This window comes from Lathyrus oleraceus, chromosome 7 (genome assembly GCF_024323335.1).
Source record: "Lathyrus oleraceus cultivar Zhongwan6 chromosome 7, CAAS_Psat_ZW6_1.0, whole genome shotgun sequence".
Classification (NCBI taxonomy): Eukaryota; Viridiplantae; Streptophyta; class Magnoliopsida; order Fabales; family Fabaceae; genus Lathyrus; species Lathyrus oleraceus.
The window spans coordinates 471,501,354-471,573,442 of record NC_066585.1 but is presented as its reverse complement, the minus strand read 5'-3'; the positions used below and the strand labels follow the sequence as shown (position 1 = coordinate 471,573,442).

At 35.5% G+C, this 72,089-nt stretch overlaps 2 protein-coding genes and 2 non-coding genes across 4 annotated transcripts; 1 reads left to right on the top strand and 3 right to left on the bottom strand.

The window, feature by feature from the left end:
* Positions 1–8,394: 8,394 nt before the first annotated feature.
* LOC127108363 (linoleate 13S-lipoxygenase 2-1, chloroplastic) lies at positions 8,395–13,055 on the bottom strand. Its single transcript, XM_051045826.1, has 6 exons — positions 12,582–13,055; positions 10,992–11,260; positions 10,356–10,911; positions 10,179–10,264; positions 9,974–10,084; positions 8,395–9,879 (listed from the first exon to the last, which is right to left on the bottom strand). Exons 1-6 carry the CDS (start codon positions 12,943–12,945, stop codon positions 8,548–8,550), a joined length of 2,718 nt encoding a protein of 905 aa, XP_050901783.1. The 5' UTR covers positions 12,946–13,055; the 3' UTR covers positions 8,395–8,547.
* A 4,778-nt stretch (positions 13,056–17,833) lies between these two features.
* On the top strand, positions 17,834–50,908 carry LOC127104397 (DEAD-box ATP-dependent RNA helicase 31). Its single transcript, XM_051041581.1, has 8 exons — positions 17,834–17,941; positions 18,123–18,341; positions 49,127–49,250; positions 49,348–49,433; positions 49,556–49,651; positions 49,827–50,042; positions 50,257–50,439; positions 50,681–50,908. Exons 1-8 carry the CDS (start codon positions 17,834–17,836, stop codon positions 50,906–50,908), a joined length of 1,260 nt encoding a protein of 419 aa, XP_050897538.1.
* On the bottom strand, positions 30,101–30,207 carry LOC127109879 (small nucleolar RNA R71). Its single transcript, XR_007797127.1, has one exon. It is a non-coding gene; the product is annotated as a small nucleolar RNA R71 (small nucleolar RNA).
* Positions 50,909–54,622: 3,714 nt separating the features above from the next.
* Positions 54,623–54,729, bottom strand: LOC127108952 (small nucleolar RNA R71). Its single transcript, XR_007796448.1, has one exon. It is a non-coding gene; the product is annotated as a small nucleolar RNA R71 (small nucleolar RNA).
* Between the last annotated feature and the right edge of the window lie 17,360 nt (positions 54,730–72,089).

Here is a 72,089-nt window from a genome sequence, read left to right as displayed (position 1 = left end):
AGAACCATCCCAAAGGAGTGAACTAAGGATAAAAACATGTAGATCATGTTCTAAAAAGTTCTCAGAGTCTTAATTCCATCTATCGGATATTAAAGGTTAAGATGACTGACTCATCGATCCATAATATTCTCAAGAGAAACTCTTCTGAGTGTAGTATCGCGTAACAACTGTTAACAAATCTACACTTGAACAGTTTCCGCACTACGTTCTAAATAGGCCAAGATGGGTTAAATGTTCTAAGGTCCCCAGCTTCTTAGACCCAATTAGAAATAGTAATGCCTAACCACAAATACTTGTGTGACATTCCCAAATCCAAAGGAGTCTCCACTGAGCAGATGGATCTCAAGCCAACTTGTTAAGGACTACTCCACACAAGTCGAACTTGACTATACCATCCTCCTATCTTAATTGCCCTCAAGTTCTGGTTAGAACTTATCTCACCATTCAGAGATCACCAAGCACAACAAGCAGATTATATCACACATACATATATACAAATATAGTCACACAAAAAGTAGGCTAAACCCACTAGAGACTACTCCCCAGTAGAGTCGCCACTTAATTTCTGTAGCGGGAAATTCATGATCATCAAGCTATTGACAAGCTAGAGATCAATTAACAAGAGTCACCACCGCGCTTTTATTGTTTCCAAGGGAAAAGGGAAAAGTACTAACAAAACCCAATAAGTAAGAAGTTTTCAAATAAAAACTAATAAAAATCAGAGATCACAGGTAAGGGGGTTGGTTACACAGAGGGAAGGTGTTAGCACCCAAAGTGTCCTAGGTACTCCTAGGGAGCCCTTTTTGTATGCATATGTACTTGGTATAAAGTGATGTTTACAAACAAATAGAATGGGGGGATGAGAAAAGAATTCATTAATTGTATTTTTGTGTTTGACAAGACCTTCGGACTTGTGCCTACGTACCAACATAAAAATGAGGGATCAAAACCTCGTAGTTCGTGATACAAATTCCAAAATGAGTGCATTGCTTTTAACAAAATTTAAGTTTGAAAGGCACAAAGGCCTAAAATATTTTGAATGAGTTGGTTCTTTTTGGCTTTTTGAAAGTTTAAGTCAAGTATAATTAATTTTATTTACAAGTTTGATTTAAGAAAATAAGTTTGAAAAGGCAATGGCATAAGGCCAAAGTTTCTATCTTTTGCAAAAGTGATCATAGTTTAGAACAAAAACTGTTCACACAAAGAAGATTTTGAAAATGGATGGAGATATTTTGAAATTAAAGAAATAGGGAGAAGATGAAGAGACTACCCTATGCACAAAAATTTAAAAGTTTAGAGTTGAAAAGATCTGAGCAAATGGGTAGCAATCCAGTAGACAAAAATGTCAATAAAAACCCAAAATTCCCTTGGACTTTTAGAATCAAGCAACACACAAATGCACAATTATATTATCTTTAAGAGCAAAGGCATCAAATAAAGATGGCCTCATCCAAGCTTATCCATTCCATGATCTTCTTCAAAAATAGCCCATGTAACAGATGAATTCCACGAGTCACGGGTTCAAAATAACAGCTTCACAATGATCATGTTGCAGATGAATCCTAGAGAGGTATTCAAAGATGTATCATATGAATTTCAAATTGCAAGCACTTGGTTCTCCACAAATTGGCATTGGCCAAGTCCTTTAGCTTAGGGAGGTTGCCTAGATTCTAAGTCCATTTGTCCAAGATCAAGCCAACAGTCCACTCAAAACTTTTTTATGGTTTTTATGATTATTATGTGCATTAATGGTCAAAGACCACACAAACAAACAAAGTATATACAAACAAAATATATCACATAATATGGTCCAAATGGACAAAGTGAAAATTGCATTAACATAAACAATTAGAATGATATGAACAATGGCAAATGAAATAAAGTGCAAAAAGAAAATTGCATTAAAGTAAAAGCTTGAAATTAAAAGTCAATAGTTAGTAGGTTAGAGGTTAGTTTTGTTTTGCTTTTGCTTTTTCAAGACATTCTTTGGAGAACACTCAACCCACTTGTCACAAGCATGGATCCTTGAACCAAAACATCTTCCAAAGGAAGGAAAGAAGGCCAAGTTTCCACACAATACCATGAAAAAAGGGAGACTTACAATCTCACTAACTAGAATGCTTATGCCTTTTATGTCAAAAATTTAGCGCTATGTTAAGCAATCGTAATTGAACTTATGTAGAAGTCACAACTATTTGAGGTCGGGCAATAGAATTTTGGTGTTAATGCATGTTAGAGATGTAGTATAATGGACTATGCTCATGAAACATACCACACACAAAAAAGAATATGCAAAAGGTGTGGCCTAATCTCATTCATACTCATGACAATTTTTCAATCAACTAGCATTAGGACTTTGAGATGTCATAGGCCAAATGGAATGAATGAATTAAGAAGAGGAATGAGATGAAGTGGGAAGGGGATGAATGAGATCACAAATTGGTCAAAGAAGGACTTTTACCAAATTAATATCATTTATTCATTTTGGGAGATGGAATGTACATTCCATCAATCCCCTAAATCCAATGATATTAACTTGACAAAGTCAAATCAACCTTGACCAATGCCTAACAACAATAAGCAAACTCATACAAGTCAATACAAATGGTCAACAAAATTTAAGTGGCATTTATTCAATTAAAAATAATAAAATAGTGCATTTAAATCAAATATGTTTTGTCCAATTCCTAAAATCTCATCAAAACACCAAAGAAATGGCCATGAGATTTATCATAGGTCAAAAAAGGTCAAAGGACCTTGGAGAAAAAAATTCATAATTTTTGGACATTTAAAAATATTTTTAAGCAATTAAAAACAAATGCAAAATCAATTAATTCATGAAAAATATTAATAATGATCCAAAAAATAATTTTAATTCAGAATATAAAAGAGAAAAATATTTGAAATTTTTTGGTGAAAGTCCCATATTTTTTGGATCAATATTGAATTTAATATGAATTATTGAAGAAAATGCAATTAAAATAAAAAAATCAAATAATCAAAAATATGTGGACCATCAGATCTCCCTCATTAATTGAGGTGGCAGATTTGATGGTCCCTAGCGCCCGCTCCACATGTACTTGAGTCAACAGCGCTGCAACTTGGGTAATCAACACCAACGATCAAGATTAAAATGTGAGGAACGGGTCATGTGGTTTAGATGCTAGCCAAGTCATCGTCGGAGCCAGAACTCCGGTCATCTTCTCCGGTGGACCTCACCGGACTGGTCCACCATGAACCATCACCATAATAAAAAACAAGGACATGATCTTGAAGAAAAAATGGCATTGAGTTCGAATCTGACCTCCATTCACTCCAATTCCAAATATATTGAGAGATACATGGAATTGAAATTTGAGGTACATGAATTGAGTTGCTTCGTTTTGACCTCAAAGCAACTCAATCTTCTTGCCTACATTGGTAGGACTTCAGACAACCAAAGAATCAATAGAATTGAGCAAGAATTTGAGAGAATCGGAGAGTTTAAAATTTCTGGAAAATACCTTCAATGAAGGTCTTAATTCAGTTGATCTTGCTCTTGCTTGTGCTTGATCTCACTCCAATTGCTTGCAGGAAGAGGATTGAATGGTTAAAAAGCTATGGATTCCTAGTGAATTGAATTCCAAAATAGTGGAGATTCAAGCTCAAATTCAAGATAATTTTTCAGGCTTATCCTTTAAGAATTGAGGGTTTGAAGTGGGGGATCAAATTTGGCGCGATTGTGTCTTCATTTTTGAGCAATTGAAGCTCTATTTATAGTTGAAATGGTTGATAATTGCAGACTCTCATTCACTTTCCAATTTTGGCAAATGGTGATGTAATGATGCATGGGTGTGCATAGGCCCATGAAATGATGGTTTGAGGTCCACAAATGAACATCATATGCTCTGAAGTAAGCTTGGATTTCAACGCAAATGCTCATTGATGTTTGAAGTTTGATCCATGCCAAGTGATGTCACCCTGTTTAAGCCATACGCAGTTTATGCATTTCTTATCCAAAATGATTGAATTTGAGCTCTTTAGAAAGGTGAGATCAAAAGGAACAACTTTCATGTTCAACACTTTTTCATTTGGGGCTTGGAACTTGGAGAAATTTGAGATGGAAGTTTGGAAATGTTTTACATATCAAAAAATTTCTAAGTGTCAAGCCATATGTCTCAATATTCCACCTTGCTTAACTTTATACATGAGATTCAAATGAGAAAAGTGTCTTCATCAAAGTTGTAGATCTCTCAAAGACCTTCAAAATTGTCATAAATTTCATGTCATTTGGATTTGAAATTATAAAGTTATGGATTTTTGAAGTTTGGAAAAATCACTTGATCAATGGTATAGGTCAAAAGTGACCTATAATGTAGCCTCATATCACATGCTCAAAAAAGTTGAATTAGCTCCCAGTCCAAACATAAAAGTTGAAGTAGACACATTGAATTTGATTTTGCAACTTGGAAATATTTCATCGCATAAAAATTGAGCAAGTTATGGCCTTGGGAAGTTGACTTTCAAATTATGGTTTAGACAAAATGACCTATAATGTTTCAACATAGAAAATGATTTTCCAAGCAAAACTAGATCTAGGTCTCAACATGAAAGTTGTTTGGAATGTCATTTAGAGTAAGTTTTCTCTTGGAATCATTTTCATATGGTGAAAGTTGTAGGAGATAGGGTCTAGGGAGACCCGGTTTTGATCAGATGAATCCATCTAGTCAACCACCATCAACCAACTTGCTAATTTCCAATTCTCTTGACTTTATTGGCTCATGGTAGATCATATATGCATAAGATGATGATACTTGAAGTGTCCCTTGAGAAATTTGATCAATTGGTGAGATAGCTTGTTGGAAAAGTTACTCAAGATACCCAATCAAACTAAGGTTTCCAAGGCAAATCACCCTCAATCTCTTGAAGAAAACTTGATCAATATAACATGTAGAGATCATTGGGACTCATATATGATGCTCATAACCATCATTAAATCAATTCTTGGTTGTGTTCTTTGTTCATGAGGGTCTCAAACGTTAGATGTGAACTTGATGAATCAATGAGATCATGCCCTACCTACAAAAGAGTTAGATAGATGCAAAAACATGTTTTTGGTATTTTGGTTAGTAAAAATGATAATATACAAGTATGATATAATCACAAAGTGCTTGGTTATCTCTCCCAAAACAAACCCGATGAAGAAGGGGTAAGGAGGATGCCAAGATATGATCCCAATGCTAATGCTTATGATGGAATTGCATGAGGGATCTTAGGGTCAAAATTGGGGTCTTACAGTCACCAAAACGTGACCCTCTGATGGCCACACGATTGGTTGACTCTGACCTTATTCCACACGCACACGTCCACCATAGGCCAAAGTTGACTTCAAATCATGACCGTCTCTCTCGTGTACTTTGACCAGTAATTCCAAACAAAGGCCGTAATCACATCCTATCATGGCCATCTGATCTGGATCAAGAGGTTCAGAGAGAGTCAAATGTTGACTCTCTCCCTCGGTGAACCCTCCTATGTGTTGGGCTTCAGGGCTTCAGCAATTTAATGGGCCTAGACCATTTGTTATTCACACACCTCGATGACGGGCCCATTGCTAGTATGGTTGAATTTACACCCGCTGCGTTTTTATTTATTTGTTTATTTATTTTCTTTGTTTTTGATTTCTTAATAAATAATATTATTAGGCTAATTAATATAGGATTAACATTAGTAATTTTAATAAGTTAATTAAAAATAATTTTAAAAATTTATTAATTAATTTTTTATCTTATTATAATCAATAAAAAATATACAAAATATACAAAATATACAAAAACATTTTTATCATAATTATGGTCTTATTAGGATAAAATTAGGATAATATTATGATTAATAACCAATATTAGGTTTATGGTTAGGATTTCAAGTAGCTTAATTAAGATAGTTAAGAATTAGGGTTTAAGGAATGAAAAAATATTATTAATCTTTCTTTTACTAATTAAGTTTTGTTTAATATTTTTCAATATTAAAAATAACTATATACATATGACATTTAATCTAATTTTTAATCAAATTAACAAAAACGTCTTTGCAATTAACAAATCAATTAAAATCAACTTCACACATTTAAACTATAAGTTCTCTACCCTTATGCATCAAGGCATTTTCCAAATCAAACATATCTCCGCTTTCGATGCGTTGAGAATTTTCACAATCTAAAAATAACAAACAAACAAATATTTTTTTAGAAAAACTACGATGCTCTGGTCCTTAAAAAAACATGATGGTGCGTAGGCATAAAGTCATAACACTCTAGCGAGTACAATAACCAAAAACATTTTATGTGTCATTCTTTTAAATCATTTTTTTTATAATAATTACCTATCCCTTGTAAATAAATAAAATAAGCAGATAATAAGTAACATAAACAAACATTCCCTTAGACAAACACATTAACCCTAAATTTAGAGGAGAATCTTATTATGTACAATAAAAGTGAGAGGTGTCTAATACTTTCCTCTTACTTAACTGACTCCCGAACCTTAATCTATCACCCTTAACTTTAGGTTTTATCATTATTTCCATGTTCCTTAGGAACAAATAAAAGATGATGGCGACTCTGTAAATTTCTCAGCCACGACAATGGGTTTATCTGTTAGTAGAGATTTGTTGTATAAGCTGTAGGTTTTGTTAGAATTTGAAATTCAACCTTGTCTGATTGTGGATTAAGTCTGAAAACATTGATAGTGGAACCTTACTTGTATTGAAAGTTATTCAATATCACATCTTTTGTAATTGAGTGATTGAGTAATAAAATTAGTTTGTAACTTTTTGTGTAATTCAATTGTTCAACTTGATTGTTGTGATCTGTTTAAGGATACTCATATAACTTCCAATTGATAAGCATAATCTCTTTTTACGCAAAATTTGCTTCCGCCATGCAAAACATATTGTTTTTGAAACTCTGATAAAAGTTGTTTTCAAACAAAAAATTTATTTTGGAAGGTCTATTCTCCCCCTCCCTCTACGCCGTTATTAGCCCATATTCTCACCCAACAATTTCTCACATTTTCCTTAGTGCTTTTGAGAGTGAAGTTTTATGTCTGTGAGATTTTTTTTGTCTGGTGTAAGAGAAGAATTGTAATTTCTATTTGGGAGAAAATTTTGTTTTGTTTGGGAGGTAAACTAAGTGAAACTATATTGTTTGATTATTAAGGTAAATCAAGTAAAATTCCTGTTTGGTTAGGGATGCCTTTGTAGTTAAAATTTTCAGTCAATTCATGAGTTTAGCCTATTATTAAAAGCTCTAAGTTGGTTATGGAGGTGCCCTTAGATAAAACTCTGTCTTGGTTGGAAAGTTAGACATTAAAAATCTTTTTAAACTTAGTTTTTGTGAAAGATTTTAACTTGAAAATGAATTTTCATACCCACATAATTCACCCCTCCTCTTTTGTTTGGAGTCTCATATCCAACATGAACAATTCTAGTTTTCAAAATATTTGTTCCTTTTTCATTTTGGATCTGTTTGCAAAATACAACAAATACATAGTATGGCTCATCCATGCTCCTCTAGAATTTTACCTATGACAATCTGCTATAGTAATTAATGGTGACTAATCCAATCTTCTTACCATTAACTAATGCAGTATTAACTGGTCCAAAGAGGCCAATGTGATGAAGTTCTAGGGGTCTAGATCAAGAAAAAAATGTTATATTTAAAAGAGGTTTTTATTATCTTTCCATTTTAACAAGTTTTACAATAAGATTTTTATTTGTAATTCATATCAGATAGACCTCTGACAAGTTTTAACTTTCAAAATAGTTAGAGATTAATCTCCATCTAGAATCTCTTAATCTTCTATGCTATATCCACTTCTCTTCAATCATGAACAACAGAAATTTAACCATTTATTCTCTTAAATTATAAAAGTTGATTTTATAAGCATTACTTTTTCCTTTACCCATGACAGAGGATTGAGCCATCTTGTTGACTGATTATTTTACACGACTTTTGATTAAAGATAATATATAGTCATTATTTCTTGATTAACTTATGTTTAATAGGTTATGTTTTAGTCCTTGAACTAAAAGGACATTATTAATAGAAAGGGAAAATGATTGATTATTCCTTCTTTTTAAGTCACTATAACAAACCATTGAGACTGAGACTTATGAAGTATGAACTAGATTAAAATGTTCATCCTTTTCACATCCAATTCTTATTTTGTCGTTTTTGCTTAGATAATCCTCTATGCAAATAGCAAAATTGTCCTGAAATAATACATTCATTCTATTTTATCTTTTTTTTAATGTTTAAGTATAAAGGACCTATAACATAGAAGAAAGGATCAATATCATCTTGTAAGTTCAATCTCGTGAGAATTATACTTATAACCAAAGAGATGTTATCAAGTGGGATTGGATATAATGTTACAGCCAAATATAATTGGTTGTACAGTAAAATTTTATTCAAAGTTACTGTCAATTACATTACAGTGAGCTTATATAGAACATTAAAGATCAATACGACACATACAAATACAAGACAAATTCATACACAATGTGTTCAAATCAAATAGAGATACTATATGGAACACCCTTTCCTGTTACACCAGGTTCTGAAGTTGGCTTCAAAAGCTCATAAGGCAAAATCCCAGCACCATTTCTATTCCTCAGATTCTTATCAGCATTCCTCTCGTCCACTATACCTTCAAGCTCCATCAACCTCCCTTGGAACTTTTCAAAAGCAGCTTTTACCATTGGTTCCTCTTCCCAAGCCGGCTCAATCGTTTGTCCAAGATATTCCTCATCTGGCGAATGACTAGACAAAATATCCAACACCGTCATCACCGTCATTGCTTGAATTTGCGAAGGGAAACACTTCAACAACGTCACTTCTGGTTTATCATAGAAAAGTTCCAATTCTTGATCAGAAGGGTCTTCTGTTGGCATGTTGCTTCTCGCAATGGCGGGTCTATTAGGAAAATATCCCGCGTAAGTGTACTGACCAAAGTTCACTGCTGCGTGATGTCCGGATGTTATCCAAACAATGGTCGTCACTATTTCAACAAGATCTTCATTTGTTTTCAAATTAGGCCACCAGGGTTCATCTTTCTTGTCACCATGACCAACAGTTCTAATCTCTTCCCACCATGCTTGTAATTCTTCATCCGACACAACAGTTCTTGAATCATCGCTATAGTAGTGGTTGACATAATCAGTGACCCAAGATTTGATAGCATCCCAAAGAACAAGGCCATCATTTGCATAAGGGTAATCTTCTATGGCGAGTTTCAAACCATGAGGAGCATTTGGATCTTTTTCTGCCAATCCTCTGTGGATTAGATCATTGGGAAGTGCTTGTAAGTCGAATTGCCAGTGTTTATCATAGGCTATTGAACTTACCAAGATGGAAAGTTGTTTGGGAGTGAAACTACTCTCTATTATTCCATCTGCATTTATCAGTGCTTCGCGCGCAAGTGCATTGATTTCCATTGTGTATCTAAAATGTGGAAGTAATAATCTATAGATTGGATGCATCGCACTCAGTTGTCTGTTTGTTGCAATGATGTATGGTTCTGTACAACAATGAGTTCTCAACCAGTGAGTAACAAGTTGGTGGTAGCCAGCATCATGAGCAAGGACATGAGATTTCGCAAGCCTCCAAAGCCAAACTTCAGTTGAGTGCCAAGAAGGTGTATACACTTGCCTCCAAAATGGCTTTTCACCTATCGGCGGTCGAGCTAGCTCGATCGCCAATGACCTCAATGTGCCGTCTTCATTCAGGAAGAACAATGTCCTTGATCCATACAATGTTGTTCCTTCAAGTTTTCTAACTTCCTCTACTAATGGCAAGAAAAAATCATAGTAGTCCAAAACAAACAACTTCTTCTGTTTAATAGCCTGTATTGAGTTATTCAAATTTCAATCATTTTAGTAAAGATAAAATAACACTTATTTGATTACTGCATTTCAGTAGCATTAATCAAAAACATACATCTTCCACAGTAGTGAATCCTCTGATTTGTTTCTCAACTATATCAGTGGTTATCGCCGATTCCGCAGGACCATAAACATTAGGGTCAAGCTTGCTTTTCAATGGCCATTCCTACATATTTTTTTCATAGCAAATTATCAATGTTCGTCGTTGAATTTCGATTTTCTTAATAAAAAAACAACATGTGATAGTAGTATATATATACCGTAACCAGTTGTATGCAACACGGATTAAGACCAGCTATAGTTTGTCTTCCAAATTCTTCGTCTCGAAACCAAAAGAATCTGTCCTCTGCGATATTTAAATAATCACATATATAATTTGTAAATTCAAATACTCGCAATCGCGATGAACATAAGCGAAGAAGTACATAATATCTTACTGTCCATTGTAGCCGGAGTTTCAAAACGAAGAATATCATTTCTGGCATCTTGAACAAGCTTGACCAACCTTGGCAAAATAGTCTTGAAATCCATTTGTTGTTGAGGAGGCAAGTTAAATCCTTCATTGAAAAGGTCATCTATCGCCGAGAAAAGAGGGAATCCAAGATTCTTGTCAATTACAGATGTTCTCAGAAATGGTACAAGCGCATGGAGACCCGATTGTAAGGTATTTGCAGAAAATGTAACTAGCTTTACTTCCGAGAAGCTTTCATCTCGTGGAACATAGACTTCGTCACTTGGTTGCTCAGACAACGGATCTGTAGCGCAACGAGGTCTTCCAGTTCTACAGCGTCTCGGGTAGGGATATTCTTTGCCACCAAGAACAGGTCTCTTGAGATCAGGATCCTTGTCTGGATTTCCGAGGTCATTATACACGTCGTAATCGTATATACGTTCAAAAGCCTTGCGTTCGCCTTGTCCATTGCCTCGTAAAGTTATCAGTTCGTCTTCTCTTAACCTTTTCAATCCTTCCGGTGTTTCAGATGGCAAATATGACTGTTCAAAAAAGTTAGTTATGTTAGTTGTTATAGTTAGTTATTAGTTAGTTAGGTTTGTTACAAATTAGAAAAAAATACCTTGTTGGAGAAAAACACTCTCAAATCAGGGTTATCAAACTTGGAATGAACCCAAGAATCACAAGCAAATTTAATAGGACCAGTGAGAAAGCCATCAAGAACAATTTCCTTCATGAATGATTCTCTTTTATGCTCATTTTCTACAAGAACAGCGCCAATCTCACCAAAATCTGCTGGTACATCAAAATCAGCTTCATACTTAATCTCTTGTGCAGATCGATGCGTCAAGTGGACGTAACCTTTGATCCCTTTCTTCTCTAATTTTGTCTCTTTTTTTTATGTAAATCAGTGAAACAAAATTCCAAGTAACTAATTAGTAACTCTTTTGGTAAGAGTTAAAACTAATTAAAGAAGTTTTAATTTTACTACAAACTAAGCAATAAATTTTGAGCTTATTTTAACGTAAACCATCATAATTTTGTCTTCATAATTCATAATCATAATGCAGCCAAATTAGATTAGAAGCTGAAGACTAAACGGATTAGTCTTTGAGGCGCCAAAGAAAAGTGTCATTTTCACAAGATAAGGCATTATAGTTTTTGTGGTAAGTAAAACAATTTGTAATAAAAAGTCTCTTTGACATATAGCAAATTGACACGCCAACTTATAACGATTTTTTTTAATTAGAATTTATAAGTTCATATTATTAAGAAAATATTTATTGATAATTGTCTTTTAACACAAGTTTATAGTGTTCTTTTTGGTAATTTATAGTTTTCTTAAAAAAAACAATTAATATATGAGACAGAATTCATTGAAATCAAATATAAATCAAGTGTAAATTTAAAGGACTTCCACCAAATTTCAACCGTTAAATAATTGATCAAAATATCAAATTAAACGAAATAAATATATATATATATATATATATATATATATATATATATATATATATATATATTATTTATGATTGTTTGATCGAGCGCTATTAATGATTAAGATTTAATATAAATTTTTTATATTTATATATGATGTCAATGATTTCTGACTCTTAATAAATAAATAAATATATATATATATATATATATATATATATATATATATATATATAAATATATATATATATATAATATATATATATATATATATATATATATATATATATATATATATATATATATTGATATTGATATTATAAAAAATATTAGACCATCATCCAATCAAAATATATAACTATGTTATATCATATAAATATTTTAAAATTTATAATTTGATTTGGCGGAATTCATGATAGTTATTAGTTGATAGTATAAAATTAATTTATATTTTCAATGCATCATTCATTTTCTATTTAACACACACACATATATATATATATATATATATATATATATATATATATATATATATATATATATATATTATATATATATATATATATATATATATATATATATATATATATATATATATATATATATATATATATATATATATATATATATATATATAAACTACTTTTAGTTTAATTTAAAATAAAAAATGGAGTAAACAAAATAAATATTGCAATACTAAAAACAATAAAAATTCGTCAAACACTTTAAACATAATTTTTCTTTTTTCATTTAATTAATATTAACAAGTACTCACCTGGATCTAGCTCAACGCTAACAAACTCCAAGAGAATTGATTTACCCAACAAATCCTTTATGTCATCATACCCTTTTTCACCCAATTCTTTGAAAAATCCTCCAACTGTTGGTTGAACAGTTACTGTAGCTTTTACTTTTACTGTTTTCTTTTCAATTGCTTCGTCTACAGTCACAGCAGCTTTGATTTTGTTGCACTCATTTTTTCTAAACTTGCTACGATTCTTTTGTTTGGTCAATAATGGCCTTGAAAACCCAACCTTAAAACATGTTTGGTTACTACTGTCAATGCCATGAAGACATGGCTTGTGCAAGATGAGACAGTTTGGTCTTAAGTTTGACACATAACTTTGTTGCAAAAACATATTTCCTTTTCTATATGTTGTAGTTTCTTCCTTTACTCTTGTTTGTGTTTTGAAAGAGTAGAGGAAGAGTTTAGGTTGGGAGGGAAAGAAGGTATGGTTATGGGATGGAAGATAGGTTCTCCAATAAGGTGTATTTATATTACAAAAATAGCCAAAATTAAGTTATTTTTATTTATAAATATTGAATAATAGGACAACATTTTTCACGTTTATAATAGGATATTCTGTATATGATTGATGTTTTATGTGGTACAAATCTTATTTAAACTTTTTTAAACTCTCTAACATTTACTCTGAAATACATATAGATTTAGTTCAGAACATCACTATCTATTTTATATTTTTTTTATAGAAAGTGTTAAAAATAGAGTTTTTATTAGCACTCATTAAATTAAATTGAGTTTATACTTTATACAATATTATTAGTTAAAATTAAAATTTGTTTAATATTAAAATTGAAAACATAGTAAAATAATTTTTAAATAAAATATAATATATAATATTCAAAATTTATATTATAAAATTGTAATATTGAATTATTTTAATTAATCTTTTAAGTTTGTCTTGTGTCAACTTGCATTCATGGAGATCTTCCCACAAAATTTTTTGTTTGGGATTTTAAAGATGAGACTTTTTTTCCGCGGGGACGGGGTTAGGTAACAAAGTTCCTTCGGAAGACTCTTTGGGAATGGAGACGGCGAACATATCCCTTATCCCTTGGAATCCCTTATCCGTCTAAAATACCATAATATCTTTAATTAATATATAATTTTAAATTTCTATTATTTGTCATTGTATAAACATATTTAAAACACATATAATATTAGTAAAGGAGAGAGATCTAAACGATTATTTTAAATTCTTTTAAATTTAAAAGCTTGGTGGTCATGACTCTCAAAAGTATAGATTAATTATTGTTAAAACAATATATTTATCATAGATGATTAATTTCTTAATTTCTCATAGTTTTTTTTTTTGAGTTTTTTTTATTAATTTGTTTAAAAATAATAAATAAAAAAGTTATGTTTGTGGATATACATATAATCCGTGGGAATCCGTAGAGACGGGGATGAGGAACAAAATCCCCCCGTAGTGGGGATCTAAGACGAGGATGGAGAATGGATTCGAAGGTGGGAATTGATATGTGAATGTATCCCCCTCCCTCGCCCTACCCCATTGACATCCCTACATGTGGATAATAGTTTGACTTTAAATGAAAGATTGACTAATGTGATGGTTGTTGGGCTTAATAATGTTGGTCTGACATGTAGTGATTAGCTGCATTTTGGAAAACCAAGTATTATTGCCAGATGTTGAACATGATGTCATAACATGTTGGTTCAACATTGGAGTGTGACTTATTTTAGTATTTTGTTTCCTTTTATGATTTATCTGAAGATACTCTAAAGATTTAATTCATGAATTATGTAGAGCGTTTTCTAAACAGAAAAAGACTATTTTTCCTTGACTTGTTTACGAAGTAAAGATGTCAAGATATTTTAGAAAACGTCTGATCTGATTGAAATCAAATCCGCAGAAGATTGTGAAAAATCCTTGGATCTGCTATGAATCAAGCCCGAAACCCATGTCTTTGTACTGTTATTTATAGATCATTTCTAAACCTAAGAAGACGATCGAAGCAACGTTGAATATTGTATGTGTTAGGGTTTAGTGTTTTTTTATTTGTGGGCCACTCTTATATGTCGTTGATATTAGAGTTGGACCGTGTTTTGAGTTGTAATTGTTAATCACTCATAAGCTTATAAACAAGAGTGGATTATATGTTTAAGAGTGTCCTCTATTATTTGATTAAAGTCATTATCATTGTGTGTGATTGAACGGAAGTAGGATGAGTCTCTATCTAGGAGAGTATTAGATAGAAACATCCACGGGTAGAGATTAGTGAGAAGTTTATAAAACCTGAGGTTGTTTAAAACTTCGAACTAAATATGTGATATGGATTTCCTTCCTGGCTTGGTAGCCCTCAGATGTAGGTGACATTACACCGAACTGGGTTAACAACTACTTGTATTTTTTTCTTTCGTGCTCTTATTTAAATCTGAATATTGTTTGTGGTGTGATAATGTGTTAACCTTGGTGTCGTGACATTGTGTACGACATCCAGGATCTGATTACCAGAATTTCAATTAGTATTTAAGCAAGTATCATGCTCTGCTTCTAGGTGAGATACGGGGAAGATACTTTCTGGTACCATGGACAAGGAAGGAGAATTTATTAACGGACCCCTAGTCTTAGATGGATCCAACTATGACTATTGGAAGGCAAGAATGGTGGCATTCCTAAAATCTATGGATAGCACGACTTGGAAAGTTGTCAGCAAGGGTTGGGAACATCCTGTCGTGAATGACAAAGATGGGACGGATATTGTTGAATTAAAGCCTGAAGAGGACTGGTCTAAGGAAGAAGATGAAATGTCTCTTGGAAACTCCAAAGCTTTGAATGCTTTATTCAACGGTGTTGTCAAAGACATATTGAGGTTGATAAACACATGTACTGTAGCTAAAGATGCATGGGAGATCGTCAGAACTACTCATGAAGTCACATCTAAAGTGAAGATGTCAAGACTTCAGCTCCTCACTACCATATTTGAGAATCTAAAGATGAAAGATGGTGAGAATATTCATGAGTTTCACATGAGTATTCTTGAAGTAGATAATTCATCTAGTGCCTTGGGAGAAAATATGTCAAAAGAAAAACTGGTTAGAAAAATTCTCAGGTCCTTGCCTAAGAAATTTGATATGAAGGTCACAACCATTAAAGAATCTCAAGACATCAACACCATGAGAGTAGATGAACTTATTAGGTCTCTCCAAACTTTTGAATTGGGTATTAGTGACAGATCTAAAAAGAAAAACAAAAGCATAACTTTTGTATCCAACACTGAAGATGAAGAAGACCAATGTAATTTGGATACTGATGAAGGAATGACTAATGCTATTGTACTACTTGGAAGATAATTCAACAAGGTGCTAAAGAAAATCGACAGGAAGTCAATACCAAATTTCAAGAACATTCCATCTGACATCAGGAATAACAATGACTTTCAGAAAAGAACAAGAACTGAAGAGATATTCAATCAAGGTAAAGGCCTTTAGTGTCATGGGTGTGAAGGATTTGGACACATTAGAGTATAATGTCCTACATATCTCAAGAAAAAAAGGGTTGTTTGTCTCTTGGTCTAATGATGATAACTCTGAAAGTGAACCTGAGGATGAAGCTGCTAAACATGTAACTGCTTTAACTGGAAGATATGAATCTGATGAAGATTCATATGATGAAGAAGTATCCTATGAGGAACTAGCTGCCTCCTATAGAGAATTGTGCATCAGAAGTGAATAAGTGTGTCAGCTGGGAGAAAGACGAAAATTATATCTCAACTACAGCCTGAAAAAGAAAGATATCAATCTACCATCTCTGATCTTCAAGATGAGGTGATACTATTGACTTCCAAACTTGATAACATGACAAAGACTGTAAGAATGTTGAGCAAGAGATCTAATGTGTTAGATGAAGTTTTACAAGTTAGAAAAGTGGCTTGAGATCTGAGGGGGATTGGCTTCAATTATCAATCTCTGGACAAACAAGGAGAAAGCTCTATGACCAAATTTGTTCTTCCTAAAAGGGATCCTGGGCCTGTAATGTCTAAACATCTGACTAAACGTCGTGCTAGACATCAGATTACTCAAATTGGAGGCAAGTTATTGCGTTGAAGATGTTATTACTGTGTAAAATATGGTCATATAAAACCTTTTTGATTCAAACTTTATGGATATACCAAGTATCCATCACAAACTAGGGCTAATCAAATGGTAACTAACACGAGAAAGGAGTGGACACCCAAGTCTGTCAACACTAGTCTCATAGCTCACACCTCTCTTAGAGCTTCAGCTCGAGAAGACTGGTATTTTGACAGTGGATGTTCTAGACACATGATAGGTATCAAGAAGTTCTTGGAGAATATCAAGTCATACTCAACCGGTTATGTCAATTTTAGAGATGGGGCTAAATGTGAAATTAAAAGAGTTGGAAGACTAACTTGTACAAGACTTATGAGTCTTTATAATGTCATGTTGGTAAAAGGTCTGACTACTAATTTGATTAGTATCAGTCAACTATGTGATGAGGGTCTTAAAGTTAATTTCACAAAATCTGAGTGTTTAATCACTGATGAGAAAAATGAAGTTCTTATGAGGGGAGTCAGGTCTAAGGACAACTGTTACTTGTGGACATCTATGAAATCAACTTCTCTTCCACATGCTTGATATCCAAAGAAGATGAAGTCAACTTGTGGCACCAAAAACTTGGACATCTACATTTGAAAGGCATAAAAAAGATTGTTTGAAAAGAAGCCATCAGAGGTATTCATAAGCTCAATATTGAAGAGGGTAAAGTTTGTGGTGAGTGTCAAATTGGAAAGCAAACTAAGATGTCACATCCTAAGTTACAACATCAGGCCTCTTCAGAAGTTCTAGAACTTCTTCATATGGACTTAATGGGGTCTATGCAGGTTGAGAGCCTTGGTGGGAAAAGATATGCCTATGTAGTTGTTGATCATTTCTCAAGATTCACTTGGGTGAACTTCATCAATGAAAAATTAGATGTCTTTGAAGTGTTCAAAGATTTATGTCAAAGGCTTCAAAGAGAGAAGGAATGTGGAATTGTCAGGATTCGGAGTGACCATGGGAAGGAATTTGAAAATAGAAAATTCGTTGAATTATGCTCCTCTGAAGGTATTGGTCATGAGTTCTCTGCTCCCATCACCCCTATGCAAAACGGTGTTATTGAATGCAAGAACATGACTCTACAAGAATCACCTAGAGTCATGCTTCATGCCAAGCAACTACTCTATCATTTATGAGCTGAAGTAATGAATACTTCTTACTATATTCATAATAGAGTCACTCTAAGAACTGGTACTTCAACTACTCTTTATGAACTATGGAAAGGAAGGAAGCTTACTGTCAAATACGTTCAGGTATTTGGAATAAAATGCTACATTTTGGCTGATCGTGAACAAAGAAGAAAGATGGATCCCAAGAGTGATGAAGGAATATTTTTGGGATACTCTACAAACAGTGGAGCCTATAGAGTTTTTAATTCCATAACCAAATTCATGATGGAATCCATCAATGTTGTATTGGATGATAATATCATAGGAAAAATGGAGCGATGTTGATGAAGATGTTGGCACATCATCTCAGCAGATTGACACTTTTGAAAATAAGGAAGTTATTGAGTCAGACAGTGAACCAATAGGCACTGAACCAGACAACCATCAAGTCAACAAAGGTCCCTCTATTAGAATTCAGAAATATCATCCAGCAGAACTCGTTATTGGAAATCTCAATGAAGGAGTCACCACTAGATCTAGAGATGTGATTTCAAATGCTTGTTTTGTCTCTAAGTTTGAACCTAAAAATGTGAAGGAAGCCTTGACTGATGAATTTTGGATCAATGCTATGCAAGAATAATTAGGACAATTTATAAGAAATGAAGTATGGGAATTAGTTCCTAGGCCTAAAGGAATGAGTGTTATTGGGACAAAATGGATCTACAAGAATAAATCTGATGAAAAAGAAATTGTGACCAGAAACAAAGCTAAACTTGTAGCTCAAGGATACACTCAAATTGAAGGGGTTGATTTTGATGAGACTTTTTCCTTTGTTGCTCATCTTGAGCCAATAAGACTACTGTTAGGAGTAGCTTGTTTGCTTAAATTTAAGCTATTTCAAATGGATGTGAAAAGTGCCTTCTTAAAAGAAGTTTGGCATGGAAAATGCCAGTCATAAAAGAACACTAGCACCAACCCACTTGAAATTCATTGCTTATCTAATAACTAATCAAAATACCAAAAGTATGTCCCATTTTCCATAAATTTATTATGCAAGATAAGGCTCCTTAAATCAAGAGCATCTCAAATCTCTGTTGCTTACTTCTCAAGAAAAGTCAAAGGTTCATGTGTTTATTTCCATGCCTTCTTCAACAAGCAACTTCAACCTTTGAGAAATTTAATCAATAGTAAATCAATGATACCTTATTTTGAGTTCATATGACCACCCATGTGCTTTGGAATGCAATAAAAGTCCAAATACATAAGCTTGTTCCAAGTGGTTTGACCTAAAAGTCAACAATTTGAAGTCAAAGTTCCAAGGATCACAACTCCTTCAATTGTCAATGTTTTTTTAATGCCCTTTTTTTCATATGAATCTTCTCAAAATCCTCTAAAAATTCTCTTTACATTACAAGATCCAATTATGCTTGGAGGATCATCAAAAGTTTGGAGACATTATAGGTGATTTGTGGACTTAGTGAAATTTGACCTATTTTTAAGTGACTTATTCCCAACTTTCAAGGATCATAACTTCTTCAATTTTCAACATATGAAGTTGATTATTTTTTCACAATATCATTTGTGATGCCATCTACAAGTTTTCTTCAAAGACCAAGGTCAAAATATGCTTAGAAGGCCATGGAATTCATTGGCACATTATAGGTCATTTTCAGCCATGAAGCATTCAAATTTTTCTAAGTTACATTACCAGTTTTTCATGCCAACTTCAATATGCCATAACTTTGTGCTCAAACATCCAAATGCAACCTAACTTGGCACATTGTAATCTTGGCCATGATATTAACACATTACAAAAAGAATGGAATAAAAAAGCCTCTTGAGAAGGATGCCCCATTGAGTTGAACATGGTGACTTGGAACTTAAGAAATCACCATTGCCCCAAATTTGATCATGACTAATCTCAATTCCAAGATAAATTAGCAAGTGTTTTGGGCCTAAAAATGTTTTAACAAGACTCCAGAAGTTAATTGACACTTAAAACGCATCATTTGACTGAGTTTTGATGAGTTTCAAGTCACACTTTTCACACACTTGGATCAAATCCGTTTTGCATGAATTTTGCATCATTCCACAAGTATTGGGATCAAAACACATTCCCTATAAAGATAGGAAGCTATTGCCTTAATTTTCAAGCTTTGGAGACCCAAGAAACCCCTGGTGCAACTTGAAATTTTTCTAGAAAATTCAACTATTGTGTTTTGAGTTTCAGCTTGTTTCAATCTAATTTCTTGATTTCATTAGCTCCATCGGCATCCTCTTAAACTTTTGCAATAATTCCCAAGCTCGGTTACCTTTTAAAGTGCTCTAACCAGATCGAGCTTCATCAACTTTTGATCACCATCTGGACAAGATAGTTCTGAGCATCATTTGAACTCAAATAAGTTACCACAATGTAGTCCTTCACTCTCTGATGCTTTCCCCTACCTTATATGATGTTGATTGATCGTGTTCATCATTTAATTTTATTTTTCGTGGCTTGCTTGTTTATAAAACTTATCTGAAATTCTCTTTGCTCAGTTCACATAAATGAATTTGGGGTACAAGGTTGAATTCAGGATGAGAAGAAGATCACAATGATGGTGGTCTCGTGTCTTGAAGTCACCAAACAATGAAACTCCGGTGAGAGTTCATCGAAGAAGACGAATAGAGTTTTCCTCAGGTGGTCTGCGTTTGAACTAGACACGTTGGCAAATTGAAATATTTTGACTGGTTGGATTTAAATTCAATCCTGTGTTTGGCTTGCAGCGTGTTCCACCATGCATCCTAACCTTTGGAGTGTTGGATATGTCACGTCAATTAATAAGGCGTGATACAACGCTCCATGTTTTTTTTCTAATTTTAATTCTTTTTCTTTTATTATTTTAAATTGCTTTTTCTTTAAAAATTCATAGTAATTTCATTTTTCATTCAAAATATCCCAAAATAATTTCTAAAATTCTCTTTTATTTTTCTTCATATGATTTTTGTTTTTCCACATTTTATTGCATTGATTTCCTATTTTTCATGAATTTTCTCTTTTCTCCTTTGTTTTAATTGGTTTTAAAAAAAATCTACATTTTTAAATTCTGAAAATTTTATTATATGTTTCTTATTTTATTTCTAACCTTCCATACTTTTCTTGGCCATTTAATTGATGTTTTGAAGGACTTTATGGATTTTCCATTTTATTTCTATTTTAAAAATCATTTAGAAATACCTTTGATGCATTTTTATTTCATTTAATTGCATTTTGTATTTGTGTGACATTGTGAACTTCTATTGGCCTTGGATCAAGATGGTTTAGACTTCAAGTCTCATCAAACTCAATGGATTTTGGGTGTTGATAGGGTGAAAACCCTAATCCAACAAAATGGATGATTAATTTTGATGATGACTTGATCAAATTTTTGATCCAATTTGGGTGTGAAATCTCTTGTCTCTCTCTTCTTCATCTCTTTATTTTCCTTTTGATTAATTGGATGACTTATTTCCATCTTGTTCATGATGTGTGGATTGGTACTTGATGAACTTACATCATTTAAAATCTACCGTCTAAGTGATCATGAATCATTTAAGATACTTTGGAATGATGCATAAGTTTGTCCTAAGTGTAATGAAGTGTGGATTGAAGTAATGGACCATCCTCTTAGCCTTTGTGCTTGATCATCCCATTTATTTCTTTTTTTTTTGTAGCATGGGTTTAAGAGAATGATTTACATATCTTTTCTCTAGAATGTATTAACACAAACATTATTATTGAACGACCTTAGATAGTTGTGACTTCTACATAAGTCCAATTATTATTGCTTAACATTGCGCTAAATTTGTCCCAAAGGCAATGGCATTTTTATGAGTGAGATTGTAAGTCTCTTATTCCTCATGGTATTGTATGAAAATTTTGATCCATTTCCATTTGTGAAAGTTAGTGGCATACTTGTTGATTTAATCCAAGTTTGAGCCCTTCTCCTAAATGATGTATAGGTTCATATTTTCATGCTTGTGAGTGGATAGTTGAGTGTTCTCCAAAAAAATGACCAAAACATCTTTTCACCTTCACTAACATCTTTTAATAAGTTTTCACTTGTATTAATTTTTATTTCCAAGTCATTTACTTTATGTTCCTTTATTTTACGCCATTTACTTCATATTTAGCATTTCATATCATATTGTTTGTGATTATGTCATTTGTTCTTTGTCCATTTGGACTTTACTCTTATATCCTTGTAAAGAAAACATTAATAAGGAAAAAACCTAAAAAGGAATTTGTTTCTCCTAACTCATGAACTTGTGGTTACTATTCTTGACATCATTGTGGAAGTTATGGACTTAGTATTAGGATCTAGACCTTTGCTTTGGGACTTGTGATTGTAGACCTTGGAATTCATTTGATACTTGTGACTTTGGACTTCTCTGTGAAGACTTGGTTAAGTTACATTGGTTTCATCTGATGCATGGATGGTTATTTGCTTGCTTGAGGCTTAATCTAAAAGGAGGGAATTCTTGCTTGACTTATGTCATAAAGCTTGTTATCTCTTGGTTAGATCTTTCCTCCCTAGCTTTTACTTTATGCTTTAGGATAGTCTCTTCTTCTCTTCCATTTCTTTAATTTTCAAATCTTCTCCCTCTTTTCAAAAACATTCTTGATTTCAAACTTGAATCATTTTTCTCAATAAACCTTGACTTTTTTCAAGTGATTTTCAAAACCTTTTCCTTAATAAATTCTAATTCATCTTAAGCATACTCAGACCAATTTCAAAAGACTAAACATGCCTAACTCATTCAAACCATTTTGTGCCCTTGTGCATTTTTCCTTTTTAAACTTTTTTTCAAGTCATTAGACATAAGTGATTTCCATAGTTGAGTTATAATTCTACTATCTCTGTAGTATTGATGATAATTCTTTTTCATCTGTGGGAGCTAGTGGCATACTTGTTGATCCTTATCCAAGTTGGAGACATTCTCATGATGATGCAAAGTTCTCTTACTTGTAGGTGACTATTTGAGTATTCTTCTTAAAATGACAAAATGTCTTTTCATTAAAAATTAATCAAAATAAACATATTTGTTACTTTTACCCTGAACTATGAGGTTTTAATCCTCCATTTCACTTTGTTGGAACGCATGCATGAAACTTCAAAAGTCTTGGCAAACATAAAAATAAAGAAAATATACTTTTTTCCCATCTCTCCAATCTTTTAAAAAACAACACCTTTTCAAACCAAAATGTACATATTTTCAAAGAAGTTCTCATGGAGTACGATGGATGTTTAGGATGATAATACCTTCCCTTTGCATAACTAACCCCTAGACCCTTGTTCCCTTTTTATTAGTTTTGTTTTTAAAACTTCCTTGGGTTTTGTTCATACTTTTTCCTTTTTCCTTTGGAAATAATAGAAGCGCGATGTCGACTCTTTGTTTGTGAGTTAAGTTAATCAATAGCTTAATCTCAACGATTTTACCGCTACAAGAAAAGTGGCAACTCTGCTGAGGAGTAGTCCCTTGTGGGTTAAGCCCATCTTTGTGTTTTTGTGTGTATATTAGGTTTGTTGTTGTTTGTTATTATTTATTCTGTCTGGTGCTTGGTGATCACTATGTGTTGAGATAAGTTCTATACCCGTACTTGAGAGCTCTTATGATAGAATGGTGGTATAGTGATGTTTAGCTTACATGGAGTTAATCCTTAATAAGCCGACATGAGATCCCCTATTCAGTAGAGGCCCCTTTGGGATTACTGATGTCAAATGAGTAGTTGTAGTTGGCATTACTTTTTTCGACCTGGGAGTTCGAGAAGATGAGGACCTTAGAACCCTTAATCCATCTTGGCCTTTTAGGATATAGTGTGGTGGCTATTCAGGTGTAGACTTGAATTAGTTATTACACGATACTACACTCGGACGAGTTTCTCTTGAGAATATTATTAGTTGATGAGTAGTCATATAAACCGATAATATCCAAAAGATAGGACTTACGACCCTGAGAACTTTTCAGAACCTTGTTCTATAGGTGATTATACCCTTAGTACATACATTGTGGGTTGGTTCTTACCCTTGGCTCCATGCTCGTGACTCCGAACCTTTGGACTTTGTTTGTGTGATTTATGTGATCTTGTTTGTGGTTGTTGCATCATGCAGTCATGACATTCATAAAAAAATTTACTCAATTTTCAAGGAACTTATAGACTCTTATTGCAAACATCGCAGATACTTTGACCATGGATATTGGAAGGAGGAACACTCAGAAATACAGTTTCAAATGTCCCGGTCTCATGGAATTAAGGAAGCTGGCATATTTTATGGATGTTAAGGGTTTCAGAGACCATTTTGGAAGACTTTTATTTGTGATATCTACTGATGTTGAGGATGGTCTTCTCTGTACTTTGGTTCTGTTTTATGATCCTATTTACTAGTGATTCACTTTCCCTGATTATCAGTTGTTGCCTGATAACATGAAATAGTATCACATTCTAGGACTCAATTTAATTAAATTATATTATTATTTACTTCAATTTATGTCATTTTATTAGATATTATGCAGTATTTTCCTTCTATTTGTCTCAGGTAATCTATTTGAAGCACAAGTAAAAAAGGAAGAAAAGGAGGTGCAAAAAGGAATGAAAGAAGCAAATATCAAAAGCCAAAGCCCAGCCCAAAAAGCACAGGCGCTGGGCCTGTGACGAGCGTCACAAAGGCTGTGATGAGCGTCACGCTTTGCACACTCCTGTGACGAGCGTCACACATGGTGTGACGGACGTCACACCATTCCCCTATATTTTTGGCACCAGGAACGCAACAGACCACGTTGAAACAGACCACGTTGAAGCTACTTCCACGCTTGACCCTTGGAACGTAAAGACCGTGTACACGGAAAACCCTTGGAAGCAGTTACACAATAGTTAATTCTTTTTCGCACAATAGTTTCTACACCGGAAACTATTGTGTACCTTTTACCGGATCTAACCTTACGTTAGAATCTAGTTTTTTATTCCTTCACTTTTATTTTTTTGTTTGATTGAAGAATTCAAGAACAAATCCAACTGGCCTGTGGTGGAGTGTTCAAGACTGCTATTTAATTTCTCAGGTTCTTTAATTATTGTTTGAATTTATATATGCCCTGCTTTACTGTTTATTTATATTATTTTCCTGAGATGAATCTGTTTATGCATGATAATTATTTAAGTCTGTTTAGCATGTCTGGCTGATTTACTTAGGTATCGGTATGTAAAGTAAGCGGAATGAAGGAATCAAAACCAAATTGGTTTAATTAAGTTTAAAATTAAAATCACTCTTTTTACGGTCTCAATTTACAGGTTTAATAACAAGGTTTTTGTACGAAAGTAAAAGACATAAAGAAGTTAAAAGCAATAGAGCGAGAGTTTGAGTTTTTGACTGGACAGTGTAAATTGGACATTAATTCTAGATCAGGGCGAGAGCAATTTTTAGAGTTAATTAAATTCTAACCTTTTTCAAAAAGTATTTTTAAAGATTGAATGTGAGGATGAGAGTTAAGCATTTGAATTTAATTATATAACCTAAGTCAACAGAGCGAGAGTTTGAGATAAGGGTGTTTAAACGATTAGTGTTTTCTTAAAAAGAGTTTCTACGGATTCTATTGTTTTCAAAAAGTGGTTTTTGACTTAACTATAAGTGACAACTACGTTAATATAAAATCATAGTTTATTCAACAGAGCGAGAGTTTGAGATAAGACTTTTAATCAATAGTGTCAACTGAAAAGATTTATTTTAAAACCAAGAAACCAACAAAGAATTGATTCCCTAATTACGACGAACTACATACCGATATCCGCTTATTAGATATTTATTTTAGATCTTATTTTAGTTTTAGCTTTTCCCCCAAGCCAATCAAAGTATTACCTGCCTTAGCTTTACGAAGTAACCTTAGATAACGGTATATCGATTCATAAGTCCTTGTGGGATCGATATCTTTTAAAACTACGCGATAGAACTGTGCACTTGCAGTTTGTACCCCAAATTCGACTCATAAAGTCGCGGTCAAGTTTTTGGCGCCGTTGCCGGGGACTTTTATTTAGTCGATATCGTAACTCTTCTGTTACGCTGTAGAGACTAAGGCTTTTCTTTTTCTTTTCTTTCTTTCGTTGATTTGTATGCCACACACTCGCTCACAAGGCGAGCCGTTCTACTTACGAATCAATGATATCGAACTATATCTCTAAGTCTTACGACGAATTCGGGAATATCGTGTTGCAAACAATCTCCCTCCTGTTGAACTTCCCGATTTCAAAAATATTTTCCCTTCGATACCCGAGATGGCAGAACCAGCTCGTGCTCTTAGAGATTACGCCGCTCCATCGCAAGATGAACCGCATTCAAGTATTGCTCCACCCGCAATCGAAGCAAACAACTTCGAACTCAAACCTTCAAGTATTGCTCCGACGCACGATTTAGAGTTGGCAGCTGTGGTGTTTGTTCTGAAGTTATGGAGGCATTATTTGTACGGGTCAAGATTTGAAGTTTTCAGTGACCATAAAAGTTTAAAGTATTTGTTTGATCAGAAAGAGCTGAATATGAGACAGAGGAGATGGTTAGAATTTCTGAAGGATTATGACTTTGGGTTGAATTACCATCCGGGTAAAGCAAATGTAGTAGCTGATGCGTTGAGCCGGAAATCGTTACATATGTCTATGTTAATGGTTAAGGAATTGGATTTAATTGAGCAGTTTAGAGACTTGAGTTTGGTGTGTGAGAGTACTCACAATAGTGTTAAATTGGGAATGTTGAAGTTAACAAGTGGTATTCTGGATGAGATCAGAGAGGGTCAGAAATCCGATATGCTTTTGGTTGATAAGTTGACTCTAGTGAATCAAGGTCAAGGTGGTGAATTCAGAGTTGATGAGAATGGTGTTTTGAAATTTGGTAATCGGGTGTGTATTCCGGATGTTACCGAACTTAAGAAGAGTATTCTTGAGGAAGGACATCGTAGTGGCCTGAGTATTCATCCTGGAGCTACGAAGATGTATCATGATTTGAAAAAGTTATTTTGGTGGCCGGGAATGAAGAAAGAAATTGCGAGTTTTGTTTATTCCTGTTTGACTTGTCAGAAGTCAAAGATTGAGCATCAGAAGCCGTCTGGGCTAATGCAACCGTTGGCTATTCCAGAGTGGAAGTGGGATAGTATCAGTATGGATTTTGTTTCTGGTTTGCCGAGGACAAGTAAGAATTTTGAGGCTATATGGGTAATTGTTGATAGATTGACGAAGTCGGCTCATTTCATTCCGATCAGAATGGATTATCCGTTAGAGAGATTAGCCGAGTTGTATATTGAGAAGATTGTAAGTTTGCATGGTATTCCGTCGAGTATTGTTTCGGACAGAGATCCTAGATTTACATCGAAATTTTGGGAAGGTTTGCAGAGAGCTTTGGGAACTAAGCTGAGATTGAGTTCTGCATATCATCCGCAGACTGATGGTCAGACTGAGAGGACGATTCAGTCATTAGAGGATCTTTTGAGAGCTTGTGTTCTGGAAAAAGGAGGTACTTGGGATTGTTATTTGCCTTTGATTGAGTTTACCTACAACAATAGTTTTCATTCGAGCATTGGTATGGCACCGTTTGAAGCTTTGTATGGTAGGAGATGTCGGACACCTTTATGTTGGTATGAGTCCGGTGAGAGTGTTGTGGTTGGACCGGAGATTGTTCAATAAACTACGGAAAAGATTAAGATGATTCAGGAGAAAATGAGAATTTCTCAGAGTCGTCAGAAGAGTTATCATGATAAGAGGAGGAAGTCACTTGAGTTCCAAGAGGGAGATCATGTGTTTCTTCGTGTTACTCCGATAACTGGTGTTGGTCGAGCTTTGAAGTCGAAGAAGTTGACACCTCGATTTATTGGTCCTTATCAGATTTTGGAGAGGATAGGAGAGGTAGCCTATCGTATCGCTTTACCGCCATCGCTTGCGAATTTGCATGAGGTTTTTCATGTGTCTCAGTTGAGGAGGTACGTTCATGATCCGTCGCATGTAGTCCAAATAGATGATGTACAGGTGAGAGATAACCTGACTGTGGAAACATCACCTATGAGGATCGAGGATCGAGAATTGAAGCAGTTGCGGGGTAAAGAGATTGCCTTGGTGAAGGTAGCTTGGGGAGGACCAGCAGGTGGCAATGTGACTTGGGAACTTGAGAGTCAGATGAAGGAGTCTTATCCGGAGTTGTTCGCTTGAGGTATGTTTTCGAGGACGAAAACTCTTTTAGTGGGGGAGAGTTGTAACACCCCAATTAAAATAAGATGATTATTTAATTTAAATTAATATTTTATTTATTAATTTAATTGAATAATTGGAAGTTTGGATTATTATTATTATTTTGGAATAATAATTATTGGGATAATTATTTATTGGAATAAAATAAGTTGGAATAATAAAAAGTCCCATTTGTGGTAAAAAGGGTTTTCACGTGAAAAGGAACAGAGAAGCGGCTGAAAGTGGAAAAAGGCAAAGAGGCAGAGCAAGAGAAGAGGAAAAGCTTGAAGCTAACGGAAGTGCCGGATTAACTCAGGTAAGGGGGGTTTATCATCGATTAACGGGTATTATGGGATGATATGTACTGGGTAGTAATAAACTATTGTTTTACCTCTGATTAGATTGATGCATGATGAATTTGTGAACTTTTTGGATAAACGAAATTGGGGTATAATTGAGAAAGAATTCGTAGGAATTAGATGTGAAAGTGTCAGATTTTGTGCAATCGAATAAGATCTGAATTGTGTTGAAAATATGAACGATTTCTGTGTAGAAATTGGACTGTGGAAGGTTGGATTGGTTAGATCTCGTAGCAGAGAAAGCCATTGCAGATCTGAGAGTTCTGGTCTCTGGTCATACGCGTATGGCACTAGGCAATACGCGTATGAGATGGCTGGTACGCGTATGGCACTAGGCAATACGCGTATGGATGAGGAAGATGATGTTTTGAACGTGTTTTGGTCTTTGTTGGTACGCGTATGGGAATGTGATACGCGTAGCATACGCGTATGGGCGTGGGCATTACGCGTATGGATTTGGTCAAGCGTGGGCAATACGCGTATGGGCATAGGCAATACGCGTATGGACAGAATTGTGATTTTTCTGTGCTGTGGTTATGCAGTTTTTTGGTTGTTTAGGCTGAGTGATGTACTTAGCTGATGTATGATGTAGCAGGGATCATTTCCCGTTGTTTTGAGTGGTATAGGTATTAGTAGAGTGTGCTAATACTGTATTTGATTATGTGGCATGATGTGATATGCTTTCGTGATAAAATGTATTAATGATGTGTGATGATAAGCATGATGCTGTGAATGTATCAGTTATGTATGCATTTGTGAATAGACTGTTTTATGGCTTAGAGTGTGAGCTTGTGTCTATTCTTGAACTGTTGCTGTTGTTGTTGCATTGCTAGGTGATTAGCATGCTTATTCTAGCCTTTGGGGCTGTAGCTAATTCCCATGGTGAGGAATTAGTGAGTGAACCATGGTGGGTTTGTTGTTGATGTTTGCATGCTAGATGATTAGTGTGCATAGTCTAGCCTTCGGGGCTGTAGCTAATTCCCACGGTGAGGAATTGGTGAGTGAGTCATTAGATCTCAAATGAGTGGGACTAGTGAGCTTAGTAGCCGTATCTGGATTTGATCGGTGAGCTTGAACTATATGTTCGAGAATAGTCGGTACCGCATGTGTGGAGTCTCATTTCATAATGAATGTATGGCATATAATATGAATGGATGTATTCCAGTATTATATGTGTGTTATGTGTTGTGTTGTTGATGTTGAGCATGGTTGAGATTATACATATGTTATATGTTACTGTTGAATATGATGTTTGAACGGATATTGCCGTTGCTGAGTGCGTAGTCTGATTAGGGTGAATTGATGTGTTATTTACTTAGCATTACATGTTGTTCTATAATGCTTATTATATCGATTGAGGAACTCACCCTTACACCTATTTTTCAGGTAACGAGCAGTGAGTTGAGTAGAAGCTAGTGCTATGGAGTCTAGTGTCGTCCTTAGTGGGTCATGCTCTGGTAGATGTAACATCGGGAGGGAATGTTTGACTATGTTTTAATTTAGTTGTTGATTCAACTTTACATGTAATGTAGTACATGATTTGAATGTCGATGTTTTGTACCCGCTGCGAATTATGCAAAAGAGTCTTATTTTGATTTAATAAATGAGCATGACAGGATATTTTGATAATTGTTGTGAAATGATTGTGTGACACCCTTTGGGGCATAATTACTCTGATTGATATGTTATTATTTTAATTAAATATTTTGGGGTATTTAGAAGGGTGTTACATTAAGAGCCCAGATAAATGGATTTAAACAGAAAGATAACGAGTCTCTTTTCGAAGCATGGGAAAGATACAAAGACATAATGAGACTTTGTCCACACCATGGTTTAGAGGACTGGTTAGTAATTCATACCTTCTATAATGGTCTCCTGTACAACACGAGGTTAACAATAGACGCCGCCGCAGGTGGTGCACTAATGAACAAACCTTATGCTGATGCTTACTAACTTATCGAAAGCATGGCTCAAAACCACTATCAGTGGGGAAGCGAACGAACAATGGTAGAAGAACCTCAAACGAAAACTGGCATGTACGAGATAAGTAACCTTGATCATGTTAATGCAAAAGTGGATGCTCTGGTCCAGAAAATTGAAAGTTTAAATGTATCACCTCCAGCCACCGTAGTTGCCATAACTCAAAATTGCGAAGTCTGTGGAATCCAAGGTCACACTCCTGCAGATTGTCAACTCCTAACAGGAATCCAAGCGGAACAAGTAAACTATGCTCAAGGAAGCCCCTACTCGCACACCTATAACTCAAATTGGAAGAATCATCCCAATTTTTCATATAAGAGTAATAATGCTTTATACGCACCTAGACAATCTCCAAATCAAGCCCCAGCTATACCTCCGGGATATCAGAAGCCGATTCCATCTACACCTAACAATAACGCCCCTAGGAAATCCAACTTGGAAATCATGATGGAAAACTTTATAGCTTCTCAACAGCAAACCAATAAAGATTTCTTAAACCAGAATGTACACACTGGCGAACAAATTAAACAACTAGCAAGTAAAGTAGATGCTCTGGCTACTCATAACAAAATGCTGGAAACGCAAATATCACAAGTAGCTCAACAACAAGCGCCTACTGCTGCCCCAACTGGTACATTTCCTGGCCAACCCCAACCTAACCCAAGAAGCCACGCTCATGCAATTATACTGAGAAGTGGAACGGAAGTGGAAGGACCGTCTGACCCAAGGATAGAAAACCAAAACTCTAAAAAGTCAACTGAGGAGGAAAGTGAACCTAAGGAAAAGGAAGAGAGTAATAAGGAAACCGTAGAAAAGAAGGAACCTTATGTACCTCCACCACCTTATAAACCACCTATCCCTTACCCTCAAAGGCTTATTAAAACCAAAGATGCGGGCCAATTCAAAAAATTTGTTGACCTACTAAAACAATTAAACGTCACAATTCCGTTTACAGAAGCTATTACGCAGATGCCCTCATATGCCAAGTTTTTAAAAGAAATTCTTTCTAATAAAAGGAAACTTGAAGATAGCGAAACCGTTACACTCACCGCTGAATGTAGCGCTATAATCCAGAATATGCCTCCTAAACTTAAAGACCCAGGTAGTTTCTCTATACCCTGTCACATAGGAAAATTTGTCATTGACAAAGCCTTATGCGATTTAGGAGCCGGTATTAGTGTTATGCCTTTATCCATATGCAAGAGACTTGAAATGGGAGAATTAAGACCAACTAAAATGTCTGTGCAACTAGCAGATCGTTCCGTCAAATATCCTGTAGGAATTCTTGAAAACGTTCCAGTGCGCATAGGTCAATTCTACATTCCAACTGATTTTATAATTATGGATATTAGAGAAGATGAAGTTACACCCATTATACTAGGAAGACCGTTCTTAGCAACTGCCGGTGCAATCATAGACGTAAAAGGAGGACGACTCACTTTTGAAGTAGGAGAAGAGAAAATTGAGTTCATTCTGTCCCAATTTTTGAAAGCACCTGCAATAGAAGATACATGTTACTTCATGGATATCATCGATGAATGCATAAAAGAAGCGGAGTTAGAAAAAGACAAATCATCTGACTATCTTGTAGAAGACAAACTCAACCAATGTTTAGCAATAACACCGGACCCTACGCAATGCCTTAAGAAACCAACCTTAGACCTGAAAAAACTTCCCAAAAATCTGAGATATGAATTCCTAGACTTAGAACTTGAACGACCAATGATAGTTAATGCTGACCTAGGAAGACTCGAAACAGAAAAACTCCTACATATCTTAAGAAAATATCCAACCGCACTAGGTTACAACATCACCGATCTTAAAGGAATAAGTCCTTTTATTTGTATGCACCGCATCATGCTAGAAGAAGACTGTAAAACTTCTAGGGAACACCAGAGAAGACTAAACCCGATCCTAAGTGAGGTAGTGAAGAAGGAAATAACCAAGTTATTAAAGGCAGGTATTGTAAGAACAAAAATTGTTCTACAACAGATTCCATGATTTTGATGATAACAAAGGATGAAACCAAAAATGGCACCCTAACGAAAAGTTTCTAAGTGTGCAGGGTTCTAAGGAAAGAAGGAAGAAATCATCAGATACAGAATCATATCAGATACAAATTATCAGAAGACCAGAAGCATCTGAAGTAGAAACACGTTCAAGAAAATCTAACTCTGAGCAAAACAGCAAAATATCAGAAGCATCTGAACAAGAAGTACGCTCTAGAAGTTCTGACTCTGAACAACGGTATGTCAAACTCCAGAAGTTCTCAGCGCTATCTGAAGAAACCATCAGAACTCAAAAGAGATCAACATCAGAAGTTAGATAGCAAGATTCTAAGATCTCCAGAAACACGAAGACCTTGATTATGGAATTGCTAAATAAGGAAGAGTAACGTTAACTTCAAGTAAAGTTATGGAAATGGACTTCCTAATACAGAAAGAGACGTTAACTCCAAATTCAAATGAATAGGAACTATTTTTGGAAAGTAATCATTCAAGGAGAGAAAGTTGCTTTGGCAACAAGCAACATAAGTTATGGCACTAATTATTATTCAAGAGTTATTATCTGCTATGATTTTTCAACGGATCCTTCTCTTCTATATAAAGGACTGCAAATCAACATTGAGAGACAAGTACAATATCACAAGATTTTACTGAAACATCAACTTTGAGAGGTTAGAGAAAGCAAGCATACAAAAACATTTTTCATCTCTCTCAATACTTCACAAAGCTTTTGCTTGAAACGTAAAACACTTTGTTCTTACTGTTGTAATATTTGCTTATCTTAGAAGCACTCTAGATTACATAAGTTTTTATCTTTGTTGTATTTCCTCAAGTGACTCTGTGTAGTCTGTATACTTGAGAGGACTGAGAGATCTTTCTCTTAGACGTTGTTTGTAATCAATCTTTCAAGATTAGTGGATTAAGTCCTTGTTGAAGGCGAAATCACCTTGGCCGGGTGGACTGGAGTAGCTTTGTGTTATAAGCGAACCAGTATAAAAATCCTTGTGTGATTTTCATTTTGAAAAAGCGCTTATTTTCCAAACAATTCAAACCCCCCCTTTCTTGTTTTTCTCACCTTCAATTGGTATCAGAGCTCCGGCTCTGTTATTGATTTTCTAATCAAACACTTAACAGTGTAGAGAGATCCAGAACGAGAAAAACTATGGCCCACACAAATGAAAAGGATAGTTACAATGCTAAGCCTCCTGTCTTTGATGGAGAGAAATTTGATTACTGGAAAGATAGAATCGAAAGTTTCTTTCTAGGTTATGATGCTGATCTCTGGGACATTGTCACAGATGGATACAAACCTCCTATCACAGAGGATGGAGCTGAAGTTCCCAGAAGTAAGATGTCAGATGATCAGAAGCGAGTTTTCAAAAATCATCACAAGGCCAGAACCATACTCCTCAATGCTATATCTTACAACGAGTATGAAAAGATCACCAACAGAGAAACAGCTAAAGACATACTTGACTCTCTGAGGATGACTCATGAAGGAAACTCTCAGGTCAAAGAGACAAAGGCTCTGGCGCTTATCCAGAAATATGAAGCCTTCAAAATGGAAGATGATGAAGCCATAGAGGCAATATTCTCCAGATTCCAAACTCTGATTGTAGGTCTCAAGGTTCTAGACAAAGGATACACAACTGCAGACCACGTCAAAAAGATAGTCAGAACTCTGCCAAAGAAATGGAGACCCATGGTTACTGCTCTGAAGCTGTCAAAGGATCTGAACAATATCAGTCTTGAAGAACTTGTCAGTTCTCTCAGAAGCCATGAGATAGAACTAAAGGAAGATGAGCCTCAGAAAAGGAACAAGTCCGTAGCATTAAAGTCCAGATATGAAAGACGCAAACCTGACAGAACCAAAGCTCTCCAGGCAGAAACTGAAGATACTGATGACTCTGAACAAGAAGATTCTGATGATGAAGAAGAATTGTCCCTCCTGACCAGAAGAGTTAAACAACTCTGGAAAAAGAGGAACAACAACTTCAGAAGACCAAGACCCAGAGGGGATCGATCAGAATCAACCTCAAAAGGTAAAACTAACAAAGATATTACTTGCTATGAATGTAAAGAAACAGGTCACTACAGGAATGAATGCCCCAAGCTAAAGAAAGACAATTCTAGAAAAGAAAGCTTCAAGAAAAATACCTTCAGGACAAAGAAAGGATTGATGGCTACCTGGGATGATAGTGAATCTGAGTCATCAGAATCTGACTCTGATGAAAAGGCCAACGTGGCACTTATGGCTACCACATCCAGGAGCAGCTCAGATGAAGAATCTGAAGAGGTATTTTCTGAACTCTCTCGATCTGATCTAGAATCATGCTTGTCAGAAACTCTTAGCTCATATCAGAAATTAAAACAAAAGCTTAAAAACATAAAAGGCTGTTTTAAAGCAAAATTTGAAGAATGTGGCAAGCTTGAGATGACAATTCTAGAGCGGGAAGATACAATCAGATCTTTAACATTAGAAAGAGATGGAGCCAAAAGAAAAAGCTTAGAATTAGAAGAAGCGTTGTCTCAAGCACCACAAACTTCAAATAAATTAATTTATGAATACGAAGAAGCCTTTCAAGAATTTCTGAAAAATGGAATAGGTAGGAGTATTATGGCATCCATGATTTATGGAGTCAGTCAGAACAATAAAAAGGGAATTGGGTATGATCCTAAGGAAGTCAAAACTTCTTCTAGTGACCAACTTAAATCTCCATTTTCATATCACTACACACACACACAAGAACAAAAATTTGAAAATGCTAGAAAACCCAAAGTTATAAGAAACTTTGGGAAGACTAATCAGAAAGGACCCAAGAGATTCTGGGTACCGAAAGATAAGATTGTTTATGTTGCAGATATCCTATGCAGCAAAGTTCAGACACCAGTCATGGTACCTGGACTCTGGATGCTCGCGACACATGACGGGAAGAAAGTCTATGTTCCAAAGTCTGGAACTTAAAGACGCTGGATTTGTAGGTTTCGGAGGAGATCAGAAAGGAAGGATCAGAGGCTCCGGAACTATTGGTAATGGTACTCTTCCCTCTATATCTGATGTCCTTTACGTAGAAGGATTAATGCATAACTTATTATCCATAAGTCAATTAAGTGATAATGGTTATGATGTAATCTTTAATCAAAAAACATGTAAAGCCATAAATCAAAGCAATGGTTCAGTCCTATTCACAGGCAAGAGGAAGAACAACATTTATAAAATCAATCTTTCTGATTTAAAAGAACAAAATGTCAAATGTCTGATGACTGTTCACGAAGAGCAATGGGTGTGGCATAGACGCTTGGGCCACATTAGCATGAGGAAACTTTCTCAGCTAAATAAACTTGAGTTAGTCAGAGGCCTACCTAAACTGAAGTTTTCTTCAGATGCTCTGTGTGAAGCATGTCAGAAAGGAAAATTTTCAAAAACATCCTTTAAAAAGAAAAATGTTGTTTCTACCTCTAAGCCTCTGGAACTTCTCCACATTGACTTATTTGGTCCTGTGAAAACAGCATCAGTCAATGGAAAGAAGTATGGACTAGTCATTGTTGATGATTACAGTCGCTGGACATGGGTTAAATTCCTAAAGCACAAGAGTGAGTCTCACTCTGTATTCACTAGTTTCTGCTCCAAAGTGCAAAAAGAATTTGACTCTAAAATTATTAGAGTCAGAAGTGATCATGGTGGAGAATTTGAAAACAAAGATTTTGAGGAATTATTTGACTCTAATGGAATATCCCATGATTTCTCCTGCCCTAGAACTCCACAACAAAATGGAGTTGTAGAAAGGAAGAATAGGACACTCCAAGAGATGGCCAGAACCATGATCAATGAATCTAATGTGGCAAAGCACTTTTGGGCAGAAGCTGTAAATACAGCATGTTACATTCAGAATAGAATCTCTATAAGACCCATTCTGGAAAAGACTCCCTATGAACTGTGTAAAGGAAGAAAACCAAACATTTCATATTTTCATCCTTTTGGATGTTCTTACTTTATCTTAAACACTAAAGAACATCTGAACAAGTTCGATTCCAAAGCATAGAAAGGTATTATGTTAGGATACTCAGAACGCTCTAAAGGCTACAGAGTATACAACACAGAAACCAAAATTGTGGAAGAATCAATTCATGTCAGATTTGATGATAAGCTTGACCCTGAAAAGTCAAAGCTAGTTGAAAATTTTGCAGATTTAGAAATCACTCTTGCAGGATCTGATAAAACTCCAGAAGCAACTGTCACTCAGAACTCTGAAGAAATTAAATCCCCAGAAATCCCAAAGAAAGTTAAAAGTCGTATCAATGTATCTGAAGATTTGATTCTGGGAAACAAAGACGAACCTGTTAGAACCAGATCTACCTTCAGGACCTCTGAAGATACTCCTCTGGGACTAGTGTCTCTGATTGAGCCTACGTCCTGTGATGAAGCACTTCAAGATAACGACTGGGTTTCAGCCATGCAAGAAGAATTAGATCAATTCACAAAGAATGATGTCTGGGATCTTGTTCCAAAGCCCAGAGGCACTCACGTTATTGGAACCAGATGGGTATTCAGAAACAAGCTGAATGAGAAAGGAGAAGTCGTCAGAAACAAAGCTCGACTGATAGCTCAAGGTTATAGTCAACAAGAAGGTATTGATTATAATGAAACTTTTGCTCCAGTCGCAAGGTTAGAATCTATTCGTCTTCTTGTATCTTTTGCTATTAACCATTCTATTAAATTATATCAAATGGATGTCAAGAGTGCATTCCTTAATGGTTATATATCAAAAGAAGTGTATGTCAACCAACCTCTAGGTTTTGAAAATCCAAATTTTCCAGAACATGTTTTTAAACTTAAAAAATCTTTATATGGACTTAAACAAGCTCCCAGAGCTTGGTATGAACGTTTAAGCAATTTTCTTCTGGAACACAATTTTATCAGAGGGAAAGTTGACTCCACACTCTTCTGTAAGAACCTTAACAATGATCTCATGATATGCCAGATATACGTTGATGATATTATTTTTGGTTCAGTTAACGCCTCTGTTTGTCAAGAATTCTCTAAGTTAATGCAGGCAGAATTTGAAATGAGCTTAATGCAAGAACTAAAGTTCTTTCTGGGAATTCAAATTAACCAAACTTCAGAAGTTACATATGTTCATCAAAACAAATATATTAAAGATATTCTGAAGAAATTTGACATGGCTGACTGCAACTCTGCAAAAACTCCAATGAATCCAACATGCATTCTTGAAAAGGAAGAAGTAAGCGCAAAGGTTTGTCAGAAGCTCTATCGAGGTATGATAGGCTCTCTTCTCTATCTGACTGCTACTCGTCCTGATATTCTCTTTAGTGTCTGTCTCTGTGCCAGATTCCAATCAGATCCTAGAGAATCTCATTTAACAGCAGTTAAGAGAATTCTTAAGTATCTGAAAGGAACTCCTAACCTGGGCCTGATGTATAAGAAAACATCAGAGTATAGACTTTCGGGTTACTGTGATGCAGATTACGCAGGAGATAGACTAGAACGAAAAAGCACATCTGGAAATTGCCAGCTTCTGGGAAACAATCTGATATCCTGGGCTAGCAAAAGACAGTCAACTATCGCTCTATCAACTGCAGAAGCAGAATATATCTCAGCATCACTGTGCACAACTCAGATGCTCTGGATGAAGCACCAGTTAGAAGATCTGCAAATCTTTGAGAGTAACATTCCTATCTTCTATGATAATACTGCTGCCATTTGTCTAAGTAAGAATCCCATTCTACATTCCAGAGCTAAACACATTGAAATAAAACATCATTTTATCAGAGACTATGTTCAGAAAGGGATAGTAACATTGAAGTTCATTGATACAGATCATCAATGGGCAGATATCTTTACTAAGCCTCTAGCTGAAGATAGATTTCTTTTTATCTTAGAAAATCTGAACATTCAAAATTTCCCTGAATGAAGTGTGGCTCTGAAGATGTAAAATGAGATTCTGACATAAACAAATGTGTTTCTGCCTCTGACTCTGATACTTCTGCCAGTTAAGAAGATATCTGAGTTAGAAATCTCCAGGAACCAATCCTTTGGTATTCCTGAAGATCAGATACATCAACACGTGGAGCACTTAGCGTCTAACCCTAGAACTTCTAGACAGCTGTCCAGAAGAAAATCAAAGGGAAACGTTTGAGATCTCCTCGAGCAGTGTGCATACTGTTGGGATTAGACATTCATTAATGAGCCTTAATCATTTTCCCCCAAGCGTGCTAACTTGTGCTTTGTGCTAACGCTGAATAGTGTGTCATTTTGCATGTGTTTTCGTTTAGGGTATTTAAACATTTTTTCTCACATTTCACACACTATCACTCTCACTCACTCCCAAACCCTCTCTGAAGCATTTTTGCAAACACTTCATCTTCACCTTCTTCTTCATCAACTATGGATGCTCAACAACAACAAGTTTTCAACTTTTCTCAGCAAATGGAATCCAATACCACTGTCCAAAGTTCAAGCATTCTAACTCCAACGGTTACAGGCGTTTCCATTACTCCAGTGTACAAGGAACCCCATATTCTTGATCGTCAACCTCACATTAACCTAGCAACTCCCTTTGAGGGCCTGGATGTGTTATGTGAAACACTGGTGGACTTCGACAACATGAGGAGAAATGGAGTAGATCTTACTGAAGAACTCCGTATACAAGGGTGGGAAAACTACTTCCAAAGGCTTTATGGCCCTGTTTACCCAAATCTCATCAAAGAATTCTGGAGATTTGCTGATGCTGATGACCACTTCATCGTCTCCTTCGTATTGGGGGTAAAGATAGTGATTACTGAAAAGTCAATTGCTTCTTTACTAAACATGGAGAAAACTGGAGGAAAAAGGATTTACAACATCAACCCTAGGTCAAAGCGCATTGCTGAAGTAATCAATCCAACCATCTTCAAACTCAACACTGAAGGAAATCCTTTAAAGAACAAAGAACTTCATCAGAACCTCAGAGTATGGCTCAAGATCATTCTGGGAACCATTCATCATCGCCCAGCTTCAAACTCCTCTGACTACATCAATGCAGATCAGAAGTGCATTATGTATTGCATTCACAAGGGTGTGAAGCTCTGCCTTCCTGCACTTCTCTTCAGATATCTCAGAGACTCTGTAAGGGAGACAAGAAACAACATGAAACCCAGATCCTACATTCCTCTGGGAAGGCTTATATCTGATGTCTTCATTGAGAATGGGCTGGTAGATCATCTGGAGAAGAACAGGCTGATGGAAGATCTGGCGATAGATACTGGAAGGCCTCTGAACGCCAGAAATCTGAAAAGCATGGGAATTCTGAAGAAGATTCAAGTCAGACCCATTATGGACACCTCCTGGGATGCCTTGAAAGATCAGAGGAAGCTGCCCCATGGTCTTGCAAGGTTCTTCAAGAATGAACCCGTAGATGCAATTCTCCACTATATGCAGCGTCTGAAGGATGAAGGAGTTGACATCTCTGACTTCAGACTGGATGAGTGTTTAGAGTCAGAAGAAGACTTTGTCAGATTCAAAAGAGGTCCCCCTAAGAATAAATCTTCAAAGGCAAAGAGAGCAAGGATAGGAGAAACCTCTGAAATAAGATCTCCAGCACCTCTGCAAATATCTACTGGTACGTCTGCTCCCTCTATTCCCTCTGAACAACTTATGGCTTCTTCTAATCCTCTCCCAACACCACCTATATACACATCCTCTGAAACCCCACCTTCTACAACCAGAACCTCACAACCTCTACCCAATTCTAATCTTGCTCACACTACCACTTCCTCTTCATCATCTTCAGCCCCAGAATCACCTCCATACCTTGAACTCTCCTCTGACCAAGAATACTCTGACCCTAACTCTCCAACCTTAGCCCAAATTTAGACTCAAAACCTTGCTTCACAATAACCAACACAATCTGAAGCAACTTCACCTCCCCCAGAACAAACAACTAACATCCCTTCTGAAGACCAACCTTCTGAAACTCAACCCTCTGACCTCCACACCTCTGATATCACCCCTTTAAACACCTCAGCTGAACCTGAAGCTGAACCTGAAGCTGAACCTGAAGCTGAACCTGAACCTCTAACATTAAATCTCAGCCCTCCAACTTCTTCACCTCAAACCTCTGAACCTAACCTTTCCGTACCTACCCTTGAGGAAGCCATAATGCTGGTCGCAGGGGCTTCAGTACAAAAGGTCAAGTCTCTGACCATTAACTCTGAAGTCAGTGATGATCCTGACTCTGTAAGGACACACTGGAACAGAGTCATTGGCTGGATGACCTCTGAGGCTTTTAAGCTGAAGAACATCTCTGAGCAAGTCAGAAATGGCTACATCAGAGATGCTGAGGCAAGACTCCAGGAAAGACTTGCAAGAGAAGCTGAAGCCAAAAGGCTTGAGGAAGAGAGACTAGCAAGAGAGGCTGAAGAAGAAGCCAGAAGGCTGGAGGAAGAAAGAGCAAGGGAAGCTGAAATCCTAAGGGTAAAGGAAGCTGAAGTTAAAGCTCTGGCCGATGCTGCTGCTGCTGCCGAAGCTGAAGCACAAGCTGCTGCCGAAGCTGAAGCTGAAGCAAAGGCTGTTGCTGAAGCACAGCAGGCTCTGACTCAGGGGGAGTCCTCATTTGTTGTTCCTATGGTTCTCCAGACGCTTAAAGAACTCAAGAACGATCAGAAGGAACTCCGTGCCAGAATGGATAAATAAGACTCTGTCAACGACAACATTCAGAACATGCTGGCTCTATTGCTTCAGAGAATGCCTCCGCCTCCCAACCCCTAGGCACTTAGGATTTTGTTTGCTTGTTGTTTTTGCCGTCTCTGTTTCTGATGCTTACTTGTTCCTTTTGCCTCTGTTGCTTTTTTATCTGAATACTATGTTTTTCTCTTGAATTATTATTTTCTTTTTGCTATGTCTTTTTGATTCTGACAAAAAGGGGGAGAAGTCATTAATTGCTCTGACGAAAATACTGTCTAAATACCTTAAGCACTCTGCAACATATTTTTCTTAAAATAAATTTATCTAACTCTAGACTTAAGAAATTGCAGAAGGTATCAAGAAACCTCATTGCTTGGAAGCTCTGGTAAGAACTTCTGAACTCCCTAGCCTATCTCAGGGGGAGCTCTTGTCTATCTGATCTGATATTGTTTATGTTTCATCTGCTAATTAAGTTTGTTTTGTCATCATCAAAAAGGGGGAGATTGTAAGAACAAAAATTGTTCTACAACAGATTCCATGATTTTGATGATAACAAAGGATGAAACCAAAAATGGCACCCTAACGAAAAGTTTCTAAGTGTGCAGGGTTCTAAGGAAAGAAGGAAGAAATCATCAGATACAGAATCATATCAGATACAAATTATCAGAAGACCAGAAGCATCTGAAGTAGAAACACGTTCAAGAAAATCTAACTCTGAGCAAAACAGCAAAATATCAGAAGCATCTGAACAAGAAGTACGCTCTAGAAGTTCTGACTCTGAACAACGGTATGTCAAACTCCAGAAGTTCTCAGCGCTATCTGAAGAAACCATCAGAACTCAAAAGAGATCAACATCAGAAGTTAGATAGCAAGATTCCAAGATCTCCAGAAACACGAAGACCTTGATTATGGAATTGCTAAATAAGGAAGAGTAACGTTAACTTCAAGTAAAGTTATGGAAATGGACTTCCTAATACAGAAAGAGACGTTAACTCCAAATTCAAATGAATAGGAACTATTTTTGGAAAGTAATCATTCAAGGAGAGAAAGTTGCTTTGGCAACAAGCAACATAAGTTATGGCACTAATTATTATTCAAGAGTTATTATCTGCTATGATTTTTCAACGGATCCTTCTCTTCTATATAAAGGACTGCAAATCAACATTGAGAGACAAGTACAATATCACAAGATTTTACTGAAACATCAACTTTGAGAGGTTAGAGAAAGCAAGCATACAAAAACATTTTTCATCTCTCTCAATACTTCACAAAGCTTTTGCTTGAAACGTAAAACACTTTGTTCTTACTGTTGTAATATTTGCTTATCTTAGAAGCACTCTAGATTACATAAGTTTTTATCTTTGTTGTATTTCCTCAAGTGACTCTGTGTAGTCTGTATACTTGAGAGGACTGAGAGATCTTTCTCTTAGACGTTGTTTGTAATCAATCTTTCAAGATTAGTGGATTAAGTCCTTGTTGAAGGCGAAACCACCTTGGCCGGGTGGACTGGAGTAGCTTTGTGTTATAAGCGAACCAGTATAAAAATCCTTGTGTGATTTTCATTTTGAAAAAACGCTTATTTTCCAAACAATTCAAACCCCCCCTTTCTTGTTTTTCTCACCTTCAGGTATCATATATCCTATATCTGATAGCAAATGGGTTAGTCCTGTACACGTAGTACCAAAGAAAGGAGGTGTAACAATCATTGAAAATGAAAAAGGAGAAACTATAACCAAACGAATCGAATCGGGATGGAGAATGTGCATTGACTATAGGAAATTAAACAAAGCAACCCGAAAAGATCATTTCTCTTTACCATTCATTAACCAGATGTTAGAACGATTAGCAAAACATTCTCATTTCTGCTATCTAGACGGTTACTCAGGTTTCTTTCAAATACCAATTCACCCTGATGACCAAGAAAAGACAACGTTCACGTGCCCTTTTGGTACCTTCGCTTATAGACGAATGCCGTTTGGCTTGTGTAATGCTCCTACAACCTTCCAAAGGTGCATGATGGCAATATTCGCCGATTTTCTAGAGAACATCATGGAAGTATTTATGGATGACTTTTCCGTATGCGGACAAAGCTTTGAAGAATGCCTTGAAAACCTAGAGAGAGTTCTAGAGCGATGTGTAAAAGTAAACCTAGTACTTAATTGGGAAAAATGCCACTTTATGGTACAAGAAGGAATTGTTTTAGGACACATCATCTCGAACAGAGGAATTGAAGTAGACAAAGCTAAAATAGAGGTAATCGAAAATCTTCAACCCCCGAAAACTGTGAGAGAAGTACGAAGCTTCTTAGGACATGCCGGTTTCTACCGACGATTCATTAAAGACTTCTCTAAAATAACTAAACCTTTAACCGGGTTATTAATGAAAGATGCTGAATTCATATTCGACAATAAATGTTTAGAAGCATTTCAAACGCTTAAACAAGCACTGATCTCCGCACCCATAATGCAGACACCAGATTGGAATGAACCATTCGAAATAATGTGTGATGCTAGTGATTACGCTGTAGGTGCTGTTTTAGGACAACGAAAGGATAAAAAGCTTCATGTTATATATTACGCAAGTAGAACTCTAGATGAAGCACAAATGAATTATGCCACAACCGAGAAAGAACTTCTAGCAGTAGTGTTTGCGCTAGATAAATTTCGTTCTTACTTGGTCGGAGCCAAAATAATCATCTACACTGACCACGCTGCTATCAAATACCTCTTAACAAAAAAGGATGCTAAACCTAGACTCCTAAGGTGGATCCTGTTGCTACAAGAGTTCGATTTGGAAATCAAAGACAAGAAAGGAACTGAAAACGTAGTAGCAGATCACCTCTCTAGACTTGAGAACCTTGAACCGGAAAGAACATCGATCAACGATGATTTCTCGTACGATAAACTTATAGCTACTTTGGAAGAAAATAACGCTGATAAACAGGTAGAAACCACTTTAGCTATATCTGTTACACCGTGGTACGCTGACCTCATCAATTATTTAGCTGCCGGAATAGTTCCACCTACCTTATCCTACCAACAGAAGAAACGATTCTTCTATGACATAAAACACTATTACTGGGATGACCCCTTACTTTTTAAAAGAGGCCCCGATGGTATTTTCCGTCGGTGTATACCCGAAGAAGAGGTAGAAAATATAATCCAACACTGTCACTCCGCACCTTATGGTGGACATGCAAGTACATCCAAGACCTGCTCAAAAATCCTACAAGCCGGTTTCTATTGGCCAAATATATGGAAGGATGTACATGCAGCTATTAAGAAATGTGACAGATGTCAACGCACAGGAAACATATCTAGACGTGACGAGATGCCACAAAAGGGCGTTTTGGAAGTAGAGATTTTCGGCGTGTGGGGAATAGACTTCATGGGACCTTTTCCATCCTCTTTCGGTAACAAATACATACTCGTGGCAGTTGACTACGTATCGAAATGGATTGAAGCTATAGCTTCTCCAACAAACGACACACGAGTAGTAACTAGACTCTTTAAGAATATAATATTTCCAAGGTTTGGTGTCCCAAGAATAGTAGTTAGTGATGGTGGATCGCATTTCATATCCAAGGTACTCGAAAAACTACTGCTTAAGTATGGCGTAAGACATAGAGTAGCGACACCTTACCACCCTCAAACCAGTGGGCAAGTGGAAGTGTCTAACAGAGAAATCAAACAGATACTAGAGAAAACAGTCGCCACTTCAAGGAGAGACTGGTCATTGAAATTACCAGAAGCTTTATGGGCTTACCGAACTGCCTACAAAACTCCCATAGGGACAACCCCATTTAAGCTAATTTATGGAAAATCCTGTCACCTCCCGGTAGAATTAGAACATAAAGCCTATTGGGCTATTAAAAATCTAAATTTAAACTATAAAGCCGCCGGCGAAAAGAGAATCCTTGATATAAGCGAATTAGAGGAACTCAGAAGAGACGCTTACGAAAATGCCAGAATCTACAAAGAAAGAACAAAACAATGGCATGACAAGCGCATATCAAGGAAAATCTTCAAACAAGGCGATACAGTCCTTTTATTTAACTCCAGACTAAAGTTATTCCCGGGAAAACTACGATCTAGATGGTCAGGTCCTTTTCAAATCACCAATGTTTTTCCCAGTGGAGCAGTAGAAATTAAAGGCAAATCTATGGAACCATTTAACGTAAACGGGCAACGTCTAAAACATTATCACTATGCAGAAAACAATGAAGATTCGTAAGTCTTGCACTTAGACGAAATGCCTCAAGAACTTATAGATTATAATTGATAGTTTTTTTGTCGAGCTTGCGACATTAAACAAAGCGCTTAGTGGGAGACAACCCACAAATATTTTATTATTTTTTTCTTCTATTATTATTTTCTATTTCTTCCTTAATTATTCTTTTAATTTTTGTTTAGTATTCATTCTTAATTTATTTTAATTTATTAAAAACTTTTCTCTTCTTCTTTCGGCATTTGGCCAAATCCTGACTAAAACTCTTGTTTTTCTTTTCTCTAGCTAACACTAACCTGATGGGACAAATTGATCGTATGGGTATCAAATTCAGAGGAACAACTCAAAAACAAAAGTTTGAGGAACTAGCCACGAGAGAGATGCTACCTAGTCTGTATGCTGATGACTGGGCAATGACTGCCCTTGGACTAAGACAAAGTGTCCTGTATTTGCTGAGTCAGATAGGGTGGGAAACCGCTCCTATCCGTAGACAATTTGTCACTTACCGGAGACTGACTCTAGAATTCCTTAGTTCTCTGATCTATCTACCCAGCCATGGAAAAGGAATAAGCAGAGGTTTTATCCAGTTCAGAATGTTTAACATGGAGTACCAATTTAATATTCAAGACTTTACCAACCTTTTAGGTTTCCCTACATCCTTTGAGACATTCACAGTGAGCCAAGAAGAACTTTTTGAATATAGAGAACTTGAACACTTTTGGGGTAACTTGACTGGAAATGACGATCCCGAGGAACATGAGTTTCTCTCTAGAAACATACATAACCCGGCCTTCCGTTATTTCCATAAGATCCTGACCCATACTTTATTTGGGAAGAAGCCAAACAGTACCACAGTTTCACGTGATGAACTCTTCATCATATTTTGTGCTTCCCAGAACCGTCCAGTAAACGGTGCCACTTTTATGTTGGCAAATTTAGACCACCTTATTCAAGATGAACGAGCACCAATTCGAATAGGCGGTTTGATAACCATGATTGGTAATGCTATCGGATTACATCAACCTATGCTTGACTTAAGCCCTTTTTGTGGCATTACTACTATGAGTATACCCTTCCTCTTCAACACTATGTTTATAGCAAACCTAGGATCTGACGAGTTTGAGCTTATAATTAATAACCAAGTTCTTTGCCTATTCACCATGCCCGATCCTAGGACTAGTGTTCATAACCGCAATAACTGGATCTACAATCTGAACGAAACCCCCTCTCCTGCTAGATCCACCGAATCCATCCAGGACTATGAGATTTGTGATGACCTGATTCCTTATGCTGAATCAGACCCTCAGACACCATCTGGTTATTATGACATTGATCCCCCTCCTCAACCTGTTCAGACCGAAGAATCGGCGATGCCCTCAGAGAAGAGTTTGCTAACATGAGACACGAATTTCTGGGATACATGAACAATATGACAAATCAGTTTCACGAGTTACTATATCGTGTTAACTCCTTTGCTCCTCCGGCCAGAGATCGTGCAGATGGATAGAAGTCGTTCTTCTTAGTTATCTAGTTTTAGTTAGTTTTATTATTTAATGTTATTTCAAATTATGTTCGTATTTGTTTCTCTTTCGCATTTTTGTTTCTATCCATTGTTACATTATGATTATTTTATGAAGCTATTGAATTATCCTATTTTATTATGAATTATGCAATATCTATAAAAAAAATGCTCTATACTGTTGCTGCCTAGATAAATTATTAACAATATAATACATTTATGCACTATTATACAAAGTAGAATAGCATGCAGGAAAATTAAATAGCAAAATAAAATAATCTGAAGCAAAACAAAATAAATAATAAAAAAATAAATTACCAAAGTTATTCTGAAGAACGCTAGCAGAACCATGCCAAAAAGACTGTGTGACGAGCGTCACACATTCTATCACGGACGTCACACAAAGTGCTTATGACGCCCGTCATGCCCCTGTAACGAGCGTAACGCCATGTTAACGTTACAAAGCCGTTGGAGACGAACTTTACAACCCTACAACTTTTTACCTTCCCCATTTATTCAAATTTACCCACATTTATTCACTTTTCAACCACTCCCTTTCCAACTTCAAAATTTTTCCCTATAAATACCCACCATAGCACTTGGCTTAAACCTAGGGGACCGACTCCAAACTTTAGAATCTTTACCTCCCCTCTTTATGGATATAAGCTACTGTCGGTCCAGCCGCCTAATAAAGAACAGAGTAGGCGGAAAATACTACCTTATGGTGAATAACCAGGCAGTCCCAAGCGTTGTTCTACCCAACATTGCCTTAACCGATGTCACCAATCCCAACCGCCACCTCTATGATCTGAATGCTCCCAAAGCTACCGAGCCTTCACATACAAACCCGTCTGCAGACAAGTTCGAAGAAATGGAGCAAGGTGATAACGCTCCTGCACAACAATCAGTCCCGCTCAACCCTTCCGATACTGCAGCTGGCCCATCCTCCCGACGTCGTCGACGAAGAAGGCCTGCAACCAACGACGACATCATGGATGATATTGATGGTATGCAAGCACAGAATCTCGAAATGATGCAAATGATGCGCCAAATGCAACAACAACAGGAAGCGAGGAATGCCATAACCGACCAGCGGTTCACTGATTTGCTTAGCAGGTTCGACAACTTAGACGTACATCAAAGATCACCAGGTCCAAGAACAAGAGGCGGCAGGCAACCTTAACTTTAGTTTTTTTTCCCTTTCTTTTTGTAATTCATTTCTTTTCCTTCAAACATTGAGGACAATGTTTCATTCAAGTATGGGGGGGAAAACCATGTTCTTTCTATCCTCCTTTTTCTTTTTCAAGTATGTATCTTTCTTTTCATTGTTATTTCCCTTATAAAAAAAAATATAATAAAATAATATTTCTTATAATATAGATTTATTTTAAGTTAAGTCCCAAATGTGAAAACTTTCTATTATCTATTCCCCTCAATTTTCATGAGCCATAACAAAAATTCAACACACTCAATAAGTATAAAAGTCGCTTATTTTATAAAACTTGAGTGAAATCAAGACAAAAATTATTACCATAACAACGCTCTAAGAACCTCAACATGTTAGATCAGGATAAGTACCTATTATACCAATCCCTTGAACTTTTAGTCTTATAGTAACCCCGAGTAGTATATACGAGAAGTCAGCACCATCTTAATAGCAAACTACGTGGAAGGCCGATGAATATAAGTGAATGATTCCCAAAGTAACATAAAAAAATATATATATATATATTAGGAAATGCACTAATTAAGTTAGGTGATCCTTACCAGATCATTTAATCTAAAGGTTGCAGATCATACAAAAGCATGATATGAAAGATCACTACGCCAAAAATTGGAATAGACAGCGCACCTTAGAGGGCGCTTTATTACAAAAGCGCACTCTAAAGTGAAGCGAAAAAATAAGGAGCGAACAACTGGAATAGACAGCGCACTTTAGAGGGCGCTTTTGTAATAAAGCGCCCTCTAAGGTGAAGCGAAAAAATAAGGAGGAGATAGAGGGACAACAATACAGGGCGCTTTTTAGAAAGCGCCCTCTAAGGTTACCCTTTGAGGGCGCTTTTAAAAAAGCGCTCTATAAGTCCATGTGCATTTCCAGTTTATAAAGCGCTTTTGGAAAGCCTTAGAGAGCGCTTTCATAAGCACCCTCTTAGGCCCCCTTTAGAGGGCGCTTTTTTTCCACAAGCGCCCTCTAAGGTCCCCTTTAGTAAACATTAAAATTATAACATACTGCGTGTTTTGTTATTTCACTCTCTGTTATTTTCGTTCTTTTTCACATTAGGGTTCTCACTGCTACGATTTTCGCTACTTCTAAGGCGTTCTCCTTCCACCTCTGTTAGATCTACGACGAAGCTGATCATTTACTAGACATGGGATTTCGCAAAGATATTGAGAAGATATTCGCTGCAATCCCTAAACAACGACAGACACTTATGTTTTCTGCAACAATTCCCGACGAGGTTTGTATTTCTTTCTTTTCACTCCTTTCCTTTTTAGCTGTGATGAATCATGCTTTATAAAAGATATGCGCGTTGGGCTTATTCTCGTATGATTGTGAAAGTGCGCCAAGTCTGCCATATTGCTATGAAAAGGGATTTCGAATATATTAATACAGTTCAGGAGGGTAGTGAGGATACATATTCACAGGTAATTGTTTATAATTTCATGATAGTAATAACTTGTTAGATACTTACATGTGTATATGCATATACAGCCATCATATAACATATTTTTTGGATCTTTATTTATGGTGCTTTGGATCATTTCAGGTCCGCCAAATGCATTTAGTTGCACCATTAGACAAGCATTTCCCTTTACTCTATGCTATTCTGAAGGAGCACATTGCAGATGATGTTGACTACAAGGTTTGCTTTCTAATCTGCAACCAACTGTATTTTAATTTTTTCTCTGTCCTTTCACTATGAACTGTTTAGATTAGTATTTTGGATTAGTAAACTGTGATTTGACAACAAAGTTTAACTTTTACAATCATGTTTAGATGGATTTGGAGGATATGTAATGTAGCTATTGGTTTATCAGGTTCTTGTTTTCTGCACAACCGCTATGGTCACAAGACTTGTTGCTGATCTCCTTGGGGAGTTGAACTTGAATGTGAGAGAAATCCATTCAAGAAAGCCTCAGAGTTATAGAACCAGAGTTTCTGATGAATTCCGGAAGTCAAAGGGTCTCATCTTGGTTACTTCAGATGTATCTGCACGTGGAGTTGATTATCCAGATGTTACTCTTGTTGTACAGGTATATTTGGATCTCCTTCCTTGTTTCACTTGTGACTATATTACCAGCATGCTCGTGTCCATATGAATTTCTGTCCTGTTTAACGCATACTCGTAAGGACACTCAATACATACATTTGCTAAAAGTGCAAGCCTTTTTATTATGATTTGCCAAATTATTTAACGCTTTTATTGATTTCAAATTGTCATGTTTCTTCCATTTCTACAATGAACAGGTTGGTCTACCGGCTGATAGAGAACAATATATACATCGACTAGGTAGAACGGGGCGAAGAGGAAAAGAAGGACAAGGCATACTGCTACTAGCTCCTTGGGAAGAGTTCTTTTTAGCTACTGCAAAAGATTTACCTATTGGGAAAGCTCCGGTCCCTTCAGTTGATCCTGACACTAAGAAAAAGGTATACTTGGATATACAAGGGAGACAATTATTGATTTTCTTCTAATACTTTAGCTAGTTTTTAGACAAACAAACCAATATGTGGAGCAACGATTAGCTACGAGTTTGGCAGGATCGTGGTGTGTCACCATGATTTTGGCAAAAGCTAAATTTTAAAGCTTTAGCAAAATTACAATGCCACCTCAAGTTCATTAAACTCACTGTGATTCCAACGATGCACTTACATTTTAAATTGTTAACAGGTGGAAAGGGCTCTATCCAATGTGGAGATGAAAAATAAAGAAGCAGCATATCAGGCATGGCTTGGTTACTACAACTCTAACAAGAAAGTGGGGAAAGATAAGTATAAGTTAGTGGAGCTTGCAAATGAGTTCAGTCGATGCATGGGGCTTGATAGCCCTCCAGCTATTCCTAAGCTTGTCCTTGGCAAGATGTGTCTTAAAAATATCCCTGGTTTATGTTCCAAATAGGTTTCCATTCAATTTCTGATAACAGTCTTGTGAAAGAGAGAAATGTTCTTGAATTGAAATGCCCCCACTTATAGTTTGATTTTAAGACTTGAAACTTCTAAATTTCAACTATCATAGTAATTTTTTCTGTATATTTTGTACTTCTAGATGAATTATCATTTAACAAGTACTGCAGAAACTTCAGTGCCAGATGAATTTGTACTGTAAATCACTGATGCAAACTGTCTAAAATAGATATTCAATCATTAGTTTATGATTTAAAACATATACCTCGAATTGTTTTATATTTTGTGTGTTGAAAAATGATAAGAATATATTTTGATGTTTTTGCTTTGATCATTCCCATTGTTATTTTATAATATTTTGTGTGTTGAAAAATGATAAGAATATACAGTTTTAGGTGTACTGCTTCAATATACAGGTTGTCTAAAATAAATAAATAAATATAGCGCTTTTTAAAAAAAAAATTTAAATAACCACCCACTTTAGAGGGCGCTTTCCAAAATAAAGCGCCCTCTAAACCCTTTAAATTTCCACTTTAGAGGGCGCTTTCCAGTAAAAGCGCCCTCTAAACCCTTAAAAGTTTCCACTTTAGAGGGCGCTTTCCAGTAAAAGCGCCCTCTAAACCCTTAAAAGTTTCCACTTTAGAGGGCGCTTTCTTTAAAAAGCGCCCTCTAAAGTGGCCCTTAAAGGGCTTAAAGAGCCACTTTAGAGAGCACTTTCACCAGGAAAAAAAGCGCTGTCTTTACCTATGCCAGCGCCAGATTATAGGGCGCTTTAAAGCGCTGTTATAGGCCAAAAAAAGCGTCCTCTTTTCCCTTATTTGGCGTAGTGGATCCATTATGAGTTGGTTCAGCAGGTATCTGGTACTGAACTTGGTAGGGCGGACTACGGTCCGATCCCCCGCAATTTTCAATGGACTGAATAACGAAGTTATCCGACTTATGTACCAGAACTTCTAGCTAAAAGGGGATCAGAATCACTAACCGGTTACTCCACTATGTGCGCGAAAAGATAAAGGGCTTAATGTGATTTCGCTAGAATGAAAACGGGTGAAATAAGAGTAAAGGAACTAGGATAGCTATAATGGCATTACTCGAACTAGTTTGCATAAGGTGGGGTTATCTGAGGTTGTGACGGTGGTTGTTGATGTCAAGATTAAAACCAAGTTACTTCTAAACAAGGTTTACAGGCAACCTAATACGAATTGATGTGTGTTTTGAAATTTCATCTGGCTAAAATTTTTAAAACAAGTTCTATATTGTATTTTGCTTGAGGACAAGCAAAGATCTAAGTATGGGGGGGTTTGATAACATGAAATAGTATCACATTCTAGGACTCAATTTAATTAAATTATATTATTATTTACTTCAATTTATGTCATTTTATTAGATATTATGCAGTATTTTCCTTCTATTTGTCTCAGGTAATCTATTTGAAGCACAAGTAAAAAAGGAAGAAAAGGAGGTGCAAAAAGGAATGAAAAGAAGCAAATATCAAAAGCCAAAGCCCAGCCCAAAAAGCACAGGCGTTGTGCCTGTGACGAGCGTCACAAAGGCTGTGACGAGCGTCACGCTTTGCACACTCCTGTGACGAGCGTCACACATGGTGTGACGGACGTCACACCATTCCCCTATATTTTTGGCACCAGGAACGCAACAGACCACGTTGAAACAGACCACGTTGAAGCTACTTCCACGCTTGACCCTTGGAACGTAAAGACCGTGTACACGGAAAACCCTTGGAAGCAGTTACACAAGTAGCAGTATAAATATCAGCTTTGCAAACCCTGCAGAGGTTCCACGCTTTTTCCAGATTTCTTCGCCGTTTTCGCTTTTTCGCAATTTTTCTTTTCCAGCAGTACAAGCACATTTTTACAGCATTGCTTTTACGAGTTTTATATTGTTTCCCTTGCAATTTCTATTTTCCTTTTCAGCACTTAGTTAATTCTTTTTCGCACAATAGTTTCTACACCGGAAACTATTGTGTACCTTTTACCGGATCTAACCTTACGTTAGAATCTAGTTTTTTTTTCCTTCGCTTTTATTTTTTTTGTTTGATTGAAGAATTCAAGAACAAATCCAACCGGCCTGTGGTGGAGTGTTCAAGACTGCTATTTAATTTCTCAGGTTCTTTAATTATTGTTTGAATTTATATATGCCCTGCTTTACTGTTTATTTATATTATTTGCCTGAAATGAATCTGTTTATGCATGATAATTATTTAAGTCTGTTTAGCATGTCTGGCTGATTTACTTAGGTATCGGTATGTAAAGTAAGCGGAATGAAGGAATCAAAACCAAATTGGTTTAATTAAGTTTAAAATTAAAATCACTCTTTTTACGGTCTCAATTTACAGGTTTAATAACAAGGTTTTTGTACGAAAGTAAAAGACATAAAGAAGTTAAAAGCAATAGAGCGAGAGTTTGAGTTTTTGACTAGACAGTGTAAATTGGACATTAATTCTAGATCAGGGCGAGAGCAATTTTTAGAGTTAATTAAATTCTAACCTTTTTCAAAAAGTATTTTTAAAGATTGAATGTGAGGACGAGAGTTAAGCATTTGAATTTAATTATATAACCTAAGTCAACAGAGCGAGAGTTTGAGATAAGGGTGTTTAAACGATTAGTGTTTTCTTAAAAAGAGTTTCTACGGATTCTATTGTTTTCAAAAAGTGGTTTTTGACTTAACTATAAGTGACAGCTACGTTAATATAAAATCATAGTTTATTCAACAGAGCGAGAGTTTGAGATAAGACTTTTAATTAATAGTGTCAACTGAAAAGATTTATTTTAAAACCAAGAAACCAACAAAGAATTGATTCCCTAATTACGACGAACTACATACCGATATCCGCTTATTAGATATTTATTTTAGATATTATTTTAGTTTTAGCTTTTCCCCCAAGCCAATCAAAGTATTACCTGCCTTAGATTTACGAAGTAACCTTAGATAACGGTATATCGATTCATAAGTCCCTGTGGGATCGATATCTTTTAAAACTACGCGATAGAACTGTGCACTTGCAGTTTGTACCCCAAATTCGACTCATAAAGTCGCGATCAAGTTTTTGGCGCCGTTGCCGGGGACTTTTATTTAGTCGATATCGTAACTCTTCTGTTACACTGTAGAGACTAAGGCTTTTCTTTTTCTTTTCTTTCTTTCGCTGATTTGTATGCCACACACTCGCTCACAAGGCGAGCCGTTCTACTTACAAATCAACGATATCGAACTATATCTCTGAGTCTTACGACGAATTTGGGAATATCGTGCTGCAAACAATCTCCCTCCTGTTGAACTTCCCGATTTCAAAAATATTTTCCCTTCGATACCCGAGATGGCAGAACCAGCTCGTGCTCTTAGAGATTACGCCGCTCCATCGCAAGATGAACCGCATTCAAGTATTGCTCCACCCGCAATCGAAGCAAACAACTTCGAACTCAAACCTTCATTGTTGCAGGCAGTGCAACAGAACCAATTCTATGGAAATCCTACCGAGGATCCAAACCTTCATTTATCCGTATTTGTCCAATACGCTGATACTGTTAAAGCTAATGGTGTCACTTCAGAGGCAATTCAACTTCGTCTTTTTCCTTTCTCATTAAGAGATAGTGCTAGAAGATGGCTTCAATCTCTTCCTTCCAACTCAGTCACCACATGGAACGAGTTGAAGAAAGTTTTTCTTGCTCGATATTTTCCGCCAAGAAAAACAGCTATGTTAAGAGCCCAGATAAATGGATTTAAACAGAAAGATAACGAGTCTCTTTTCGAAGCATGGGAAAGATACAAAGACACGATGAGATTTTGTCCACACCATGGTTTAGAGGACTGGTTAGTAATTCATACCTTCTATAATGGTCTCCTGTACAACACGAGGTTAACAATAGACGCCGCCGCAGGTGGTGCACTAATGAACAAACCTTATGATGATGCTTACCAACTTATCGAAAGCATGGCTCAAAACCACTATCAGTGGGGAAGCGAACGAACAATGGTAGAAAAACCTCAAACGAAAACTGGCATGTACGAGATAAGTAACCTTGATCATGTTAATGCAAAAGTGGATGCTCTGGTCCAGAAAATTGAAAGTTTAAATGTATCACCTCCAGCCACCGTAGTTGCCATAACTCAGAATTGCGAAGTCTGTGGAATCCAAGGTCACACTCCTGCAGATTGTCAACTCCTAACAGGAATCCAAGCGGAACAAGTAAACTATGCTCAAGGAAGCCCCTACTTGCACACCTATAACTCAAATTGGAAGAATCATCCCAATTTTTCATATAAGAGTAATAATGCTTTATACGCACCTGGACAATCTCCAAATCAAGCCCTAGCTATACCTCCGGGATATCAGAAGTCGATTCCATCTACACCTAACAATAACGCCCCTAGGAAATCCAACTTGGAAATCATGATGGAAAACTTTATAGCTTTTCAACAGCAAACCAATAAAGATTTCTTAAACCAGAATGTACACACTGGCGAACAAATTAAACAACTAGCAAGTAAAGTAGATGCTCTGGCTACTCATAACAAAATGCTGGAAACGCAAATATCACAAGTAGCTCAACAACAAGCGCCTACTGCTGCCCCAACTGGTACATTTCCTGGCCAACCCCAACCTAACCCAAGAAGCCACGCTCATGCAATTATACTGAGAAGTGGAACGGAAGTGGAAGGACCGTCTGACCCAAGGATAGAAAACCAAAACTCTAAAAAGTCAACTGAGGAGGAAAGTGAACCTAAGGAAAAAGAAGAGAGTAATAAGGAAACCGTAGAAAAGAAGAAACCTTATGTACCTCCACCACCTTATAAACCACCTATCCCTTACCCTCAAAGGCTTATTAAAACCAAAGATGCGGGCCAATTCAAAAAATTTATTGACCTACTAAAACAATTAAACGTCACAATTCCGTTTACAGAAGCTATTACGCAGATGCCCTCATATGCCAAGTTTTTAAAAGAAATTCTTTCTAATAAAAGGAAATTGAAGATAGCGAAACCGTTACACTCACCGCTGAATGTAGCGCTATAATCCAGAATATGCCTCCTAAACTTAAAGACCCAGGTAGTTTCTCTATACCCTGTCACATAGGAAAATTTGTCATTGACAAAGCCTTATGCGATTTAGGAGCCGGTATTAGTGTTATGCCTTTATCCATATGCAAGAGACTTGAAATGGGAGAATTAAGACCAACTAAAATGTCTGTGCAACTAGCAGATCGTTCCGTCAAATATCCTGTAGGAATTCTTGAAAACGTTCCAGTGCGCATAGGTCAATTCTACATTCCAACTGATTTTATAATTATGGATATTAGAGAAGATGAAGTTACACCCATTATACTGGGAAGACCGTTCTTAGCAACTGCCGGTGCAATCATAGACGTAAAACGAGGACGACTCACTTTTGAAGTAGGAGAAGAGAAAATTGAGTTCATTCTGTCCCAATTTTTGAAAGCACCTGCAATAGAAGATACATGTTACTTCATGGATATCATCGATGAATGCATAAAAGAAACGGAGTTAGAAAAAGACAAATCATCTGACTATCTTGTAGAAGACAAACTCAACCAATGTTTAGCAATAACATCGGACCCTACGCAATGCCTTAAGATACCAACCTTAGACCTGAAAACACTTCCCAAAAATCTGAGATATGAATTCCTAGACTTAGAACTTGAACGACCAATGATAGTTAATGCTGACCTAGGAAGACTCGAAACAGAAAAACTCCTGCATATCTTAAGAAAATATCCAACCGCACTAGGTTACAACATCACCGATCTTAAAGGAATAAGTCCTTCTATTTGTATGCACCGCATCATGCTAGAAGAAGACTGTAAAACTTCTAGGGAACACCAGAGAAGACTAAACCCGATCCTGAGTGAGGTAGTGAAGAAGGAAATAACCAAGTTATTAGAGGCAGGTATCATATATCCTATATCTGATAGCAAATGGGTTAGTCCTGTACACGTAGTACCAAAGAAAGGAGGTGTAACAGTCATTGAAAATGAAAAAGGAGAAACTATAACCAAACGAATCGAATCGGGATGGAGAATGTGCATTGACTATAGTCCAATTATTATTGCTTAACATTGCGCTAAATTTATCCCAAAGGCAATGGCATTTTTATGAGTGAGATTGTAAGTCTCTTATTCCTCATGGTATTGTCTGAAAATTTTGATCCTTTTCCATTTGTGAGAGTTAGTGGCATACTTGTTGATTTAATCCAAGTTTGAGCCCTTCTCCTAAATGATGTATAGGTTCATATTTTCATGCTTGTGAGTGGATAGTTGAGTGTTCTCCAAAAAAATGACCAAAACATCTTTTCACCTTCACTAACATCTTTTAATAAGTTTTCACTTGTATTAATTTTTATTTCCAAGTCATTTACTTTATGTTCCTTTATTTTACACCATTTACTTCATATTTAGCATTTCATATCATATTGTTTGTGATTATGTCATTTGTTCTTTGTCCATTTGGACTTTACTCTTATATCTTTGTAAAGAAAACATTAATAAGGAAAAAACCTAAAAAGGAATTTGTTTCTCCTAACTCATGAACTTGTGGTTACTATTCTTGACATCATTGTGGAAGTTATGGACTTAGTATTAGAATCTAGACCTTTGCTTTGGGACTTGTGATTGTAGACCTTGGAATTCATTTGATACTTGTGACTTTGGACTTCTCTGTGAAGACTTGGTTAAGTTACATTGGTTTCATCTGATGCATGGATGGTTATTTGCTTGCTTGAGGCTTAATCTAAAAGGAGGGAATTCTTGCTTGACTTATGTCATAAAGCTTGTTATCTCTTGGTTAGATCTTTCCTCCCTAGCTTTTACTTTATGCTTTAGGATAGTCTCTTCTTCTCTTCCATTTCTTTAATTTTCAAATCTTCTCCATCTTTTCAAAAACATTCTTGATTTCAAACTTGAATCATTTTTCTCAATAAACCTTGACTTTTTTCAAGTGATTTTCAAAACCTTTTCCTTAATAAATTCTAATTCATCTTAAGCATACTCAGACCAATTTCAAAAGACTAAACATGCCTAACTCATTCAAACCATTTTGTGCCCTTGTGCATTTTTCCTTTTTAAACTTTTTTTCAAGTCATTAGACATAAGTGATTTCCATAGTTGAGTTATAATTCTACTATCTCTGTAGTATTGATGATAATTCTTTTTCATCTGTGGGAGCTAGTGGCATACTTGTTGACCCTTATCCAAGTTGGAGACATTCTCATGATGATGCAAAGTTCTCTTACTTGTAGGTGACTATTTGAGTATTCTTCTTAAAATGACAAAATGTCTTTTCATTACAAATTAATCAAAATAAACATATTTGTTACTTTTACCCTGAACTATGAGGTTTTGATCCTCCATTTCACTTTGTTGGTACGCATGCATGAAACTTCAAAAGTCTTGGCAAACATAAAAATAAAGAAAATATACTTTTTTCCCATCTCTCCAATCTTTTAAAAAACAACACCTTTTCAAACCAAAATGTACATATTTTCAAGAAGTTCTCATGGAGTACGATGGATGTTTAGGATGATAATACCTTCCCTTTGCATAACTAACCCCTAGACCCTTGTTCCCTTTTTATTAGTTTTGTTTTTAAAACTTCCTTGGGTTTTGTTCATACTTTTTCCTTTTTCCTTTGGAAACAATAGAAACGCGATGGCGACTCTTTGTTTGTGAGTTAAGTTAATCAATAGATTAATCTCAACGATTTTACCGCTACAAGAAAAGTGGCAACTCTGCTGAGGAGTAGTCCCTTGTGGGTTAAGCCCATCTTTGTGTTTTTGTGTGTATATTAGGGTTGTTATTGTTTGTTATTATTTATTCTGTCTGGTGCTTGGTGATCACTATGTGTTGAGATAAGTTCTATACCCGTACTTGAGAGCTCTTATGATAGAATGGTGGTATAGTGATGTTTAGCTTACATGGAGTTAATCCTTAATAAGCCGACATGAGATCCCCTATTCAGTAGAGGCCCCTTTGGGATTACTGATGTCACATGAGTAGTTGTAGTTGGCATTACTTTTTTCGACCTGGGAGTTCGAGAAGATGAGGACCTTAGAACCTTTAATCCATCTTGGCCTTTTAGGATATAGTGTGGTGGCTATTCAGGTGTAGACTTGAATTAGTTATTACACGATACTACACTCGGACGAGTTTCTCTTGAGAATATTATTAGTTGATGAGTAGTCATATAAACCGATAATATCCAAAAGATAGGACTTACGACCCTGAGAACTTTTCAGAACCTTGTTCTATAGGTGATTATACCCTTAGTACATACATTGTGGGTTGGTTCTTACCCTTGGCTCCAAGCTCGTGACTCCGAACCTTTGGACTTTGTTTGTGTGATTTATGTGATCTTGTTTGTGGTTGTTGCATCATGCAGTCATGACATTCATAAAAAAATTTACTCAATTTTCAAGGAACTTATAGACTCTTATTGCAAACATCGCAGATACTTTGACCATGGATATTGGAAGGAGGAACACTCGGAAATACAGTTTCAAATGTCCCGGTCTCATGGAATTAAGGAAGCTGGCATATTTTATGGATGTTAAGGGTTTCAGAGACCATTTTGGAAGACTTTTATTTGTGATATCTACTGATGTTGAGGATGGTCTTCTCTGTACTTTGGTTTTGTTCTATGATCCTGTTTACTAGTGATTCACTTTCCCTGATTATCAGTTGTTGCCTACCATGGAGGAGTATGCTTATCTTTTGGGTATATCAGTTTCTGATAGAGTTCCTTTTAGTGGGATGGAAGGAATTCTTGAATCTCGGGTTATTGCCGAAGTCATTCATCTGAGGAAGTCTGACATATATGCTAATATCACTGTCAAAGGAGGTATTAGCGGGTTGACTTTAATGTTTCTATTGGAAAAGGAATTTTCTTATACTAATGATAATAGCATGGTGGCATTCGAGACTGTTCTTGCCTTACTTATCTATGAGTTGGTCTTGTTTCCTAACATTGACAATATCGTTGATGTTAATGATATGAGGATCTTTTTGATTGGGAATTCGGTTCCAACTCTGCTCGGCGATAATTATTTCTCCATTCATCATAGGACTTCTAAAGGGGGTGGAACTATTGTCTATTATATGCCTTTATTGTACAAGTGGTTTATTTCGAACTTGTCGCAGTCTCTTGTCTTCACAGAAAACAAGGGTTGTTTAAGGTGGTCTCAAAGACTTATTCTCTCATCAATGACGACATTACTTGGTACTCTTCTGTTTACGAAGACATCAAAATTATTGATAGTTGTAGGGATTTCTCTAATGTGCATCTCCTTGGTATACAAGGGAGAATCAACTATAATCCGACTTTGACAAGACGTCAACTTAGGTTAGCTATGAAGGAAAAACCTAATAACACTTTGTTAGAAGGTTTATTTTTCCAAGAAGGGAAAGAAACTCAAGGGTTGAAAGGCAAGATAGTGCAAACTTGGCACAATATTCATAGGAAAGGGAAAGGTGAGCTTTGGAGCCTTCAAGATACCACACGCTTATGAAAGACCTAAGTCCTTAGTAATTGTCAAATCTCCCACTATTAAAGACATAGAGGAGTTGCAAGAGGCTTTGGATAGGATGAAGCAAGAAGGGGATGATTGGGAAGAAAAAATCCACACCTCTCACCTTGAGAAAGTAGAATTGCAGAAACAACTAAGGGTAAATGATGACTTGATAGAATTGCTCGAGAAACTTGTTGTGAAGAGATATAGAGGTCATGAGGATTTATTTTCCTCTAACAGTCCATCATCTACTCATCTTCCTACTTTCGGTGTTTGAAAAGGCATTGTATACCAGCTCGTGATAGAGAAGGATGATATGAAAAGCAACTACGAAAAAGAGATCAAAAGGCTTCACGAGAAGTGTCAGCTTAGAGTTGGGTCGTCATCGGACATGATTCCATAGATGTAGCTTCTCTCTGTTTATAATCATTAAAATTATATTTCTGATTGGAATCCTCTATATTATCAATAAAATGAGATTTTTTACCTTGAAAAATGTTATTCTTATGTTTGCAACTCATGTCTTAAAGCTCCTTGGAAAATAAAAATAATAACATTCACATTTACATTTGCATTTTCATATCATGCATCATGTTTCATCTTGGTCTTGCTTTGAGCAAGTTCACCAGGGGTCTCATTTCTTTCTTGGTCTTTATTCAGATAAATTGTCTCACCGATACAATACTCTAACTAATCAGTTGAAAAAGATGGACTGCCTAGAGCAAGAGAATCATGAACTTCGTGAAGAGGTCACAACTTTGAGGGACGGTTATGAGAGGCTTACTACCATGATGGAAGCTTTGGAGGCTTCTTAGAATCAGCCTCCACATCTTACTCAAACTCCAATTCAAAGGATCGTGATTTTCGAGATTGTCTCTACGCCCATCTCCGTGGCTCCCATCAGTGCTCCACAACACCACATGCCTTCTAGTTTCCCTTGTGGCATGCCTCCCAACTTTGTGCCCTAGGGGTACCAACCTGCTGTTGAAGTTCCTATGGCTCAACCTGTGATGTCAGTACCACCTCCAGTGGTTCATGTTGTTCTTTATGTCGAAGAACCTGTTTTTCACGCTGACCAAAGCGAGACTATTGGTGTTTATGAAAGAATGGACGAGTTCCAAGATCAATTCTAGGAAATCTAGAAAGAGATTCAAGCTTTGAGGGGGAAAGATATGTTCGGGAAGAATGCTCATGATTTGTGTTTGGTTCCTAATGTGAAGATTTCTCACAATTCAAAGTTCGGGATTTTGAAAAATACAAAGACAACTCTTGTCCTCTGAGTCAGCTGGTGATGTACACTCGTAAGATGTCGACTCAGACTGACAACCATCACTTGTTGATCCACTACTTTCAAGACAGTTTAACTAGGGCTGCTCTGAAATGGTATATGTGGCTCGACAGTACTTAGATCCAAACGATCAATGACCTAGGTGAGGCTTTTGTTCGCTAGTACAAATATAATGTCGACATGGCATCCAACAGGGATCAACTTCGTGCTATAAAAAATAGACCTTCAAAGAATACACGCAGAGGTGGAGCGAGATCGCTGCACAGGTTAGTCCTCTGTTGGAAGAAAAGGAAATGACAAATCTATTTTTGAAGACATTGAGTTAGTTCTCTTACGACCGGGTGGTTGCAAGTGAGCCTAGTGACTTTATTGAAATGGTGAATATGGGTTTGAGATTAGAAGAAGGTGTCCGTGAATGACGGTTGAAAGAAGGTAGTTCATCTGATGGTTCCAAAAACTATGGGAATAGGCTACCCAAGAAGAAGGAACACGATGCAAACATTATCTCATAAGAGAGATGTAGAAGGCTTCCAAGGAACAGTCAACGCCATCAGCATGTGGCGCCTGTAACTCCAATTATTAATTCCGCTCCAGTTGTGCAAGAAGCACGAGGTTATAAATCGTGTTTCCAACAACGTACAAATTAACAGAATCAACAGAATTGTGCCCAGAGGCCTATACAATTTGACCCAATTCCAATGACTTATACATAATTGTTTCCTGCTTTAATTCAGAAGAATTTGGTGCAAACAAGAACTCCACCAGTTGTTCCAAAAGAGCTTTTGTGGTGGTATAAAGTCGACCAACATTGTGCATTCTACAAAGGAGCACCTGGACATGATATTGAAAATTGTTTCGCTTTGAAGGCTGAGGTAAGAAGGTTAATGCAAAGTGGTATCTTGTTGTTTGAAGATTCCAATCCCAATGTACAAGCTAATCTGCTGCCCAAACATGGAAATGCAACTGTGAATATGGTCGAAGGATGTCCAAGAAAGTACCGAGTTTTTGACATCAATCTGATAAGAAGATCCTTGGTTGAAATGCATGCTATCTTTGGAGAGCCAAAAGACCCCTGTCGCAACTTGAATATTTCCAGAAAGTTCAACTATCATGTTTTGAGTTTAGGCTTGTTTCAATCCAATTTCTTGATTCCATTAGGTCCATCGACATCCTCTGAAACTTTTGCAACAATTCCCAAGCTCTAAGACCTTCTGAAGTGCTCTAACCAGACCGAGCTTCATCAACTTCTGATCATCATATGGACAAGGTAGTTCTGAGCATCATTTGAACTCAAACAAGTTACCATTATATAGTCATTCACTATCTGATGTTTTTCCCCTAACTTATCTGTTGTTGATTGATTGTGTTCATCATTTAATTTTTTTTGTGGCTTGCTTGTTTCTGAAACTTCTCTAAAACCCCCTTTGCTCAGTTCACAAAAATGAATTTGGAGTACAAGGTTGAATCCAAAATGAGAAGAAGATTATAATGGTGGTGGTATCGTGTCTTGAAGTTACCAAATGATAAAATTCCTGTGAGAGTTCACGAGAGAAGACGACTGGAGTTTTCCTCATGTGGTCTGAGTTTGAACCAGACACGTTGGCAAATTGAAATGTTTTGATTGGTTGGATTTAAATTGGTTCCTATGTTTGGCTTGCAGCATGTTCCACCATACATCATAATCTTCGGAGTGTTGGATCTGCCACGTCAATTAATGAAGCGTGATCCAACGCTCAGTGTTTTTTCTGATTTTAATTCTTTTTCTTTTATTATTTTAAATTGCTTTTTCTTCAAAAATTCATAGTAATTTCATTTATCATCCAAAAAATCCCAAAATAATTTCTAAAATTCTATTTTATTTTTCTTCATCTGATTTTTGTTGTTCCATATTTTATTTCATTTATTTCCTATTTTTCATGAATTTTCTCTTTTTTCCTTTGTTTTAATTGGTTTAAAAATACTTTTCTGCATTTTTAAATTCTAAAAAATTTATTATATGTTTCTTACTTTATTTCCAACCTTCCATAATTTTCTTGGCTATTTATTTAATATTTTGAAGGACTTTATGGATTTTCCATTAAATTTCTATTTTAAAAATCATTTAAAAATATATTTGATGCATTTTTACTTTATTTAATTGCATTTTATATTTGTGTGACCTTGTGAACTTTTGTTGGTCTTGGATCAAGATGGTTTAGACTTCAAGTCTCATCAAACTCAATGGATCTTGGGTGTTGATGGGGTGAAAACCTTAATCCACCAAAATGGATAATTGATTTTGATGATGACTTGATCAAATTTTTAATCCAATTTGGATGTGACTTCTCTTGTCTCTCTCTTCTTCATCTCCTTCTTTTCCCTTTGATCAATTGGATGACTTGTGTCCATCTTGTTCATGATGTGTGGATTGGTACTTGATGAACTTTCATCATTTCAAATCTACCTTCTAAGTGATCATGAATCATTTAAGGTACTTTGGATTGATGCATAAGTTTTTCCTAAGTGTCATGAAGTGTGGATTGAAGTAATGGACCATCCTCCTAGCCTTTGTTCTTCATCATCCCCTTTCTTACTATTTTTGTGTTGCATGATTTTAGGAGAATAATTTACATATCATTTCTCTAGCATGTATTAACACAAACATTATTATTGACTGGCCTCAGATAGTTGTAACTTCTACATAAGTCCAATTACGATTGCCTAACATAGCGCTAAATTTGTCCTAAATGCAATGACATTTTTATAGTGAGATTGTAAGTCTCCTATTTCTCATGGTATTGTGTGAAAATGTTGATCATTTTCCATTTGTGAGAGCTCGTGGCATACTTGTTGATTTTATCCATGTTGGATCCCTTCTCCTAAATGATGTATAGGTTCATATTTTCATGCTTGTGAGTGGATAGTTGAGCGTTCTCCAAAAAATGACCAAAACATCTTTTCACCTTCACTAACATCTTTTAATAAGTGTTCACTTGTATTAATTTTTATTTCCAAGTCATTATACTCCTTTATTTTATGCCATTTACTTCATATTTAGCATTTCATATCATATTGTTTGTGATTATGTCATTTGTCCTTTGTCAATTTAGACTTTACTCTTATATCTTTGTAAAGAAAACATTAATAAAGAAAAAACCTAAAAATAAATTTGTTTCTCCCACCTCATAGATTTGTGGTTACTATCCTTGGTATCATTGTCGAAATTATGGACTTAGGATTATGATCTATACTTTTGCTTTGGGACTTGTGATTGGAGACCTTGGAATTCATCTGATACCTGTGACTTTTGACTTCTCCGTGAAGACTTGGTTGAGTTACTTTGGTTTCATCTGATGCATGGGTTGTTATTTGCTTGCTTGAGTCTTAATCCAAATAGAGATAATTCTTGCTCGACTTATGTCATAAAGCTTTCTATCTCTCGGTTAGATCTTTCCTCCCTAGCTTTTACTTTATTCTTTAAGATAGTCTCTTCTTCTCCTCCCTTTCTTTAATTTTCAAATCTTCTCCCTCTTTTTAAAAACCTTCTTGATTTCAAACTTGAATCATTTTTCCCAATAAACCTTGACTTTTGTCTAGTGATTTTCAAAATCTTTTTCTTAATAAATGTTAATTCATCTTAAGTATACTCAGACCAATTTCAAAAAACTAAAAATGCCTAACTCATTCAAACCATTATGTGCCCTTGTGCATTTTTCCTTTTAAAACTTTTTTTCAAGGCATTAGAAATAAGTTATTTCCATAGTTGAGTTATAATTCTCCTATCTCTATAGTATTGATGATAATTCTTTTCCATTTGTGGGAGCTAGTGGCATACTTGTTGACCCTTATCCAAGTTGGAGCCCTTCTCATGATGATGCAAAGTTCTCATACTTGTGGGTGACTAGTTGAGTATTCTCCTTAAAATGACAAAATGTATTTTTATTACAAATGAATCAAAACAAACATCTTTGTTACTTTTACCCTGAACTATGAGGTTTTGATCCTCCATTGCACTTTGTTGGTACGTAGGCATGAGGCTTCAGAAGTCTTGGAAAACATAAAAATAAAGAGAATATACTTCTTTTCCCATCTCTCTAATCTTTTAACAAACAACACTTTTTTCAAACCAAAATGTACATATTTTCAAAGAGATTCCCATGGAGTACCATGGATGCTTAGGGTGCTAATACTTCCCCTTTGCATAACTAACCCCCAGACCCTTGTTCCCTTTTCATTAGTTTTGTTTTTAAAACTTCCTTGGGTTTTGTTCGTGCTTTTTACCTTTTCCTTTGGAAACAATAAAAGCGGGATGACGACTCTTGCTTTGCGAGTTAAGTTAATCAATAACTTAATCTCAAAATTTTTACCACTACACCATGTTCCATCAATTTGTATAATAATGTTTATAGAAAGAAAAATATTTGATGCATGGTTCATACGCCCAGAAGAGTCGGTGGAATATGACATTTCCACTAACACAAGTCCTGTTTGGGGTATTTGTCGGCAAGGTCTCCAAAATGGTAACAATCCCCGGAACATAATGTTTAATTGCCACTAAGTATTGTGGAAGTTATTTGCACGAATACTCCCAATTTATGAATACTTGTTCAACTTCCTTAGTCCTAGATATCCATGTCTTCCTGTACGAGGGAGTATAATTATATCGTGTAACGGTATGCGAGATTATCGTACTCACCTTCAACGACGGATTGTTGTTATTAACAGACAAAATTTCATCGCATATTAACTGAGATTTGAGTTTGCGATGATCCTGCATCAGATTGGTGATTATGCAAGTGTGAGTTGGACCCGTAGAACCTATGTCCCAAGCATCACTCCTTTTCCGATAAGATGATGACATCCGGAATATGCAGAGCACATTACGATACAAGATCTTGTACCTAGTCACATTAGTTTGATCGAACCTATAATCAACTGATAATTCCATGTGATACTTTTTAATCGCTATGACACTGTCTTCTTTTATGCAAAAAATCAAGTTTTGGCAACTTTTGAATAATAATAGTTTTGATATTTTCTACTTTAAACCATCATAAGTGTTTGGAATTTTATTCATGTAAATGAACACTTATCGATCAGGTAAGCTGTTTTGGCACCAACCTTACCCTTAGAAACTCAATGACAACTCAACAGAAAAATGCATGTTTACCCCCTATCTTCTGTAAAATTCATTAAAGTGCTCTGAAACAACCTCCAAGCATCCATCACTCTTTGATCTCCAATTATGTAGTTTGTTTTTCTAATGAAAGTTTTCACTAACTGATGATGAATGAACAACAATATTAGAACCTTCTGAATTATATAAGACACACATTTTAGACCTTTTAGCTATGATCATTTCACCATGCAAAATCTTCAACATCTCATGTTCAACTCTAGTGTAATATCCAGGATCATCAAACATGCTTTTGGATAATAAGTTCCGCCTGCATTCTGGAACATACATCATGTTGCGAAAAAGAAACTCATGATCATTGAGTATTTAAATTTAACCGTGTCAATACCATAAACCTTACAAGCCTTATTGTCACCAAGAGTTTAACATGGGGTGTTGAAAGTCTCAAAGTATACAGATTGTGGAATGTTTCTGAGGATGGTTCATCTGCACCCAAGTTCAAGCTTGTCATGTGTTGAGGTGGATAATAAACATGACCAGAAGATAATGATTCTTGCTCATGGTCGACAATGTCATCGTTCACCATTTGATCAACCAGTATCTCATTTTCTTCTTCTTCCTCATCAACAACATCGACTTCGACTTGTTCCTTGTCGTCATCTTCGCAAAAAAACTTGTAACTGATCAACGATCTGAGACAACTGATTTTGTTGTTGTAAAATATATAACGCAATGTCGTTGAACCCGGAATGTTCATGACTGATAAGCATATTTTGAACATCTTCATGATCTCAGATCTTTAACGAATAAAACTTGACTTGGTTGTCGACAAAAAAAAGGGAGTTTTATAGATGATTTGTGTCACAAGACTACACTGCAACTTCTTTTCTATTCTCTCTTTCGAATGTGAAAAATTTGATCGTCTATTTATTGTAAATCGAATAAGTTATGTATTACGAAAATTAAAACCAAATAAGTCACATTCAAATATCTCACCCTTGATGTGAGCGTTGATCATGTATTGTGGTGATGGATCCATTTATGTTAAATGCAATGTACACTTAACCACCAAAACCCAACCTCGCAAAATACATGTCACACACCGAAACACAAAACCAAGAGCATGACCCATACCACCAACAACCATATGTCGCCACCACATCTTTCTATAGCCCCGATAATTCATACAATTACACCTCATCCCGCCATAGATCCCACCAATGTACACTCAAACATCACACCGTCAAAGCACCCAACCACCACATGACTTTCTTACACCACAAGAATCATTGTCTCGTTTCCAAAACGATTCAATGTCACAATTCAACCAACCATACCGTCCACACATAATCCAACCACAACAATCCAACTACGACAACATGGACACAAACTCGATTACGGCAGCACCAACTTTTGGGGAGAAATGATTGAAAATATGTTAAATACGACAGGACTCTCGCACCAACCACCTTTTCCTCATACCAATATTCAAAGACCCCAAACACCTCAAGGAAATCGTGGGAGACCTCGAAGGCAGGCGAATGCGCCGAGATATGGACCGAGGGACGTTATGATCAGGCGAGTCATTGATTTTCTATTCAATCGTTGTGTAATTGAATTTTATGAAATAATATTATAAATTATTTTTAATTTTCTTTTTTATTTCAATTTTTTAAATTAAAATAATTTAAATTTTAAAAATTCCTAAATAAAGGAGTAGCCACTGCCTGTGACGCATGCTCCTAGAGGATACATGCATGCGCCACTTGCAATGACATCATGTACATGCATGCGCCACTTGAAATAACGTCTATGTAGACTTTATCAATGCATATACATGCATGTACTACTTGAGGATGACAAAATTATTTAAAATCCGGTTAGTTTGATAAATTTTTTGAAATGTTGATTATTTTAATATATTATTTAAAAATATTGGTTATTTTTATTTTAAAAAATTGTAATCAAAGATTGGATAAGGCACTAAATAAAATAATCTAAGATACGTATTGAAAACATGTAAAACTCAGAAGGAGAAAATTCTTTATGAATAAAATTAATCACAAATTATAATTTATTGTGTTTAACTATTTGATTGAAATAGCATTCAAGAGTAAATTATGTTGGACGAGTGCATGTAGAGTGAATATAATGGAGAGCAAACTTTTTCTCAAAATAATTAACAATGTTGTATGTTCATAATTGAATTTAAATGTAAAACTTTTAGTTAAGCGAGTGAAAAGGAATTCTTTTAATTAATAATGTCTTTATTTAATGTGATTAGATATAAATTTGTTGAAATCAAATTTTAATTTTTAAAATCACATGACTAGGGATGACAAAATAGGTTGGACTCGCGAGGCCAACTCGTTTGATCCATTAGTTTTGGCGGGTTGAACTGAAATTTTCGATTCAGTGTTTTAGGTTGGTCCATCCCATTAACCTGTTTTAATATCGTGACGGGGGCAAGGGTGAATGGATTTTGTCCACAAGTTTTTGTTAAATTTCTTTTTTTTTTTAATTTTAAATTAAAATTGAACAGTCTAGGGAGGAGGTCATACCACTAATCTTTTTTTTATTAATAAAAATTATAATATGAGTAATAACGTTTATCGTCATTATGAACGGAAAAACTTATTTTCATGTATTTAGCGATTGTAGACGTAAATTGCAACCATTAAACTCAATAATTTATGAAATAGAAATTGAAAAATAAAAAATTAAATATCTTTATTACTGTTTATTACAATTTTTTATATATTTTATTATATAATGACTCATAAAAGTGTATTATTATTTGGAAGTTAATGACATATGAAATTAAAAATCAATTAAATATAAAAATTTGTAAACAAAGTAGTAAATCAAATTGTAAATAAGATAGTAAATTATTATAAAAATTGTAAATAAATTAGTAAAGTAAACTAAAAAAGAAAAAAAGTTGATAGTAAATAGGCTGAACTTGATTTTTGAACTCGAACACTTAAATTGGTCTATCCCACCTCAACTCATTTTTAGAAAGATTTAAATGAGACATAGATGGTCAATCCGCTTTACCACCCCTCCTTGTAACAACAATACATATCGCTTTACACTTATAAAAAATATCTTATATGTTGTATATTTAAAAAGAAGAAGACCAAGTAAGATATTGAAAATGAACTCCCTAGTTTTTTCATAAAATAAAAAGATAAATTAATACTCACTCTCTCTCACAATAAATGATCTATTTGTAATAAATAAGTGTCTTAAAATGAATAATCAATTTTAATTTATACTACCTCCATTTTTTTATTATAAGTTGCTTTGCAAAAATATTTTGTACCATAATATAAGTCGTTTTATAATATCAATGAATCATTAATGTTATTTTTCTCATTCTACGCTTAAATATTTATTATTTCCTCTCGTTTCAATTATATCAATTTATCTTTTCAATACCATTAATGAAAGACAATTTTGTGAAATCCTTCATACTTTCTCCTTTTCATATTACAATTATTACATTTATTAATACGTGTGAAAAGTAAAAAATGACTTATAATAAAAAACTGAGGGAATAATACATATTTTTCATTTTTACCTTCTAATCAATATTAATAAAACTATCATTTTTTATTTTTTCTTTATTTTTTTATTTAATCTATATAAAATAATCAACTGAATTATTTATGATAGGATAGATAGTATATAATTTGAATCAAATTTATACACACAAAAAATGCAAAGGAATAACAAGAGGGGCCACTACTCCAAACACAATAATTCATCGAAACATGGCTACCGCACGGACCTCGTTGTTGTCATTTAGCAAAGAATACAATTATAAAAAACAAAAGGAGCACTGTCCTACAAAAGCTCAAATTATTGTATACATGAAAAGATTAAGGAATAAAAATATTGCAAAAAACTTATTAAAAGACTTGGATAAGATAGGATATAGAATTAGGATTCTAACCATTAAAAAAAACTTTACTATAAATATTGCAAAAAGATTAAGGAATAAAAATATGTGAAAAAGTTTATGATTGTTTGTGTTCTAAAAAAGTACAAGTGGTATTTATATGTAAACATGGTCAAAATTTCTTAGGCTACTAAATTTAGTGTTGCCACCTATTTTTGTGTGTAATTCTTCTTGTTGATTTACATGACGCATCATGTTTGATTAGATCTTATCTTTTTAACATTATTTTTTATTTTCTCTACCCACAGGTTCATTCCTACCTTAAAGCGTATTTTCGTGTCAATAGTTACTTCTTAATGGTATAAACATGATATCTATTATGAAAAAGTGATAGAATAATTTAAAGCAAGGAAAAATTTCAGTTAGAAATAAGTAAAGAAACTTGATATTTGAGGATAAAAGAATAATAACAATTAAAATACATTGTCTAAAGCAATTGAATAATATGTCAAAAATGAAACTAAAACTATAACAAACTAGAAGAAGTTAAACGTTTATAACATAATAATTTATTTATCCAGTTCGATCAAATGATCTATTTTAAAGGAGAGAATAATTTTTCGATTCACTATACTTTCAAAAATTATTACAAAAAATTACAAATGAGTTTCAAGACAAAGCCTTTTGAGTTGCCACAAACAAAACCATACTTTTATCTAAGTGTTTCACACATTCTCCAATGCGCAATATATGAATCACACAAGTTCAGAGTATTTAGAAATATTTCTCAATCCTCTAAGATATCTCCAAAGATTTTTAAAAATTCAAGAACTCAAAAGAATTTTAATCTTTGTCTCTATAAATTTAACGAGGATTCCTAGTCATTCTCTCAATTTTCACCTAATAAAATTATGAAGGTTGTGAAGACAAGAATGATATAGATATATATTTATAACTACCGGAACCTAATAGATTCATAACAAAAGCTGAAACATATCTCATTAATTGTTATCCCATTAATTATTAGAATAAAAATATTATAAATATCTTATAATATCTTTTAGAATATTATAAATATTTTATAATATCTTTTATAAATATTTTTATTATTTTTTATATTAATTAAAAATACTATTAATATCTTATAATATTTTTATATTAATTTACTGTGTCTCTAAATTAATGTAAAATATGATAATATTCCGCGAACAGAACCTACCGAACCCAGTACACATAAACCTCATGTACCGAACTATTTTTGGAAATTTACTTATGGTGATGCCATGAAGAAATCTCCACCTTGACTTGAATCCATCGTGATGTCAATTTAGCAATC

Bases quoted from the DNA above. Each gene is read 5' to 3' on its own strand.
- LOC127104397 (XM_051041581.1), top strand. From the start codon at position 17,834: ATGAATACTTCTTACTATATTCATAATAGAGTCACTCTAAGAACTGGT. The intron at 17,942-18,122 runs GTATTTGGAATA...ATAATATCATAG, and splicing joins TTACTGTCAAATACGTTCAG to GAAAAATGGAGCGATGTTGA. The intron at 49,434-49,555 runs GTAATTGTTTAT...GGATCATTTCAG, and splicing joins GTGAGGATACATATTCACAG to GTCCGCCAAATGCATTTAGT.
- LOC127108363 (XM_051045826.1), bottom strand. From the start codon at position 12,945: ATGTTTTTGCAACAAAGTTATGTGTCAAACTTAAGACCAAACTGTCTC. The intron at 11,261-12,581 runs GTGAGTACTTGT...CATAAAAAAAAG, and splicing joins TAGCGTTGAGCTAGATCCAG to AGACAAAATTAGAGAAGAAA. The intron at 9,880-9,973 runs GTATGTTTTTGA...AACTCAATACAG, and splicing joins GATTCACTACTGTGGAAGAT to GCTATTAAACAGAAGAAGTT.